General features: G+C 38.0%; 1 protein-coding gene, 1 non-coding gene and 1 pseudogene across 3 annotated transcripts; all 3 read right to left on the bottom strand.

Moving 5' to 3' along the window:
• Nucleotides 1–48872: 48872 nt before the first annotated feature.
• Nucleotides 48873–49268, bottom strand: LOC143533243 (putative mitochondrial protein AtMg00820). The gene has a single exon (XM_077028086.1). The coding sequence runs from the start codon at nt 49266–49268 to the stop codon at nt 48873–48875; it is 396 nt and encodes a 131-aa protein (XP_076884201.1).
• A 9637-nt stretch (nt 49269–58905) lies between these two features.
• Nucleotides 58906–62117, bottom strand: LOC143533242 (F-box/FBD/LRR-repeat protein At1g13570-like; annotated as a pseudogene). The gene is made up of 4 exons (XR_013135322.1): nt 61917–62117; nt 60196–60802; nt 59615–59782; nt 58906–59173 (listed from the first exon to the last, which is right to left on the bottom strand). The product of XR_013135322.1 is annotated as an F-box/FBD/LRR-repeat protein At1g13570-like (transcript).
• A 6779-nt stretch (nt 62118–68896) lies between these two features.
• LOC143533308 (small nucleolar RNA R160) lies at nt 68897–68975 on the bottom strand. The gene has a single exon (XR_013135330.1). It is a non-coding gene; the product is annotated as a small nucleolar RNA R160 (small nucleolar RNA).
• Between the last annotated feature and the right edge of the window lie 3114 nt (nt 68976–72089).

The following is a 72089-nucleotide window of genomic DNA, read 5'->3' as shown; positions in this document are numbered from 1 at the left end:
TGGTGTAATTATTGCTTGTGGGACCAGCTGAATAACCACTTGTAGAGGATTGAGGCTTTGAAGCACTAGATCCTCCAGCAACAAAACATACGTCCCCATTTGAGTTCACAGAAACATTTCCTTCATGTGCAGAGTCAGAACCTGACTCCCCCTTCGAATAAAATGCAGCAGATTCAGGCCTTGAACTTGAGCCTGAGTTAACTTTAGCACCATACATACCAGGGTCTTGTATCTGGTCTGTGGGTGTCTCCTTTCGAACCATATTTAGCTCATACGTTCTGAGCTTGTTCACTGCAGTTTCTAAGTCACAGTTAGGAAAGTCTTTGTCTTCCCTCATTAACACGGTATACATTTCCCACTTCGGTGGGAGAGCATCTAGAAGCTTTTCAACGATCTCCTCCTCTCGATAGGCAATTGAATAGTTGCTAAGCTCTGTCATTAAGTGATAGTATCGGGTGATAATATCATCTAAGGATTCATTCTTCAAATATTTGAAGACGGAGAATTGGGTTTTTAAAAGTTTAATTTTTGAGGCACGTATACCCACGTTCCCCTCGAATCTGTTTTCCAGAGCATCCCAGAGCTCTCTTGCAGAAGTGTACTTTCGGAATGTATGAAGAACTTCTTGAGGTAGTGCCATAGTAATAGCAGCATGGGCCTTACTCTCAGCCTCATACATTTTCTTCTCCTCGTCATCCATCTTACTGTACTTCTTCACCACATCACGTCCTTCGTATTGCATGGTTGGAGGTACATATCCATCCTGCATGCACACCCACATCTTGGCGTCCTGATATTTGATATACTGGATGAACCTGTCCTTCCATGCCACGAAGTCCGTTCCCTTCATCAACCTCGGGGCCTTAGTGGCTGACCCCGCCTCTACCTCCATCTTGACTAAATCTGAGATGTTAATCGCGGACATCCTTGCGAAAACCTGAAAAACCTGAAAAACACACAAAAAAAATATTAAAACAGCTCAGATGGCGAAGTTAAGAATAACTTCGCTGGAAGTTAACTTCGCTGAACAAGAACTTCGCTGGATCTTAAATTCGCTTGACTTGGCGAAGTTAAGAATAACTTCGCTTAGAATGAGCGAACTTAGGATGTAAGCGAAGTTGGGTGGTAAGCGAAGTTACGGATAACTTCGCTTTGGCGAACTTATGAGGTAAGCGAAGTTGTGGTTAACTTCGCTAATCCTTATATCTTCGCCGAAACCCTAATCTCCAGTGACGGCAACTTCGCCTGAATTCAGCAACTTCGCCCGATGAACGCGAAGAACAGTTCAGATCTGAAACTCGGATTTTAACGAGAATTTTGAAGGTTTAAAGGCTTAAACACACTGGTAGGTAGCTAGAATGAATAAACACACCAAAAACTCGTCCCGGTAACACCCGAAATGAAACGAAATCTACACCCGCGTGAAATCCCGAACCTCACAATCGAGCCGATGGCTCTGATACCAATTGTAGGTTCCTGAACGCGGATCGTACACGGGAAATCTCTAACAACGCAGGTGCGGAATCCCTGCGTATATAGGTACGAGTGTAGATATTGTAGAGATTGAATACACGAACAATGAACACGAGCTATAAGGTAAACACGTTATATTGAATAACTAAACACGTGACAGTAAGTCACTGTTACAGAGAACAAAACGAAACAAAGCGTAACCAAAAACCCTAACTCACGTTCTCTTCTGTTTCGGCTGAAACAGTGTATTTAAACACGACAACTTCGCCACTGGCGAAGTTGTCAGTAACCTCGCTAAATCAGCAAGTTCGCCATAGCGAACTTGCTGATAACTTCGCTAGTTTACAAAACAAAACATAAACAAACCATTAACTATATTACAGACTCGATAACAAATACTAGACTATGAACTACTGACAAACATGTACCAACAAAAAGCTTGGTTTCACGGAGTCAGTTACTGTCAAAAGTTAAAGTAAAATAAATGACCCTAAATGCAGACTTAATAAAGGTAACAAATTCGAATCAAGAATCGACAATTCATGTATCACCATGACTTTCCGAATTCCCAATTTAAAATATACGAGCAAACGAGTATTGGAGATTGACGATTCATGTATCACCATGACTTTTCAATCTTCAATATAAAATACACAAGAAAATGAGTATTGGAGGTTGACAATTCATGTATCACCATGACTTTTCAAGTCTCCAACCTCAGAACATAATCGTAAATGGAAATTGAAAATCAACTATTCATGTATCACCATGACTTTTCGGATTTTCAAACCCAACAAACGAATATGTAAAAAAAATCGAAATTTAACAAAAATCGAAATATCGCGAAATAAAACATAAAATCATATACTGCGCAAGCGCGAGCATATTCATAAATAACGAGTAATTAACAATAAGCGCGCAAACATGAGATTTCTCTCATGCGCGAGAAGGGACTCTTAGGTATTCTAGGCCGTTACATCTAACCACCTATCCTAAAGTCAACGAGCTCTGATACCAATCTGGAACACCCCGACCAAAGGCGGATTATACATCGGGGCGCCACATATTGTTTCATTACTCGTGACACTATTGGGTGTCAATATTTAATAAATACATTTATTCGCGCACGCGCAAAGTAAACACAAGATAACATAAATCATCATAAATCAATATATTATAAATCATAATATTCGAACAGTAAAAACTTGTCTTGATACATTTTAATCTAGGTCCAAAAGTAAAAACGTCCTACGTGTCCACAAGCTTCAGAACAGCTACAGCAAACCTGAACATGTGTTAAAATAAACGTCAATCACTTGCGTGATGGTGAGAAATCAAGTTTAATAGTTAATACATAGATAACAATAAATCTGCGCGCAACATGTGTATGTCTGGTTTTCAACAAGGGTGTAATCTGATCGGGACCAACTCTAAGATTCATAAGACTGCCAGTGCTCACAATTGAGCTCACAAACAAGATAAACTGTGCATGTGTAAACAAAAGAGAAAATCATAAACGATAGTTCTCCCGTGTTCATCTAATGGTACCATGAGAACTGCGGAATAGACCGACAAGACGGTTAATGATCCACACATACAAATAAACAGCCAAGTCTACGTCCTCAACACATGAGATACTGCGCGACTAAAGTTCATAAACAAGTTTAAGACTCTAAGTTTGTATGAACACATGAACATCCCAAAACATTAAAAGCAAAAAGGGATTAGGTACGAGATTACTCACTTGATAAACGATGCGGTGTAAGATAAAGCAAGAACCAACTTTAAACAAGCACAAGTTAACCTATAATTAAAGATTATTGTTTTAACGATTGGTTCTAAGTTTTGATTATAAGTTAGCATAATTAATAAGTAAATTATTATATATAATATATATATATTACCGGAAGAGCAGGACAGAACAGGGAGGAAGACGGAGGCAGAGAGGAAGGCGGCAGAGAGAGCAAGGAGAACAGGAGAGATTAAGTGTTTTGTGTGTGTAGTGTTAGGAAAAATAATACTATTATTTATAGGGAAACCCTAGGAGACACAATCCCTAGAAAAGGGGAAAAAGATCTCAAAAAGCAAAAGATTCCAAAAGCAAAAGATATCAAAAGATATGGCAGCTGCAGGGGGCAAGATAAAGCTGACAGGGAACAGTAAAAAGCATGGGCGGATCAGATAAAGGTACTGGTCAAGCATGGCAAAAGCAGATCTCAAAAGATAATGTCAGTCACTTTTTCTGCCAACCAATGGGGTTGGTGCGCATGCTGCGCCGAAAGTAACTTTTCAGACAAAGCAGATTAGGTCAACAGCACCAAAGATAAGACAACACAAAAGCAAACGGCTAGATTAAACAGAAGAAAACTCAAAGGGTTAAACGTGAGAAGGCAGACACAGAAGGCAAAAGTGCGCGAGCGCGAAGGCAGACAGAACCAACCTTAACGCGTCGCGGGAAGAACTACCGTTCTTAGCGCGCTGCGAGAAGAATTACAATTCTTAGCGCGCTGCGAGAAGAGTTCGTCTCGCGTAACGCTGAAACAGGTGGTCTTCACGCAGGATTCCTTGTAAGGGGTCTGGCGCGTGGAGCTGCGCAGACAACCTTAGGCGGGAAGGAACAAAGGACAAGCAAAGAGTTAGAAGAAAAAGAGGGAAACAAGGCGTAAGGGCGGGTCGGCGACAAGAGGGAAAAGAAAGCGGAAAGAGAGAAGGAGAGGGACGGGACGGCGGAAAGAAAGAGAGAGAAAGAGGCGGGAAGGAAAATATATATTATTATTAAAAGTAAAATATAAGTATAAATAAATATTAAATCATAAAAGAAAGAGATCGGGTCAGAGAAACGGGTACCTGGGTCGGGTCGGATCGGGGCAGATGTTACAGTCTCCCCTACTTTAAGAAATTTCGTCCCGAAATTTATCTCGAAGTAGGTTGCGCAGAGAACAGGTGCGGGTACTTGATCTTCATTTGATCTTCCCTTTCCCATGTAAACTCGGCTCCGCGCTTGGACTCCCAGCGAACTTTAACAATAGGGATGCGACTGCGCTTGGTTTGCTTAACCTCGCGATCCATAATCTCAACAGGCTTCTCAACGAAATGCATAGATTCATCAACTTGAACTTCATCAAGTGGAATGTGAAGGTTCTCGTCGGCTAAACACTTCTTGAGATTTGATACATGGAACGTTGGATGCACATTACTGAGCGCGGGCGGCAGGTCAAGTCTGTAGGCAACTTTTCCTACACGCGCGAGAATCTTAAATGGTCCAACATATCGAGGAGCAAGCTTACCTTTCTTCCCAAAGCGGACAACACCCTTCCAGGGCGACACTTTGAGGAGAACAAGATCATCAACTTGAAATTCGAGAGGCTTCCGCCTGCGATCTGCGTAACTCTTCTGTCGGCTTCTGGCAGTCAGCAGATGATCACGGATCTTGGCGATTTTATCGGTTGTCTCTTGAACAAGTTCGGGTCCTGTGATTTGAGTTTCACCCACTTCGCTCCAACAAATCGGGGAGCGGCACTTACGACCGTAAAGTGCTTCAAATGGGGCCATACCAATACTGGAATGATAGCTGTTATTATAAGAGAACTCGATCAAAGGCAGGTGTGAATCCCAATTACCTCCAAAATCAAGAACACAAGATCGGAGCATATCCTCAAGAGTTTGAATAGTTCGCTCAGACTGACCGTCAGTCTGAGGATGATATGCCGTACTCATGTCCAAGCGAGTTCCTAACGCAGATTGGAGAGATTTCCAAAAGCGAGATATAAAACGGCCATCGCGATCGGATATGATGCTCAAAGGAGTACCATGGCGGCAGACAATTTCCTTGACATAAAGCTGCGCGAGTTGCTCAACACGGTAGTTTTCACGAATGGGCAGGAAGTGAGCAGACTTAGTCAAACGATCCACTATTACCCAAATGCTATCATGTTTGCTTGCTGTCAAAGGTAACTTGGTAATAAAGTCCATCGCTACACATTCCCATTTCCACGTAGGAATTTCTGGTTGTTCGAGCAAACCAGATGGGCGTTGGTGTTCAGCTTTCACTTTAGAACAAGTCAGACATTTAGCTACGAACACAGCAATATCCTTTTTCATACCGGGCCACCAATAAGTAATGCGCAAATCCTTGTACATCTTATCAGCGCCAGGATGAATAGAATACCGAGATTTGTGTGCTTCACTCAGGATATCAGCGCGAAGATTCTCATCAAAGGGAATCTAGATGCGATTGAGATAGCAGAGAATTCCACTCAGATTAGGGACAAAATGAGTTTCCGCGCCACACGCTAACTCGGCGCGAAGGTTACCATTACTGACGGATGCGCGCTGCGCGTCACGAATACGCGATTCAAGGTTGCTTTGAATCGGCGCGAAGTGAAGCTGGGTGCGCGGCAAGATACAGTTAAGCTGGCAGGGTTTTCGGCTGAGCGCATCGGCTACCACATTAGCCTTACCAGGATGATACCGGATCTCACAATCGTAATCGCTGATGAGTTCGTTCCATCGGCGTTGCCTCATGTTGAGTTCCTTCTGATCAAAGATATGCTGAAGGCTTTTATGGTCAGTGTAAAGGATACACTTAGTACCATAAAGGTAGTGTCTCCAGATCTTCAAGGCAAAAACAACTGCACCAAGTTCGAGGTCGTGAGTTGTATAATTCTTTTCATGAACCTTGAGTTGCCTTGATGCGTAAGCGATAACCTTGCCTCGTTGCATAAGAACACAACCGAGACCTTGGTTGGAGGCATCGCAGTACACGACAAAATCATCATTACCCTCAGGTAGCGCAAGAACAGGAGCTTCACACAACAAACGCTTGAGCGTTAGAAAGGCTTCTTCTTGCTTCGAGCCCCAAATATACTGTTTACCTTTGTGCGCTAGAGCTGTTAAAGGCAAAGCGATCTTCGAGAAGTTCGAAATGAAGCGCCGGTAATAACCAGCTAAGCCCAGAAAGGAACGGATCTCGGTAGGAGAGGATGGCGTAATCCAGTTCTTGATTGCTTCAATTTTGGATGGGTCGACATGAATACCCATCTTGTTCACAACATGGCCAAGAAACTGTACTTCATCAGACCAGAATTCACACTTGGAAAGCTTAGCATAGAGCTGCTCGGTTCGAAGCTTTTGCAACACCAACCGAAGATGTTGCTCATGCTCGGCCTTGGTCTTAGAATACACCAGAACATCATCGATAAACACGATCACAAAACGGTCCAAGAAAGGTCTACACACCCGATTCATTAGATCCATGAAAATGGCGGGTGCGTTGGTTAAACCGAAGGACATGACCAAGAATTCAAAATGGCCATAACGAGTTCGAAAAGCAGTCTTCGGAACATCTTCATCGCGGATGCGCAACTGGTGATAGCCAGAGCGGAGATCAATCTTGGAAAAACAAGAGGCACCTTGGAGTTGATCAAAGAGGTCGTCAATACGCGGTAAGGGATACCGGTTCTTAATGGTGAGTTTGTTCAACTCGCGGTAATCAATACACATGCGAAACGATCCATCTTTCTTTTTAACGAACAACACCGGAGCACCCCAGGGCGAAGAGCTAGGGCGAATGAATCCTTTAGCTGTCAACTCTTGAAGTTGGCTTGCCAATTCTTGCATCTCAGCGGGCGCAAGACGGTAAGGAGATTTAGCTACGGGGGAAGCACCAGGGACAAGATCAATACGGAACTCAACTTCACGAGCGGGAGGGATACCAGGAAGATCATCAGGAAAAACTTCAGGGAAATCACGCACAACAGGGATATCGCGAAGCTTCTCTTCAGCAGGTTTAACCACATGGGCTAAAAATGCAATACACCTTTTCCGCATAAGCCTTTGGGCTTCGGCGCAAGACATAAGCTTAAGACCACTGGAGGGTTTTTCGCCGTAGATATGAAGATCACCATTTTCTCGAGGTATGCGAATCATCTTCTTGGCGCAAATAACTTCGGCGCGATTATGCGAGAGCCAGTCCATACCAATGATAACATCAAAGCTCCCAAGAGGCATGGGGATGAGGTCGATCAGAAAATCGTTTTCGTTAAGGTTAAGCGTGCAATTTTTAATCACAGAGTTAATTAAAATAGTTTCACCATTAGCCAATTCAACTGAAAAATCTTCTTTTAAGTTATCGCGCGGTCGCGCAAGCTTCTGCTCAAAGGCGCGAGAAATAAAACTTCGATCGGCGCCAGTATCAAAAAGTACAGAAGCATAAAATCCGTTAAGCAAAAATGTACCATTAACTACGTCATTATTCGCTTGCGCTTGGTGCGCGGTTATGTTAAAAGCTCGTCCACGCGTCACTTGGTTCGAAATCTGGTTCACCGGATTCGCTTGTGTGATTTGCACTTGTAGTCTTGGGCACGCGTTCCGGAAATGACTGGGATCACCGCAGTTATAGCACGATCTGGGTCGTGGGTTTTGGTAGCTTGGTTGTGGATTCTGCGGGTAGACTGGTGGTGTTGGCGCAATTGGGTTGGCGAGAGGGACTCTACAGTATTCGGCAGAGTGACCAACGCGGCCACATCGGTTACATTGTCGACACGGGGTTTGGGTTGGGTGGTGAAGTCTACAGGTTGGGCAAAAGGGTTGATTTCCTGTGTAAGGTTTCTTAGTTGGCGGGGCAGGGAGTGCTGGATTGGTTAAGGCATAGTTGTGGGCTACAGGAGGTGTTGGGTAAGCTGACAGTGGGTTAGGCGCGTAAACTGGAGGTTGATAAATGGGTTGCTGGACAATGGGCGGGTTGGTAAGCGCATAGGCTTTGCGCCTGCGCTTGAGGTTGTTACGGTTTGAGGGTTCTGGTTTGGTTTCTGTTGGTTCAGGGGCAGTCTTGGTGGGTTTGGTTTTCTCAGCTCCCCGCAGGAACAGGGTTCCTGCTCTGACATGGTTGTCGCTGAGCACAGCGGCCAACTCAATAGCGTCAGAGAGGGTTACTGGGTTTCTGGCCCATACAGAATCTTGAATTTCCATGGGGAGGCCCCCAAGGAATTTCTCTATGGCTCGGCGGGAAGGGGTAACAAGGTGAGGGACAAGCAGGCTTAGTTCATGGAAGCGCGTCGCGTACTCGCGCGCTTCACCACTGTACTGCTTAAGATTCCAAAATTCCTCCTCCAGGCGCTTAACTTCGTTGGGAGGGCAGAATTCTCGCGTAAGAATTTCCTTGAATTCCTCCCATGTCATGCTAGAAGCAGCCTCTGCGCCACGCGCATGAGCTACTCCATTCCACCATGTAAGCGCTCTGGATTCCAGGACACTGGAAGCATATAGGGTTCGTCTGTCTGAGGGGCATTGGGTGTGGAGGAAAGTGTTTTCTATCTTCTCAAGCCACTGGAGCATCACGGTGGCTCCTTCAAGACCTGTGAACTTTGGAGGGTTACCCGCGTTGAAGGATTTAATGTTATAACTGGAGGTATTATTTTGGCTCAAGGCTTGGGCTATCGCGGCGGCCATTTCCTGGGAACGTTGCTGTCTACGCATGCGCGAGGCTTCTCTCTTCTTGAGATGGCGACGAGATAGCGGAGGCATTCTATAAAAATTTTAATTTTAGTTAATATCTTGGTTTTAGCACAAAGTATAACCTCGAAAAGCTTGGTTTCACGGAGTCAGTTACTGTCAAAAGTTAAAGTAAAATAAATGACCCTAAATGCAGACTTAATAAAGGTAACAAATTCGAATCAAGAATCGACAATTCATGTATCACCATGACTTTCCGAATTCCCAATTTAAAATATACGAGCAAACGAGTATTGGAGATTGACGATTCATGTATCACCATGACTTTTCAATCTTCAATATAAAATACACAAGAAAATGAGTATTGGAGGTTGACAATTCATGTATCACCATGACTTTTCAAGTCTCCAACCTCAGAACATAATCGTAAATGGAAATTGAAAATCAACTATTCATGTATCACCATGACTTTTCGGATTTTCAAACCCAACAAACGAATATGTAAAAAAAATCGAAATTTAACAAAAATCGAAATATCGCGAAATAAAACATAAAATCATATACTGCGCAAGCGCGAGCATATTCATAAATAACGAGTAATTAACAATAAGCGCGCAAACATGAGATTTCTCTCATGCGCGAGAAGGGACTCTTAGGTATTCTAGGCCGTTACATCTAACCACCTATCCTAAAGTCAACGAGCTCTGATACCAATCTGGAACACCCCGACCAAAGGCGGATTATACATCGGGGCGCCACATATTGTTTCATTACTCGTGACACTATTGGGTGTCAATATTTAATAAATACATTTATTCGCGCACGCGCAAAGTAAACACAAGATAACATAAATCATCATAAATCAATATATTATAAATCATAATATTCGAACAGTAAAAACTTGTCTTGATACATTTTAATCTAGGTCCAAAAGTAAAAACGTCCTACGTGTCCACAAGCTTCAGAACAGCTACAGCAAACCTGAACATGTGTTAAAATAAACGTCAATCACTTGCGTGATGGTGAGAAATCAAGTTTAATAGTTAATACATAGATAACAATAAATCTGCGCGCAACATGTGTATGTCTGGTTTTCAACAAGGGTGTAATCTGATCGGGACCAACTCTAAGATTCATAAGACTGCCAGTGCTCACAATTGAGCTCACAAACAAGATAAACTGTGCATGTGTAAACAAAAGAGAAAATCATAAACGATAGTTCTCCCGTGTTCATCTAATGGTACCATGAGAACTGCGGAATAGACCGACAAGACGGTTAATGATCCACACATACAAATAAACAGCCAAGTCTACGTCCTCAACACATGAGATACTGCGCGACTAAAGTTCATAAACAAGTTTAAGACTCTAAGTTTGTATGAACACATGAACATCCCAAAACATTAAAAGCAAAAAGGGATTAGGTACGAGATTACTCACTTGATAAACGATGCGGTGTAAGATAAAGCAAGAACCAACTTTAAACAAGCACAAGTTAACCTATAATTAAAGATTATTGTTTTAACGATTGGTTCTAAGTCTTGATTATAAGTTAGCATAATTAATAAGTAAATTATTATATATAATATATATATATTACCGGAAGAGCAGGACAGAACAGGGAGGAAGACGGAGGCAGAGAGGAAGGCGGCAGAGAGAGCAAGGAGAACAGGAGAGATTAAGTGTTTTGTGTGTGTAGTGTTAGGAAAAATAATACTATTATTTATAGGGAAACCCTAGGAGACACAATCCCTAGAAAAGGGGAAAAAGATCTCAAAAAGCAAAAGATTCCAAAAGCAAAAGATATCAAAAGATATGGCAGCTGCAGGGGGCAAGATAAAGCTGACAGGGAACAGTAAAAAGCATGGGCGGATCAGATAAAGGTACTGGTCAAGCATGGCAAAAGCAGATCTCAAAAGATAATGTCAGTCACTTTTTCTGCCAACCAATGGGGTTGGTGCGCATGCTGCGCCGAAAGTAACTTTTCAGACAAAGCAGATTAGGTCAACAGCACCAAAGATAAGACAACACAAAAGCAAACGGCTAGATTAAACAGAAGAAAACTCAAAGGGTTAAACGTGAGAAGGCAGACACAGAAGGCAAAAGTGCGCGAGCGCGAAGGCAGACAGAACCAACCTTAACGCGTCGCGGGAAGAACTACCGTTCTTAGCGTGCTGCGAGAAGAATTACAATTCTTAGCGCGCTGCGAGAAGAGTTCGTCTCGCGTAACGCTGAAACAGGTGGTCTTCACGCAGGATTCCTTGTAAGGGGTCTGGCGCGTGGAGCTGCGCAGACAACCTTAGGCGGGAAGGAACAAAGGACAAGCAAAGAGTTAGAAGAAAAAGAGGGAAACAAGGCGTAAGGGCGGGTCGGCGACAAGAGGGAAAAGAAAGCGGAAAGAGAGAAGGAGAGGGACGGGACGGCGGAAAGAAAGAGAGAGAAAGAGGCGGGAAGGAAAATATATATTATTATTAAAAGTAAAATATAAGTATAAATAAATATTAAATCATAAAAGAAAGAGATCGGGTCAGAGAAACGGGTACCTGGGTCGGGTCGGATCGGGGCAGATGTTACAAAAGACGTTGAAGCGTAACTAATAATCATATTTATGTTTTTGAAAAAGTTTAATAAATTGTGACTCGTATACATTAATTAATGGAAAATGTGAATTTTTATCTACCTAAACTACCTTTTTTATTTATTTAAATGACTTTCAGAATTACATTAATAACAATAAGTACCACTAATTTTTCAACCATTAATTAATAATCTAGAGTTGGTATCTCTCCTCACATTTCTCGCACTTCTCGTATTAATAAACATTTCTGAAATGAACCTAATTATATATATATATGTATATATATATAGAGAGAGAGAGAGAGAGAGAAAGTGAGAGAGACATCCACCTTTCATATATCTATTTTATTGTCTTATCTTATTAGTTTGTTATTAATTGATCATAATATATATACACACACACACACAGATACACCGCGTTTGGAAGCTAGGTCTTTGTTTAAAAGTGCCCCCCATCTAGCCGTTATCTAACTGATCCATTTCCATAAAAAAAATTAAATAATTTTTTGATTTATTATACAAACCACCATGTTTATAACTCACACCACACCGGAATCTCTTATATTCTTTTAAAACAAATTCGCAATACAACCGAGTCAGCGTCTGGTATTTAACGTGTGGGGCCCGATGAACCCACAACATATAGCCTAAGGGTGATGGTAATTATCAGGGCATTACTAAACGTACATCTTTTCATACTACTTTTTTTACTATTTGTAACTCCTTTTAATAATTTCTATTAAAAAATGTTGTTGATAAAGGTCTTTTTTCTCCTTAAATAATTTACTAGTTTTAACCCCAATTAATAATTTACAATAAAGTTGCACTTTAATGTCACTAATTAATCACAATTTATGACATGTAAATCCAAACTTATTTTCCTTAAATAAGTGTGTTTCATTTCCATCTGCAAATACAGTTAGGTTGTATGTGTCAGTTTACTTACTATATAAAAAGAGGCTAACTCAAACTGCAAGGGAAGAGACTAGTATGCCGACCGCGAGTAGCTACACGCCAAGAGGTAACTTTAAATTCTTTAGTCACTCCTTTGAATTTTCAAGTTCCAGTATGTGATTAATTGTTTAAGTGTTAGATAGAATGCTAATGTGGTTTGGGGCAGGGGGTGCTTAGGACGTGCCAGTGAAGTAAACGACTAATAACACTTGATCAACGTTATTAGCAGTTTACCCTTACCTTCCATGTTCTAAATACTACTTGTTTCTGACTATGTTAGGGTTCCGTCTTTGTAGGGATAGGATATGGCTAACTCTCGAGTCGTTAGCATTAAAGTTCATCTCATTTCTTAAATTCTCCTGTTCATTTCCCATCCTCTCGAACGCTTTGCGCGTAATTGTTTAGCCGAGGCGTAGCATGCTGTCACTCTGGGTTCCTTGGTACTTGACCGCTTAAATTCTTCGCCCCTTCAAGAATGTATGTGCAACTGTTTAGCTAAGTAGGAGCGTAATATTATCCCAGATACCTTTTTACTTGATGAATTACAGGCATCGGTCTTATTTCATTCGGGTGCCAGTAGAAGTTTTGTGTCTGCCGTTTTCTGTTCCTCGTTGAATAAATCACCCGAGCGCGTAGTCGATGTGTTTGAGGTTGAGGTCGCCGTAGGAAAGTCCGTTTCCGTGTCTAGGGCTATCCAGGGTTGTTCCATCGAGTTGTCTGGGTATAGATTTCCGGTACTGTTGTACTTGATGCCGCTTGGCTGTTTTGATGTGGTGCTTGGGATGGATTGGCTTGCAAGTGTTGATGCTCAGATCGTTTGTGGTTAGAAACTTGCACGTTTAAGGGCCCCGGATGGGACCCAAATTACGGTCTTCGGTGATCGGAATGGTGCGACGCCACATATTATATCCATGCTTAAGGCGGGAAAGTTGATGTAGTGGGGGTGCGGGGCGTATCTGGCATATGCTATAAACGTGAATACTGAGGTGGCTACCGTCGGTGATGTTCCTATTGTTCGGGATTCCCCGGATGTATTTCCAAATGATTTGTCAGATGTGCCGCCGGATCGCGAGGTCGAGTTCCAGATAGACCTTGTACCGGGCACCAAACCCGTTGTTCGAGCTCCCTACCGTCTAGCACCGAATGAAATGAAAGAACTGATGGCTTAGTTGGAAGACTTGCTCGACAAGGGCTTCATTCGACCGAGCATCTCACTTTGGGGTGCCCCGGTCTTGTTCGTTAAGAAGAAGGACAGTAGCATGCGGATGTGCATTGAATGCCGTGAATTGAATAAACTTACTATTAAAAAATCGGTACCCTCTCCCAAGGATTGACGACTTATTTGATCAGCTCCAAGGAGCTAGTTGGTTCTCGAAGATCGACCTTAGGTCCTGGTATCATCAGTTAAAAATTTGGGAGGAAGATATCCCTAAGACTGCCTTCCGCACATCGTTATGGGCATTATGAATTCCTTGTGATGTCTTTCGGTTTGACCAACACACCGGCTGCGTTCATGGATCTTATTGATGTGTGAAAAGTGTGTATAATATTTTTAACCAAGTTTTACCGAATTCACCAAAAAAACCACACAATCGGCAAGTGTACCGGTCGTTATGTAGCTAGCAAGTAAGAACGGATATCGAACCTAGGACACTATGGGTAAACTCTAATTATTAAACCTAATTAATTACTTATCTAGACTCTCTTTTGATTTTTTTAGATTTTTTTTAAAATATTAATTAAATTAATATTACTTAACTAATTAAAATTAACTAAAAATAAACTTTATAAAAATTGGGTTTTAACCAAATGCGAGAAACGACTACCTAGGTGATGGAATCCTACTAGTTAAATTAATAGCTAACGAACTTGACTTGGTTGAAAAACAATATCTAAAAAAAAATATGACACTAAAGACCATTAAAGTATGCTAGATCGCCTCCCGGCCTCACCAACGACACTCTAGAACTCTAATGACATGTGAAGCTCAATTGTTAAAGGTTTGGATCACCTCCCGGTCTCACCTTACCTAATAATACTATGGTACCCCAAAATCCAAATCACCTCCCGGTCTCTTCGAATACAATATATTAATATAAAGGGGGTATTTTTAATTAATTTGAACACAACTTGTATCACAATAATCTAAAGGGAGCTAGGCTAACTCACTCCCGTGCAATTAGTACCCAAACCCGCAAAAGACAAAGATGACACAACACTAAATTGCCTCCCGGCCTCTCTAGAGATAGAATAATAAAATCTAATCCGCTCTCTATAATTACTCCTACGATTTTTTCGACCATAAATCGCAAACAAGTTCAAAACACAAAGTAGACAACCAAATCATGCATCTAATAATCACCAATGACTATCAAACACAAGTGGAATAATTATTAAAGAAAAAATCGGATTCAATTACGCATATATATCGTGAACAAACCAATTAAAAACTTTACCATAACACTAAATCAACCAACGTCAAATAAAAATTCGTCAAACCATTAATATAACATAGTGCTCAACCAAAACCTAGGTAGTATAAAGTATTTAGCTACTCATAACAAGATACAAAACAAAAATAAAATATAAGTCACAGTTCATCGTAAAACAAATAATATTAAGTGAGCTACCCGCATGTGAGCTTAAATTAATTCACTTTTTGATATATAACTTTTTGACGTGCTTGCATGCTTCCTTTAATTCGGCCGTGAGATTTATTCAAGCAGCAAGGCTGCTTGATTTTTTTTCTTCTTGGATTGCGGCTTGCCGTTGACTGTCTTGTATTAATTTTTTTTCGACTCCTAGCTGCTACAGTCAATCAATCAGGGAGTGGACCCCCTTGTCGCCTCCACCCAAAACAGCCAAGGCTCTCGTCCCCTACTTCCGTATGATCTCTCTTATTTCTTTTTTTTTTCTTTCTTTTTATAATAATAATATTAATCTTCTAGGATTTTTTTTTCTTTTAGCCCATAATAAAGCCTACGACCCACGAACTAGTTAACAGCCCAAGAGTAATTCATGTCAACTCCATCCGTCTACAAGTTCAACCAAAAAAAAATAAGCAAACCGTATTAATTCAAATAAGTTAAGTTTAGGTTTCTTTCTTTTCTTTCTTTGTTTATACTTTATTTTAATTACTTGAAAGCATGAATTATTATGTAAACTTGGGTTTATTATTATTAAAATTACTATTTAAATACTCGGTTTCAAGTTTAGTAAAATTTGCTCTAATTTGGCTCATTGTCTCTTAGAACCTTAAAAACCCACACATGAACCAATTAGGAGTATATACAATAAAAACCTGGCTCAAAATACTTGAAAGTATAGGAATATTTATAGAATATTATATATTTTTTTAACCCACATCACTTATGAACCGGGTGTGTAGGCCGATGCTCGATCGTTCGGTTATTATGTTCATCGATGACATTCTTGTGTATTCCAAAAGTGAATCCGATCACGCCGGTCATCTCACGGAAGTTTTGGAAGCTCTGCGAAAGAACAAGTTGTACGCGAAATTTTCGAAGTGCTCTTTTTGGTTACGCGAGGTTCAGTTCTTGGGTCATGTTATTAACCCGAGTGGTATTTTGGTTGACCCTGCAAAGGTGGAAGCCTTAAACGAATGGGAATCTCCTAAGTCTCCGTCCGAAATTCGTAGTTTTCTGGGCTTGGCGGGGTATTACCGCTGCTTTATTCCTGACTTTTCGAAAATTGCTTCATCGTTGACCAAAAAGAGTGTTAAGTTTGTTTGGGGTACCGAACAGGAGAAGGCTTTTCTCGAATTAAAGAACAGGTTGACGCACGCTCCGATTATAGCGTTACCCGATGGCACGGACGATCTGGTTGTTTATCTTATGCCTCTTACCAGGGGCTTGGGTGTGTTCTGATGCAGCGAGGCCGAGTCATCGCTTATGCCTCACGGAAGTTAAAGCCTAATGAGGCGAATTACCCTACTCACGATTTGGAGCTAGCGGCGGTTGTGTTTGCGCTTAAGTTGTGGAGGCATTATTTGTATGGTGTTCCTTGCGTTATCTATACCGATCATAAGAGCTTAAAGTATTTCTTCGAACAAAAGGAACTGAATATGCGACAGCGTCGATGGTTGGAGTTGATTAAGGATTATGATCTGGAGATTATGTACCATCCCGGTAAGGCTAACGTGGTAGCCGACGCGTTGAGCCGGAAGGAGAGACCGAAACCTATTCGTGTGAAATTTTATCAGCTTATTCTTAAACCCGATATTTTGGAAACAGATAGCCAACGTTCAGAATGAAGCTTTACAGGTGGAATGGCTTATGTCAGAGCGTATTTGGGGTCAAGAGAAATTTTTGGAAGACGTGGTGATGGGGTGAAGTATAAGGATGGTCGTTTATGGGTATCCAGGTATGGGGGATTCAGGGATAAAATATTGGATGAAGCACATAAGTCGCGCTATTCCATCCATCCGGGCGCGACCAAGATGTACCAAGACCTTAAGAAGAATTATTGGTGGCCTGCGATGAAGATTGAGGTGGCTCAGTACGTGAGTAAGTGTTTGACGTGCCTGCAAGTTAATGCCGAGCACCAAAAGCCGTTCAGGAAACTTCAACCTTTGGAAATACCTGAGTGGAAGTGGGAGCATCTTACGATGGATTTTGTGACTAAATTGCCTCGTACTCCCAGGGGCAGTTATGACACCATTTGGGTAATCGTTGATAGGCTGACCAAGAGCGCTCATTTCTTGCCGATTCGAGAGACTTTTAATTCTGAGCAGCTGGCCGAAGTGTTTATTCGTGAGATCGTTTCTAGGCACGGGGTGCCGGTATCTATAGTCTCGGATAGGGATACGCGTTTTACCTCCATGATTTGGAAGAAGTTTCATGAGGAGATGGGTACCAAACTCCTCATCAGTACTGTTATCACCCGCAAACGGATGGTCAGTCTGAGAGTACCATTCAGACTCTTGAGGATATGTTGCGGGCTTGTTGTTATCGATTTTGGTGGTAGTTGGGATCGTCACTTACCGTTAGTCGAGTTCACTTATAATAACAGTTATCACGCCACGATTGGGATACCACCGTTTGAGATGTTGTATGGTAGGAGGTGTAGGACTCAAGCCTGTTGGGGTTCCATTGGTCAGAAACAGTTGGGTAGTTTGGAGGTGGTTAAGGCTACGACTGAGAAGCTCGATAAGATTAAGGCTTATATGAAAGCCGCTCAGGATCGTCAAAATTCCTACGCGGATAAAAGGCGGAGGCCTATTGTCTTTGAGGCTGGGGATCGAGTTATGTTGAAAGTTTCTCCTTGGAAGGGTATTATTCGTTTTCGTAAGAGGGGGAAGCTTAGTCCGAGGTTCATTGGTCCGTTTCGTATATTGTCCAGTGTTGATGAGGTAGCGTATAGACTGGAATTGCCCGATGAGCTCGCGGGGATTCATCCTACTTTCCACGTGTCCCATTTGAGGAAATGATTAGCTGATGATGAGGCCCATGTGCCTATTGATGCCATTGAACTTGATAGTAAGTTGAACTACGTTGAAGAACCGATTGCTATATTTGATCGTCAGGAAAGGCGTTTGAGGAATAAGGTGGTTAGATAGGTGAAGGTGCGGTGGAGGCACCGTAGGGGTTCCGAGACTACTTGGGAGTCTGAAGATGAGATGATGAAACTCTGTCCATAGTTGTTTCTGTCGCATCGGGATTCGGGACGAATCCCATTGTAAGGGGGGTGGACTTGTAACGCCCGTTAATCTTCGGTTTAAAGATTTAAAGCTAGTAAAGTATGTATATTTCTCGGGATTTAACCGACGTTTCTCAGAAACTTTCTCGTCATCCCGGTACGTTAAATCATCTAAACTTTCCTTTCAGGTTGCCATATCCCTCAAATTAGAAGGGCTAGAGTGTAACATGTTTTATGATATCATAAAAAAAAACATAAACCCTAGCCCCCATTGCAGGCCGATCGGACCAAGGAAGCCACCCCCACCCTTCAATTTTCTTTTGTGCAGCCAAGATTAAGGTCTAAAACTTCAATTGAAGGTTGGTTCTATGTTTCCCCAAGTCTTTTACACCTTAATTGATCATTATATCGCGCGTATTGATCGATAAATGGTTTGTTGTAGGTTAACCGGGTGGCTGTCCAATTGAGCGGTTTCGGGACTGTTTTGGTTAAGGCTTTTGCACCAAAATCCTCCTAGATATGTGTAGTATATCATACTTAAAAATCATGTTCATTGGTGTTCGTTAGATTGGTCAATTAGTTGTAGTTTGAAAGATTGTGTTCGGTTGACTAGAATTGTTGATTTTTGCGTTTAACGCGAGGGTTGAAGTGATTAACGACCAATTCAGCTTAGGTGAACTTGGTTTGATGTACGGGCTGTTGAAAAATCATTTTTATAAGTGATGGGGCTGAATTGGTTGTCGGTTACTCAAACGGGTCGGTACAATGCACAATTGCGTTTATTGAATGGTTGGTGCGTTGTACTTGCGAGTTACCGACCCGTTTGACTCGTGTAGCGTTGTGTGGACTTGTGGGCTGTGAATTTATCATATTAGGCCCACACGGGGCTGAGTTGGATGTTAATGGCCTAAACGACTCTTAAACGCGCGTGTTAGTATAACCTAGTGCTTCCGGTGGTAATTTGGAAATTCTTTGTTCCTGGAAGTATCTATGGGTCGTGTCGGTAAATGTAGGGCCCTGGGGCTGTTAAGAATGAGTTTGATGAGGTCGAGGCTTTAGGTAACTCGAACCGTGTTAGAACGTCTCGTAGGATAAACGAGTCCTTTCGGTGTCATTAGTAATAATTGTTTGTAAACCGACAGGCGTTTGAGTTGTGTAGATACGTAGGAGTTCCCTGGCTCGTGGTGAACTCGTGCCTTGTGTCAGGTGAGTTCATGATGCCCCCTTTTACTCTTTTTAATATTTTAGGCTAGCATGCACACCTAATCAATTTAGCTTGATGAATTGTTTAAATTATTTTGGATGGGCTTACTTGTATAGGGTAGGCCTTGAGATGATATTATCGTATGTATGTATGTATGTATGTATTATTGTATGGCCAATATTTGGCGTTGTTTAGTAGTCGTTATTGACTACGGATGTTTACGTATGCCTACTTCGTGTTTGCATACATTGGATGAGATGTTACGTGTTTGGATTGTACGTGTGCTCGACCCTGATGTTATTACTTGGATGAGATGTTACGTGTTTGGGTTGTACGTGTGCTCGACCCTGATGTTATTACTTGGATGAAATATATGTAGGGATATAATTATAAGGATGTTTATATATGATTATAAGGATGTTTATAGATATATATAAGGATGATTACTTATTGTTGATGATGGCCTAACTGTTATATCCCGTTTATTTTAAAACTCTTGGAATGACTATTATGATTATTATTATTGATGTTATTTATTAAAACTTGAACTCACTCAGCTCAAGCTGACTTTGTGTGCATGTTAGTGTGAGTTTCAGGTTGGGAGGAGGATTCGTTAACGATTGGACATGCACGAAGTTACTTGGACGGTGAAGGGCATACGTATACGGAAGTTTTAAATATTGAACATTTGTTTTTAAAGTTTTATTAAATACATTTAAATTGGTTTTGGACATTCCCGGGTTACGAGAACTTGTTTTATTAACTATGGTTATTCGCTAAATTATACTCTGAATTGGTTATTTTAATGGATTGAACTGTTTTTGAGTTAAGTATTTTTATAAGTATTTTGTATGAATACCAACTGTAGGATTCCCAGGATTCGGGGTCTTACAGGTGCTTGCGTCTGTCATCCGCGTGTGGCCTGAGAAGCTTTTAAACAGATGTTTTTTTGGCGATCAAAGACTTATATAAAAAATCTACCTTTCATATATCTATTTTATTGTCTTATCTTATTAGTTTGTTATATATATATATATATATATATATATATATATATATATATGCAATGGTTAATGCGCGGAGTCAAGTTACAGCGAGAAATCAATCTGGACCATCCATTTAGTTTTAACCTTAAATACTTAAAAAAATATGAAAAGGGTATTAAGGTAACATAAAGTTTATTCTCTCTCTAATTAATACAATTAATCAAACTATAATAACTTTAATATAAAAAAATTCAACAAATTCATTCAAATAAAAAAAAAGAAAGAAACAATAAGTTTATATTTATAATTTATTTATCATCTCTTTGATTTCACCCTACACAACTATAATTTCTTCTTACACGTCTTAAATCTTTCCAAAAATATTCAGTTTCTTCCTACACTTCTTCAAATTTTACATACACATCTTTAATTTTTTTATACACATCTTAATTATTGTCCTACTGATGTGTGTCTAATAACCCTATAATAATGACCCTCACAACTAAGCTTTAATATTAAAACGAAAATCCTAAAACCACACACAACCGGCAAGTGTACCGATCGCTAGTAGTATAGACTTAGGAAGTCCGAGTATCGAACACGTGGACACGTCAGAACGCTAAAGATCACTAACCCTAGACAAGACCTACCTTAAAATAATATTATATTGATTTTTGATTTCTTTTAACTTAACTGAACTAACTTGATTAACTAACAAAACTTACCAAAAATAGAAAACTTAACGGAAAACTAACTGAGTTGACTTCGGGTGGAGAAAAACGTCTACCTAGGTCTGAATCAAATTGTAGGCCTAACAAGCTAATGGATTGAATGATATATAGACACCGGTCCCTAAAGATTACACGACTAAGGATCGCTCGGGCTCACTGGATTACCTCTCGGTCTCACACAACAAACCCTAACTACTCAAAATCGGCTAAACGACCAAACCGGGAAACAATTGCTAACGTGTTCTAATGCTAGATCACCTCTCGGTCTCACCAACACTCGACCCTAATGGTAATGAATACTACACAACCAAGGATAGAGGAACAATTCAACTTAAACCAAAATAGATCAACTAGTCGCTCAAAACACCTAAACCTGACAAGAAACAAACTCGCTCTCGCGCAATCCTTATTCTAGCATGCAAAGGCAATGAGACAACCCTAACTTCTTATCACCTCTCGGTCTCAAAGAATGTGTCTAACCGCTGTACTTAATCCAAATAATCACGCAACAAAACCCTACGGTGGTACCTACCGCAAACAAACCCTAAACACAAAGTCTAGAATCAAACAATGCACCGATCAATCAATACAAAACTAATCAACCGACACACGGGGTTTATGCAATAAATCACCAAAATTTCTAGCCTTTAAACACAACCTATTTCATTTCTAAATCAAAATTTACAATAGCAATTCAAGTCCATTAATCAAACAATCCATTAAACTCATCAAAACTCAACAATTTTCATCTTCCCTAGGTAGAACTAACAAGATTAGCTAAGCATAATTTTTGGACAGCAGCTAATGATCAAATAAAACATCATAAAACTCCTACTAATCATCTCAAATATCATTCAACAATCAAATATACTCATAAACAATTCAATCTATCAATCAATTGCAAAAACTAGTAAACAATTGAACAAGATAATCAAAGTAATGAACAATGTGAAAAAATGAAGGATATATGATGAATTCCCGGCCTTTCCTTGTCGAACCTTCCCGAGGCTAGATTCTTGTGTATTCTTCCTTCCCTAGCCGTCACACGATCAAACCCTAGCCGAACAAAACTTTTTTTCTTTTCTTTTCTTCCTGCTGCTGCTGTTGCTGCTCCTGCTGCTGCTGTTGTTGCTGTTGGCTGCTGTTGTGCTGCTGTTGGCTGCTGTTGTGCTGCTGTTGGCTGCTGTTGTGCTGCTATTGCTTGCTGTTGTTGCTGCTAAATCCGATCAGCAGCCCTCTTTAGGCTCATTAGGGTTTTATTTTTTTATATAATATAATATAATATGGTCTTGGGCCTCCATGATGCATACGGGTCGGGCCTTGAGCTTTGTTTTGAACTTGTATGCGTAAAAGGCTCGTAGAATGCTCGAAAAGTCCCGATTTTCTTCTTTCTTTCACCCAAAACCTACAAGATTAATAAATGTATGTAAAACCTATCTAAAACGAGTAAAAACACATAAAATATAATATATTACGTAGATAAAAGGTGCGGAAAATACGTATGTTTTACAACACATCACCTACACATATTCAATTTATATCTACACTTCTACAAAATTTACGTACACGTATTTAATTTTCTTGTTCACATCTTAATTTCTTTCATACACATATTCAATTTCTTCCTAAACTTCTTTAAAATTTACCCACACATATTTAATTTTCTCATATACATCTTAATTTGTTTCCTACATATATTCAATTTCTTACTACACTTCTTCCAAATTTATCTAAACATCTTTACCTTTTTCATACACATCTTAATCTTTCCCCAACACATATTGAGTTATTCCTACACATCTTCAATTTCGTCCTGCGTACAAACTTTTTTTTTATCTATTTGCAAAAGAGAAATTGATGATTAAGATGTCATATATTAGCCAAAAAATACCTTAATTTAAAAAAATAATTCTTTTTTTTTCAAAATAGCAACTTTAAATGCCATAAATTAGATTAAATGCCACAACTTTAAAAACCTGTTTTCTGGTAAAAATAAAACATAAAAGAAATCACCACTTAAAAAACATTTAAGGTGAAAAGACGTTGACGTGTAACCAATAATCATATTTATGTTTTTGAAAAAGTTTAATAAACTGTGACTCGTATACATTTAATGGAAAATGTGAATTTTTATCTACCTAAATGTTAGTCCCATTTTGTTTTAGTCTTTTGTGTTGTAAATATATGTTTTGGGCTTTAGTTGTTAGATTTAAATGTATAGGCCCAAAGGAAATAATGTTGTAAAGCCCATTGGGCATTGGATGTGTTCTACTTCTCATGCATGCTTCCCTATAAATAGGAAGCATGCCAAGAGAAGCAAATGAGATTATTCATCAATAGAAAATCTTGTGGCAAAAATTCTATCTCTCAAACCTTTTCTTTTCTCTCGACTCTCTCTCTCTCTCACTCACCTTTCTTTAACCGAAATAAACTCAAGATCTGAGACCTCTTGGTTGCTTAGTGTGATTTCCGCTAGCACTAAGTTAGGTTGATCCAAAGACGTTGTTAGATCCACCCGAATTGGGACCTACAATTGGTATCAGAGCTTCGGCTCACTAGTTGAGGGTTTTGGATCACAACCTTGGGTTTTGATCTTGAGAAGAAGAAAATAAGTGTTCAAGTGTTCTTGACAAGAAAATCTTCAAAAACAACAAAAATAAGAAAAATAGAAAAATACAAAAGGAATTGGACAAAATCTTGAGTTACGGGTTCAAAAAGTTGGTCAAAATCGATAAAGAACAATCTTGCTTCTCATGGCATAAAATTTTGTGCAACAACCTTTGACCTATTACGGATAAGGTTAGGTGAAAACAGATCCCAAGGAAGATTTGTTTTCAGAAAGATAAAATTTCTTTCGCTTCGCTTAAGATCCTTTCGCTTCACACAAGACCCTTTCGCTTCGCACAAGACTGTTTCGCTTCGCTTGAAGCTGTTTCACTTTGCTTGAAGCTGTTTCGCTTCGCTTCACTTGAAACTGTTTTGTGCGAAAAAGTTGACTGTTTTGAAGATTAAGCTTTGTTGAAGGCTTGTAACTACTTAGACCATGGCCAGCACTGGTTCAGAACTTTTGAAGGGTTATTTGCCGTTGGAAAACCAAGTAGGAACCCCCACAAAGCCTCCAAAATATATGACCTTAGACGATAACTTTGCAGATTTCAAATGGAGATTTATGAATTATATCTCCTTGACTGAGACTAACTTGTTGAGATGCTTTGAACAAGGTCCTCATGTTCCCGTGACTCGCACTGATGCTGGGGAACAACTTAAGGCTCCAGAAAACTATGATCAAGCAGACAGGGACCTGTTAGCACAAGATATGAAGGCCTATCTCATATTGACTGTTTGTCTTTCAAACGAAATCTCTGAAACTCTTCGTGAACACACAAGTGCCAAGGGTCTGTGGGAAGCACTTGTTGAAAAGGTTGAGGGCAATGCCGAAATCAGGGAAAACAAAAAGGCCCTGTTAAAAGAAGAGTTCAATATGTTTAATCATCGTCAAGGTGAAGCTGTTTTGGAGTTGGTAAAGAGATTTGAGAAGTTGATGGTAAGAATAAGGGCTGCAAATTTCAACATTGCAAATGCTGAAGTCAACCACAAGTTGATGAACTCTTTGCCATACAGCTGGAGTACCAATACTGTCACGATCAAGAGAACTACCAATTTAAACATGATGACAAACACTGACTTGATATCCACTATCAAGTTATTTGAAATGGATGAGCAGATGAGAATGAACAATCATCTCAGTTCAATGAATCAAGCTGGAGTGAGTACTGCCACCTCGATGCCAACTGCCTTTATAAGCAAAGCTCAACCGAATGTGTATCCCGTCACCACTCCCAAGTACTCCTCGTGTGTTCCTTCACAACCAACAGCATTCATCTCAACAACAAATCAATCAGATTCTTTAAATACAAGCTCGTTCCAAAAGGCGGTCGACAGTGCAGTTGCCCAAGCCCTAAAAGCTCAAGGGATTTCATCATCTTCAAAACCTCAACCAAGCAAGCCTTCAAGTTTTTGTGAAGCATTACCTATGCTAAATGACTCTAACATCACAATAGTTCATGCTTTTCTTTCAAGCCATGAAGAGTTGATGAAAGGAAATCTATTGCCACCTCAGTTTGAAGCTGGAGACTTGAGGGATATCAATCAGAAAGATCTTGAGAAGATGGATATCAAATATCAGATGGTAATGGCGGTGCAAAGGGCTACTAACTTCATGAAAACGTATGGGAAGGATAGCTTTAATGATTCAGACAGGAAAAGGATCGGGTTTGATAAGTCAAAGCTGCGTTGCTACAACTGTGGTGAGATGGGTCACTTTTCCCGAGAATGCACGATCCTTAAAAACTTGCCAATGATATTCGTGTGACTGAGGTGATAGAGGAGGAGAATGGCAAGGCTGCGGGAAAAAAGGCATGAGATGCAGAAACCAAGTAGCTCATCACAAAGAATTGGAGGTCATCCACACAAGGGCAACTCAAGCTCAAACTCAAAAGCCCTTGTCTCCCAATCGGAGGTCCAAGTTGGTGTGGATTGGGATGATCAATTCCAAGAGCTACAGAATCCACTTAACATGGCTGGTATGGCTATCACAGACAATGAAGCTTCCTCATCGGCTGCTGCAAGTTCTGATGTGTCACCATCAGACGAGGTAAAAAGAAATCTATGCACTGAAGCTTGCGTAAATAAAGTTACATATTATAGATATCTTCAGGATGAAGTTTTGAAAGAAAACGCAAAAATTCGTCAACTAAATGCTGAATATGTAAATGCTGACAAGATATATGTTGAAAAGATTAAAACACATCACGATGATGTTGTAAATCGTAAACTTAAAATCTTTCAAGGAGAGCACAATGTCATCTATTACAAAGACATGGTAAATAAATTAAAAGATGAAATTGAAAAGTTGGAACTTGATCTTTCTGATAAACGGGAAAAAGAAAAACAAGTTGAAAGATTTGAGGCATCATCTGAACAATTAGATGATCTTATCAAAGCTCAGAGAAGTACTAAAGTTAAAACGGGACTAGGATGTGATTACTCAGCGGTGCCCCCACCATTGAATGATAATTACACTTTCCTACCCCATTTTAGCTATAATACTTCTCCTGATGAAGAGATGTTATATGGTATTGGTAAAATACCAAAACCAGTGAAATTCGTTTCAGCCGCCTCTCCATCAACAGCTCAAATTTCGTCATCTGATAATTCTAACGTCAACATATCTTGTGTAGCAGGTGATGTAAGTGGTGGAATGGTTAACCAGGATTGTAAATCAAAAGGAGAGTTAGAACCACGTTTTGAATCCTGTGTGGGTCTAACAAAAACCATTAACAATCCTGTTTGTAACAAAGTGTGTGAATCATTGATAGGAATTTTAATGTCTAGATCAAATGGTTTATTTTGTGAATCATCAAGTGATGACAGTTGTATAAATGTTTTCAATGAAAGTGAATGTTCCTCTGAATCACTATTTTGTGAATCATCAAGTGATGACAGTTGTATAAATGTTTTCAATGAAAGTGAATGTTCCTCTTCTGATTCAGAATGTGAAACTATATATGATGAAACTATCAAAATCAAGGTTAATGAACAGGCTAGACAAAGCTGCTCATCGACTGATAATAAAATTGAGAACTTAATAAAAGAGAAAGTTAGCTTTGAAAATGAAAAACCGAGCACTTCATGTAAATATGTGCCACCCAAGAAAACTTCATTTTCTCAAAATACAAATTATAACAATAGTTCTCAATTTTATGATCAGTGTGATAGTACCTTTTATTACTCTCGACAGAAACCTAGGCAATCAAATCATTTTGCATCTCATCACTCAGATTCTTTCAATTATAAAGCAGATAAAGGTCACCAACATGTTAACCAAACAACATCACCTCATCCCTCATATCTCAGCGAGCAAGATGTCTATAAGTGGAACCAAAGAAAATGTTGCTTTATTTGTGGAAATCCGTCTCGTCTTGCTAGACATTGCAAAAACTGGCACAAACAACAAAGAGACTTCAACAGTAAGTTTGGTCAGACATTTCCTGGGTATAATGCTCAAACCAAGAAAATGTCTCACCAAACTTACACTTCAGCCAGTGAGACAAATTTAAGATCCAAGAGAACCAAAAAATCTAAGAAACCATTTTGGCTAACCCAAAGAGAAAGAAGGCGGTTAGCTAAGGGTTCTGAAGCTGAAAAGCCCAAGAGCCTTTCAAAGGTTTTCTCAAAGGCTAATCAAGAAGATTTTGTGGTTAAGCCTAAACCAAAACGAAAGCAATCTAGAAAACTTTTCAAAAACTGAGGAAATCATAATTCAAGTTCCTCGAGGGATTGTTCTTTAGATTCTGATTCACCAAAGGATTACATTTTCAGAAATCATAAAATTAAACTTAGTGATTTTGTGTTTAACCTTCCCGAGACAAGAGTGTCTCGGGAAACCCTCCAGTGACTGGTTCTTCGTTTGTAGGGTCAGCCTGGATGGCCTGTCAACAGTATTTGGTACTTGGACAGTGGCTACACCCGACACATGACAGGAGACGAATCGCTGTTATTCGACATCAAACCATTCAACGGTGGTCACGTTTCCTTTGCCGGTGATATTGGAGGAGAGATAACGAAACAAGGGAAGGTCTCGAATGGCACATTGACATTTGATGAAGTCAATCTGGTGGAACAGCTCAACCACAACCTGCTAAGCGTCTCTCAGATCTGTGATAAGAAATATTCAACCCTATTTACTGAAAATGAATGTCTCATTCTGAAACCAGGTTTTAAAGTCCCTGAAGAATGGATTATGATGCGTACTTCGAGGCACAACGATGCCTACATTCTGGACATGAGAAGCAATTATTCCATGTGGTCTGCTTCTTGCTTGATGTCCAAGGCCTTGGAGAATGATTCATCTTTATGGCATCGACGGTTGGGTCACATCAACTTTAAGAACTTGAACAAGTTGGTTAAAGGTGACCATGTGAGGGGTTTGCCAGTAAAATCCTTTCACTGTGCTGAAAAATGTTTATCTTGCTCTAAATGCAAACAACACAAACTCCCTCATAGGCCCAAGCCTGTCAATTCCATCAATTCCACTCTTCAATTGCTACACATGGATCTTTTTGGTCCAATTCAACCAATGGCAATAGGTCGAAAAGGCTATTGTCTCGTTATTACTGATGACTTTTTGCGTTTCAGTTGGACATTTTTGTTAGGGCACAAGGACAAAACGTCACATTTTCTGCTCAGGTTTATTGTGTTGGTTGAGAATCAAACTGATAAGAAGGTGAAATGTATCAGAAGTGACAACGACACAGAATTCTGCAACAATGTGGTGAATGAATTCTGTCAAAACAAGGAAATTGTTCATCAACTGAGCGCACCTTACACTCCCGAACAAAATGGGGTGGCTGAGAGAAGAAACCGTACTTTGGTGGAAGCCGCTAGAATAATGCTCTCATATTCAAAACTACCATTGATTTTCTGGGGAGAAGCCATCAATGCTGCCTGCTTTACCCAAATTCGTGTGCTGCTAAACAAGACTCCATATGAAGTCTTCTATGGATCGAAGCCAAGGGTATATTTCTTCAGAAAGTTTGGATGTCCCTGTACCATTCTCCAAACGAATGTTGAAACGACTTCCAAGTTTGCTGAAAAAGCGGACGAGTGCTACTTTGTTGGTTATTCTGCTGATAAAAGTGCTTATCGTGTGTATAACAAGAAATCAAGAGTAATCTTGGAATCCTTCAACATTGATTGGCAAGAGTTAAACCCTACTGATGCACACAATGGTCCGGAATGGATGTTTGATTATGAAGGTTTGTTCAAGCAGTTTCGTGGAATGTACGTGACACCCGCTGCACAAATTGTTTCACCTGTTGCTTCTCCGCTTGCTCAACCAGATGATGATCAGTCTATCCTGATGCTTGCTGTTTTGAAAGATCTTGGACATGTTGACATAGCTGCTGCTGCACCCATACTGAATGTACAACCAATGGCTAACCACCAAATCCCGATTAGTGATGAGCAGCCCTCTGCCGACACCACTGAAATGCAAGCTGTTGAAGACATGACTGATTCAGATTCTGACTCATACATGTCAGCAGACAACAACCAAAATGTTCAAGTCAATCAAAAAGATCTGCCTCCTACATAACCAAGTGTGGTGGAATCTGTCCCCACACCTCACTCAGAAGAAGACAATCAAGGTCCTGCAATGGAGGCTGATATATCATGTGGGCAGGTGGAACCCAATACGAATGAAACTTCTGATAACACCAACACAACTTCTGTTCCAACTGTTTTTGTTCCATTCTATGACAACCTATGGGAAGGTCCCATTGCTGCAGAACATTTGGTTGAACCACAAGGAGATGGAACTGATCCTCAAACAAGTGTTTCTGTCCCTGCGACCACTGTCATGCATCCCATAGAGAGCCTGTCCATTCAACTTGAGGCCACACCATTCGAGCATGTCAACCAAACTCCACAGCTGCCAATTCATCGTCGACATCCGACTGAGAACATCATCGGAGATCCATCTGCTGGCATCCAAACACGCAACACTTCCGGTAACATTAACATATGTCTTTTTGCTTGTTTTATTTCTCAGGTAGAACCCAAGGACTACAAGGTCGCACTAAAAGACAACTCATGGGTAGAGGCCATGCAAGAAGAGCTGTTACAGTTTTAGAAGCTGAATGTTTAGAGGCTAGTAAAGAAGCCAGAAAATAAAAGGCTGATCGGAACGAAATGGGTGTTCCGAAATAAAAAGGATGACAAGGAGGTGATCATCAGAAACAAAGCCCGGCTTTTTGTACAAGGTTTTTGGCAACGTGAAGGTCTTGATTACGATGAATTCTATGCACCGGTGGCTAGACTAGAAGCAATTCGCATCTTTCTGGCATACGCCTCGTACATGAACTTCAAGGTATATCAAATGGACGTGAAGACTGCTTTCTTATACGGGAAAGTAAAAGAAGAGATCTATGTCAGTCAACCTCCAGGTTTTGAGGATCCATTTCATCCTGATCACGTTTACCGCCTTAACAAAGCACTATATGGTCTTCACCAAGCACCTCGCGCTTGGTACGCCACACTGGCTGATCATTTGGTGAAAAATGGTTACAAGAGAGGAATCATCGATCAAACTCTCTTTGTCAAGAAGGTCAACAGTGATTTGATTATAGTTCAAGTTTATGTCGACGACATCATCTTCGGGTCCACAAATGAGGATCTGTGCAAGGATTCTCTAAGGTTATGCAACAGCGATTTGAGATGAGTTCCTTAGGGGAGATGACCTTCTTCCTGGGCTTACAAGTTGAGCAAAAGAAGGACGGGACTTTGATTCACCAAGAAAAGTACCTTCAAGACATTGTTCAAAAATTTGGTTTCAAGGACTCGTCATCATTCATGACACCAATCGCAACACGACCTGTTCTAGCTCCTGATCCATGGGGAAAACCAGTCGATCAACACCTTTACAGGTCAATGATTGGTTCCCTGATGTATCTCACTGCAAGCGGACCAGACATCATGTTCCCTGTTTGTCAATGTGCCAGATATCAGTCAGACCCGAGAGAATCCCACATGACGGCTGTCAAGCGTATTTTCAGATACTTGAAGGTAGACCGCGTTTGGGTATTTGGTATCCAAACGAATCTCCACTGGAACTTCATGCTTACACTGACGGTGATTATGGGGGATGCAACTCGGACAGAAAGTCTACATCTGGTGGATGTCAATTCCTGGGAGATCGGTTGATCTCATGGCAGTGCAAAAAACAAGTCACTGTGTCCACCTCCATAGCAGAAGCCGAGTACATTGCTGCATCCAGCTGCCGCTCTCAAGTGATATGGATCCAGCATCAGCTGCTGGATTACGGTTTGAATTTCTATGGATCAACGATCAAATGTGATAATGAGGCGGCCGTTGCTATTGTCAAAAACCCGGTCCAGCACTCAAAGACTAAGCACATTGACATTCGGATACATTTTATTCGTGATTGTTATAATCGCAAGCTTGTCGACATAAAACGGGTCCATACTGATTTTAACTTTGCAGATCTCTTTACAAAAGCTTTCAGTCGTGCCCGATTTTTGTTTCTCGTTAAGCTATTGGGCATGATTTCTTTTGAGTAAATCTTATCTTTTAGGTTTTAAAACTGTAAATATTTTTCGAATATGTCACACTTTTAGAGGGAGAAAATAAGTTAACTTCAACTCACCAAAAAGATTTTTAAATTTACTTTTAGTAAAACAAAAATCAAGTCACTTGACTTAACAAAAAGATTTTATTTTAATATATAATATTGATTTCATCTTTACTCTTATTTAAGTAAAATCTAAGAAAATTCAAAAAGAATTATCCCGTTTAGAGGGAGCTCCTGCTTAGAAGGAGTCGGATATTTTTAAATTTTCAATCTAGAATTTGATCCGATTTTTTTTTGGAAAGTGATAGTACATTGGTTTGTAATGATTCTAGCGCGTTAAAAGAATAGAATAAAAGGCTACAAGGTCATTCATTGATGTGTAGGTAGGCTTGACAAACAAGTAAGTATCGAATGATATAAACCAAAATTCCTGCCGATACTAGTGGATATACGATTATGAAGCGGTTGCATGATTCCGTAAAGTCATATTCATGAAGGCAAAAATGTAACTATACATGTCATACCCAAGCCTCTCTTTACCTGATCACAGTCGTCTTATGAAAGTCAGTGTCATTTTTAATTTTTTTTAGTCAAGTAAAAAGTCAAGAAAAGCAAGAAAAAAAAAACAAAAGAGTCAGAAAAGGAGTCAGTCCTAGGAATTGTAACTTCTACTTTATTTCTTCATTTATTTTCAACTCAAGCCTTGGACTTTCTACGTTTGTAGTCATACAAGATCTGATTGCTAAAGCCCTGAGTCTTCTGCTTTGTTTTATTTTCTTTATTTTGTTCAAGCCTTGGACTTTCTCTGTGCGATAATATGGTATTATCCGACCTGATTGTTATGGCTTGAACTTCTGCCTTATTTTAATCTTTCTAGATCGAGTCAAGTGTGCAAAGCACAAAGTGTCATGTGTAAAGTGTACAGTAAGTTAGTCTGTCAATAAGAGTACTGTGATCAACTAAGAAAGGTCTAAGTCAAGTTGAGGTGATATGTTAACACAAAGTAGGCCTGAGATATGAAGGAATCAGTAACATGTCTGATTAAGTTGGGGACCACATAAGCACCGTGCCTAATTGTATTTTAAACATATCATTTCTGGCATCAAAACACTTGTCAAGTTAAAAAGGAGGACAATATCTACAGTCAATGATGAACTTGTGTCACAATAACTTCAAAATGGAAACGCGATCTAGGGCTTTGCAAATCAATATGATTCCATATCGTGATCGTTCTTTGTAAATTAACCAAAGAAAAGAATTATGAAAATTAATTTAATATTATTGTTTTTAACTTTAAAATGTCTTAAATTTTTTATATTCTAAAATATTAAGTATCTGCATAGTTTAATATCTTAAACTTTATTTTTATTTATTTTATTTTCATTTTATCTTTAATCTTAAATTTTAATTTTATTTTTGTTTTTCGTTCGGTGTCTTCTTTTATTACGTTTTGTTTTGACAAAAGAGATCGATCGTGCAAACGTTAACGCTTATGGACCAACAAAAGAAAATATTTTAAACAATCAAGTGCGTGGTTTCGGTGGGTAAATGTTTTTCGGGTTTGAAAATGCTAATTGTTTTAAAGACCGAGGATTGAGAGTGTACTTTCGGTGAATACTCACGATGTTTTGACCTTATCGTGAGATAGGCTGACCCTATATATAAGGGAAACCTAAAATATCTTTCACTATTCACCAAACACTTTTAGCTTTTACTCTCTTCTCTCTCACATCTTCAAACTCTCAAACCCTAATCTTCTTCTACTTTTCAAAGAATCCGGCCCTCATAATCACAAACATGCCATTGAATCCTTCCTCGGTATAACATCAGAACACTATAAATCATTTCATCTTCATGTTTCTGGGTTCTCGTGGATCGAGACGACGATTCATATGAACCGTCGGCTAGATCCATGACTGATCTTCGTAAGAGATTGATTAACATGTTGTGTATAATCTGTTGTTGGACTTATTGATCTTGATTATCATCATTAATTATTAGAATTAGGGTTGTTTGTGTAAAGTTTGTAGTTTAAAATTTCTAAGGACAAATTGACCAAGTAAACAAAGGAGATTCAAGGTCAAACTTTCCAGAAACTTGATTCGCATCTAGGCGACTGATGTGTGTCTAATAACCCTATAAATATGACCCTCACAACTAAGCTTTAAAAACAAAAATCCTAAACCACACAACCAGCAACTGTACCGATCGCAAGTAGTATAGACCTAGGAAGTCCGAGTATCGAACACGTGGACACGCAAGACGCTAACAATTTCTAACCCTAGACAAGACCTACCTTAGAATAATATTTTATTGATTTTTGATTTTTACTTACTTAACTGGACTAACTGGACTAACTAACAAAAGTTACCTAAAATAGAAAACTTAACGGAAAACTAACTGTGTTAACTTAGGATGGAGAAAAACGTCTACCTAGGTCTGAATCAAATTGTAGGCCTAACAAGCTAACGGATTGAATGATATATAGACACCGGTCCCTAAATATGACACGACTAAGGATCGCTCGGGCTCACTGGATTACCTCTCGGTCTCACACAACAAACCCTAACTACTCAAAATCGGCTAAAACGACCAAACCGGGAAACAATTGCTAACGTGTTCTAATGCTAGATCACCTCTCGGTCTCACCAACACTCGACCCTAATGGCGATGAATACTACACAACCAAGGATAGAGGAACAATTCAACTTAAACCAAAATAGATCAACTAGTCGCTCAAACACCTAAACCTGACAAGAAACGAACTCGCTCTCGCGCAATCCTTATTCTAGCATGTAAAGGCAGTGAGACAACCCTAACTTCCCATCACCTCTCGGTCTCAAGGAAGGTGTTTAACCGATGTACTTAATCCAAATAATCACGCAACAAAACCGTACAGGTCTTCGCATGAAAGGGTCTTTCGCTTCGCTTGACCTCATGCGAAGCGAAACATCTTTCTGTTTCGCTTCGCTTAATCTCATGCGAAGCGAAACATCTTTCTGTTTCTCTTCGCTTGACCTCATGCGAAGCGAAACAAGGTCTCATGCCAAAAACCCACAATTAGCAAAATTTTCAGAATCTCAAACCTAATGCTACTGAACTGTTTTTGAACATATGAACTGTTTGGACTATTGGACTGTTTTGGACTTGATCTTTGTACATTATGGACTAATTAACTTATAGATTGACTAAAATTAACTTATTAACTTATTAAATCTAAAATGTACATAATGATAGTATTAAATCTAATTTATCTAATATGTAGATACTTAATGCTTCTGTATATATCTTGTTTGGTTTGTTTATGTCTTGATGACTCTCATGATCTCCTGGTTTTTAACTTCAGGGGCATAACAACTTTTGTGCTCTCGGGTTACCTAAGGCAAAGGAAGATAGGGTGTTCACGTCCATGGTCAAGGGGCTAAAGCAATCACCCCTTTCATATGCTATTACAGCCAATCCAGCCGTGTATTACAAGTGGATTTTGGATTTCTGGGCATTTGCAAAGATAGCTGATGATTCTCTGTCCTTCACAACAACGGTCGCAAGACAGGAATTGACCATCACAGAAGCAGATATCCGAAGAGTGTTAAAGATAAAGGATGAGCCAGAGTACAAGTATGAAAGAGGAAACAAGAAGAAGTTGGCTGACTTTGTCACACAGATGGGATATGACACAGAATGGAAAAGTTTGGAGAAGAGTCATTTGTCACCATACTGGAAATTCCTATTCCACATCATCACTCACTGTTTTTCAGATATTCGTGGAGGGTTTGACAGTATGAGCTCTGACTGGGTGCGTGTTATGTTTGCATTGACTACCAATGAGAAGTTCAACTATTCTCGAAGGAAATATAAAGAGCGGGGCTACATGGCTTATGTACCCTAGATTTGTGCAGCTTCTGTTAGATGATATGTTACCAAATGTTCAAAGGTCGGGGTTCAAGAAAGCAAAATACAAGAAGTCACACCCCAAGCCATATCATGTGAACGAGATTAAGATGTCAGTGTTTGGTGTGTTGTTGAGCACCAAGGGCAGAGGTCATCAGTATATGGGACCACGACCTGGGCCTAAATTTGGTTTATTTGAAGAGACAGAGCCTGCTGGGGAAGAGGCGTCTGGTGAAGGTGAAGGTGATGAAGGACCCGAAGTTGAAGGTGAACAAGATTCATCAGATGAGCCGGCCGAGGATCGAACAAAGGCCAAGCATGACTTGAAGAGGAAAGTGGCTGAAAAGGGTAAAATGATAGAACTTGAGGAAGAGGAAGAAGACCAGCCGCCCCTGAAGCGTTTGAGGAGACTTGGAGACTCCCAGATGTCAACCAAGTCTCAAGTCAACTCTCCCTCACAAGACAAACCGTCCGACCAACCAAAAATCACCAAAGAAGCCCTGGCCCAAGCCCTCAAAACACTAGACGTAACCAAGATACAAATCCCTACCTACAAGCCACCAAAAACCAGAAAGAAAACCAAAGCAAAGAAAACCAAGACCCTACTTCATGACTCACCAGAATCTTCACCTCAACCCTCACCAACAGACCAACCAATTTCAACATTCCTACCTCAAATACCTTCCTTACCACACTCACCACAACAACAACAAATCCAACCCGAGCCTTCTCAAGCCTCAACACCACCTACCCAACCAACCTCATTCATATTCACCTCATCGGTTTTCAGCTCACCAATACAAACAACAAGCCTATGGAGCAAAACCGTTAAAACTTCCCTAACCCAAACCGTCACACCATCTACAACGCAACCAACTCCACCCACCACCATAACTTCACCAATCCTTACCCAAGCCATCACCTTACCTTTGCCTACAACCTCACCACCCATAACGACCACCACCCCACCATCCACCATTATCTCACCCAAACCCATCTCCCGAGGGAAGTCTTCGACACCTCCAGTGTACGCCGATCCTATCTTCGATAAGATCGTCGCACTGGAGGAATCAAACGCTAAAAGGGCGGAAAGAGAAATAGTGCTCCTCAAGTTCATTAAGGAGATGAAGCTGAAAGCGTTGGAGGATGAGGCAGAAAAGGCGGCTCTGAGGGATAGGATAAGGGTGTTGGAAGAGCAGAAGGAGGCAAGTGACGCTCTTGCCGAAAATCAAAGATTGTTGACAAACACCTTCCACACCCGAATCCAGAATCTACAAGCATTGATGAATCATGAGGCCTCTGAGAACGCTAATCTGAGAGCATATCACACTAGCCATGGAGATAGACTGGCTACACTTGAAAGAGACTTACCAAGTGCTAGTGCTCTCAGATCAAGCGTAAACAAGAAGATTGAAGATGCTACGAAAAGGTGGGATATTGAAAAGGAAGCTACGAACTCAAGAGTTGCTAATTTGGAAAATCAACTTGCTTCCTCCACCTCTCTCGATACGCTCAGAGCAGAAATGGAGGCGATAAAGAAAGGATCAAGGAACAAGATCGTCTGAATGAGCTACAGCTCAAGACTAATGAAGATATGGTAAGCAAGTACCAGGCGGCCTCAGACCTCATGGGCATTCAAGAAGACAAATTTCATGGTCTGGAGGATAGGCTTGATGCTGTTTTTGGAACTTGGAGAAGGTCTGGTGAGACTTCTCAAGTCAGTGGTTCACAACCTGCCGCGGGTCCTTCTATGACCGTGCGAGGCGTATAGGCTGTTGTGTCTGAAGGAGAGGCGACTGTTGGTCGGTTAGTACAACAGGGAGGCCAATCTAGCGGTGTTGGTGGTGGTTATGATGGTGATGATGATGGTGATGATGAAGAAGATGATGATGATGATGATGAAGAAGATGACGACGATGATGAATTTCATGACAATTTTGATGATGATGACAATGATGGTGATGAAGGTGGAGCAGGTGGAGACGGAGGGGCCGGGGCAGCAGGAGGTAGAAGTGGAGATAACACTCAAACACCTCCACCAGCTCAACATGATGTTCAAGACCCTACTGCTCGCGACTCTGCTGGCAAAGTCAGGAAACACGACACTCAGATTACTGACATTTATAAAGATTTATTTCCTGATGACTTTGCAGGTGCCATGGATGATTTTATCGAAGCAGGAAAGAACTTGGAGCAACTTATTGATCAAAATAAGGAGGGGAGGGTTGAAGCCGATTACATCAATTACTCACCAAATCCAAATACTCCTCCTGCTCAAGTTCAGACAACAGAGACTCCTGCTGCTAATCCCGTCTCCACTCCAACAGATGACTTGACACAGGAACCACTAAAAGAAAGAGAAAGAATCACATAGTGTCAAGTAGTGCATGCGCCCGCGATCTCATCTATCCTTACCACGATGACTCTCTAATCGTATATGCAAAGTACAACAAGGAGAACGCATGTTGGGCGATTAGGCGATACAGTGGTGATCTGATATATCTCAACCATCATGAGCTGAAGTCACCACCAGAGCTTGACCTCAATTATCTTCGAAAGGCTCTAGGTCATGGTGCGGTTGGGAGCACTCTGGACAGTTGGATTCCAGATTATCTTCATCGACAGTCGAAGGTCGATTACAAGGAGTTTGAGCCAAATAAGGGTCGAAAGTATATGAACCCAAGAGAAATTGACCCAGCCACCGGAGAGCCACGAACCATGTGGAGATACAGGGCACCTAAGAATTGTCATATCATTTACCATGGAGAGCCCTTTATTCCCAACATCCTCCGAAACTTTACAGGTTGGGAATTTGACAACACAACAAGGGAGGCCGTCATACGTTGCAAAGATCTGCCAGAGATTCGCGTATTTAACGAGCATGAGCTGATGGGATTGCATATAGAAGATATCAAGAAGCTACAATTCACCCTTGGGAACCGTCGAGGACATCGGTCGTCAGAACACAGACCGGATAGTGGAAGCCTTCAACAAATTTGTTAAAAGAGTTGTTGAACTTCCACTACCCGAGGACGGCTGGCTGGATTACGACACCGACGGGTTCCAATACTAAAGACTAGAGGGAAATTGTTAGTCCCATTTTGTTTTAGTCTTTTGTATTATAAATATATGTTTTGGGCTTTAGTTGTTAGTGTTAAATGTATAGGCCCAAGGGAAATAATGTTGTAAAGCCCATTGGGCATTGGATGTGTTCTACTTCTCATGCATGCTTCCCTATAAATAGGAAGCATGCCATGAGAAGCAAATGAGATTATTCATCAATAGAAAACCTTTTGGCAAAAATTCTATCTCTCAAACCTTCTCTCTTCTCTCGACTCTCTCTCTCTCACTCACCTTTCTTTAACCGAAAATAAACTCAAGATCCGAGACCTCTTGGTTGCTTAGTGTGATTTCCGCTAGCACTAAGTTAGGTTGATCCAAAGACGTTGTTAGATCCACCCGAATTGGGACCTACACTAAACTACCCTTTTTATTTATTTAAATGACTTTCAGAATTACATTAATAACAATAAGTACCACTAATTTTTCAACCATTAATTAATAACCTAGCAGTTGAGATCTTTCCTCACATTTATCGCACTTCTCGTATTAATAAACATTTCTGAAATTAACCTAATCATATATATATATATATAGAGAGAGAGAGAGATAAAGTGAGAGAGACATCCACCTTTCATATATCTATTTTATTGTCTTATCTTATTAGTTTGTTATTAATTGATCATAATTTATATATATATATAAACATGTACATCACGTTTGGAAGCTTGGTCTTTGTTTAAAAGTGCCCCCTCCCCCATCTAGCCGTTATCCAACTGATCCATTCTCATAAAAAAAATTAAATAATTTTTTTATTTATTATATAAACCACCATGTTTATACCTTACACCACACCGGAATCTCTTATATTCTTTTAAAACAAATTCTCAATACAACTGAGCCAGCGTCTGGTGTTTAACGTGTGGGGCCCGATGAACCCACAACACATAGCCTAAGGGTAATTGTAATTATCAGTGCATTACTAAACGTACATCTCTTCATACTACCTTTTTTACTATTTGTAACTCCCTTTAATAATTTCTATTAAAAAAAGTTGTTGATAAAGGTCTTTTTTCTCCTTAAATAATTTACTCGTTTTAACCCCAATTAATAATTTACAATAAAGTTGCACTTTAATGTCACTAATTAATCACAATTTATGACATGTAAATCCAAACTTATTTTCCTTAAATAAGTGTGCTTCATTTCCATCAGCAAATACAGTTAGGTTGTATGTGTCAGTTTACTTACTATATAAAAAGAGGCTAACTCTTCATTCCCTCACAGGTCACACAACATACAAAACTAGTTAAACATCCTTATTATGGACTACATTCCCTTCAGGATTGGACTCTTGGCTATCCTCTTATCCTGCCATGGCAAGCAACTCTAGCTTTCTCTAACATTTACTTTTAGTGTTCAACAATCGTCGTAAGGGCTGAAAAAAATAAGTTAATATTTGGTTACTCTTACCAACTAATATTGTATGTTTGCTCATGAGAAGATTACATTTTTTTTGGCTTGTACGGAAACTTTCTAAGATAACACTCATGATCATGGATTACTTTCATTCAAAACATTTATAGGTTTTCTGAAATACGCAACTGATACGCTCAAAACATGATGGTAATCTTTTGTTCATGAGACGACAAAGGATTCATCACGGAAGTTACATTATAACTCAAAGCATATATACAACAATCTAAATGCATGTTTAGAACTTTTTTTTCTATTAATCGCACGTATATTACATATGGTGTTTATAACCTTTCTTTTTGCAGTGTGGTCGATGCAATCGCTAGAATGCTCGGCAGATCCTGATTATTGCAAGAAATTTTGTGGAACTGAAGGCGCTCTTGGTGATCATTATAATGGAAAGTGTATTTGTAATACAGGAATTACTGATGCACCACTACCGGGTACCATTTAGCATGAATCGAAGATTCTTGTCTCAATACCAGGCTGATGATAATACATGCAAAATGATATGTGGTCGTCCTGATGCTTATTGCGATGATGGTGCTTGCGTCTGTCATCCGCGTGTGGCCTGAGAAGCGTTTAAACAGATTTTTTTTGGCGATCAAAGACTTGTATAAAAAATCTACCTTTCATATATCTATTTTATTGTCTTATCTTATTAGTTTGTTATTGATTGATTATAATTTATATATATATACACACACACACACACATATAAGCGATGGTTCATGCGCGAAGTTAAGTTACAGCGAGAAATCAATCTGGACCATCCATTTAGTTTTAACCTTAAATACTTAAAAATATATGAAAAGGGTATTAAAGTAACATAAAGTTTATTCTCTCTCTAATTAATACAATTAATCAAACCATAATAACTTTAAGATATAAAAAAATTCTATAATTCATTCAAAAAAAAAAAAAGAAAGAAACAATAAACTTATATTTATAATTTATTTATCATCTCTCTTGATTTCACCCTACACAACTATAATTTCTTCTTACCCGTCTTAAATCTTTCCACAAATATTCAGTTTCTTCCTATACTTTTTCAAATTTTACATACACATCGTTAATATTCTTATAAACATCTTAATTATTGTCCTACACATATTTAATTTATATCTACACTTCTACAAAATTTACGTACACGTATTGAATTTTCTTGTTCACATCTTAATTTCTTTTATACACATATTCAATTTCTTCCTAAACTTCTTCAAAATTTACCCACGCATATTTAATTTTCTCAAATACATCTTAATTTGTTTCCTACATATATTCAATTTCTTACTACACTTCTTCCAAATTTACCTACACGTCTTTACCTTTCTCAGACACATCTTAATCTTTCAAGGGACACATATTGAGTTATTCCTACACATCTTCAATTTCATCCTACGTACAAACTTTTTTTTATCTATTTGCAAAAGAGCAATTGATGATGAAGATGTCATATATTAGCCAAAAAATACCTTAATTTAAAAAAGTAATTCTATTTTTTTTTCAAAATAGCAACTTTAAATGCCATAAATTAGATTAAATGCCACAACTTCAAAAACCTGTTTTCTGGTAAAAATAAAACATAAAAGAAATCTCCACTTAAAAAACATTTAACGTGAAAAGACGTTGAAGTGTAACTAATAATCATATTTATATTTTTGAAAAAGTTTAATAAATTGTGACTCGTATACATTTAATGGAAAATGTGAAGTTTTATCTACCTAAACTACCCTTTTTATTTATTTAAATGACTTTCAGAATAACATTAATAACAATAAGTACCACTAATTTTGAACCATTGATTAATAACCTAGCAGTTGAAATCTCTCCTCACATTTCTCGCACTTCTCGTATTAATAAACATTTCTGAAATGAACCTAATCATATATATATATATATAGAGAGAGAGAGAGAGAGTGTGTGTGTGTGAGAGAGAGAGAGAAAGTGAGATAGACATCCACCTTTCATATATCTATTTTATTGTCTTATCTTATTAGTTTGTTATTAATTGATCATAATTTATATATATATACATATATACACAGATACACCGCGTTTGGAAGCTTGGTCTTTGTTTAAAAGTGCCCCCCCCCCCCCATCTAGCCGTTATCCAACTAATCCATCCACATAAAAAAATTAAATAATTTTTTGATTTATTATATAAACCACCATGTTTATACCTCACACCACACCGGAATCTCTTATATTCTTTTAAAACAAATTCTCAATACAACTGAGCCAGCGTCTGGTGTTTAACGTGTGGGGCCCGATGAACCCAAAACACATAGCCTAAGGGTAATGGTAATTATCAGGGCATTACTAAACGTACATCTCTTCATACTACTTTTTTTACTATTTGTAACTCCCTTTAATAATTTCTTTTAAAAAAAGTTGTTGATAAAGGTCTTTTTTTCTCCTAAAATAATTTACTAGTTTTAACCCCAATTAATAATTTACAATAAAGTTGCACTTTAATGTCACTAATTAATCACAATTTATGACATGTAAATCCAAACTTATTTTCCTTAAATAAGTGTGCTTCATTTCCATCAGCAAATGCAGTTAGGTTGTATGTGTCGGTTTGCTAACTATATAAAAAGAGGCTAACTCTTCATTCCCTCACAGGTCACACAACATACAAAACTAGTCAAACATCCTTATTATGGACTACATTCCCTTCAGGATTGGACTCTTAGCTATCCTCTTATCCTGCCATGGCAAGCAACTCTAGCTTTCTCTAACATTTACTTTTAGTGTTCCACAATCGTCGTAAGGGCTGAAAAAAATAAGTTAATATTTGGTTACTCTTACCGACTAATATTGTATGTTTGCTCATGAGAAGATTACAATTATTTTTTGGCTTGTGTGGAAACTTTCTACGATAACACTCATGATCATGGATTACTTTCATTCAAAATATTTATAGGTTTTTTGAAATACGCAACTGATACGCTCAAAACATGATGGTATTCTTTTGTTCATGAGACAACAAAGGATTCATCACGGAAGTTACATTATAACTCAAAGCATATATACAACAATCTAAATGCATGTTTTGAACTTTTTTTTCTATTAATCGCAGGTATATACATATGGTGTTTATAACCTTTCTTTTTGCAGTGTGGTCGATGCAACCGCTAAAAAGCCCGGCAGATCCTGATTATTGCAAAAAATTTTGTGGAACTAAAGGCTCTCTTGGTGATCATCATAATGGAAAGTGTATTTGTAATACAGGAATTACTGATGCACCACTACCAGGTGTACCATTAAACATGAATCGAAGACTCTTGTCTCAATGCTAGGCTAATGATAATATATGCAAAATGATATGTGGTCGTCCTGATGCTTATTACGATGATGGTGCTTGCGTCTGTCATCCGCGTGTGGCCTGGGAAGCGTTTAAACAGATGTTTTTTTGACGATCAAAGACTTATATAAAAAATTCTACCTTTCATATATCCATTTTATTGTTTTATCTTATTAGTTTGTTATTGATCGATTATAATTTATTGTAAGTCTCGAGAAAGGATCTTTCAATGTGATATCAAGTAACTTAATGATTAGGCGGAAACTAATCACCAAGCCGATTCTATCAAGTCAACACAAACACAAACAAACACAAGAATAAGCTTCAAAACACATGTATATTGATACGTCGGGTGCTTAAGCCCTTTACAAACTTACACGGGTGAAACTAATCTTGAACGAACAACCCTAAACTTGTAAACACATATCCTATATATAGACTACCAACTAGACCCAAAACAAACTAAAGCCCACCGAGTTCAAATGAACTCGGTTTACATACAAAAGCCCAACTGAGCCCAAATACAAGCATAAACCACAAAATACGACCCAACATTCTCCCCCTTGGTTTATTGCTTGATTCCAGCCACCCTAAAAATATCAACCATAGACTTTTAACATGCATCTATTTCTTCATTCCTTCCTTCCGGTGTATTTACTATGGCTTCAAAATAGACACTTGGAAGTTGAGTGTCTTATTTAGTGCCTTTATTCTAATAATATTGACGCCGGCTTACAATCCAGAACAGGTCATGCTACTTCCCAATAGAAGTAGATATTCATGACATTGGTTAATATAAACAATAGAAAATCTTAGGTTCGATTGATTCAGAAACGTCGGATATGATGTACTTTCGGTTAAGCAGATGAATTCCCGGTCAAAGTTTGATAGTAAGTTCCTTGAGAAGTCAGTTGACCAAGGAATTCTCTAGTTGACCAAGAGATTTCGGTCAATCTCCATTGAAAATGCTTGGACATGACCTATCATCTTCTCCATTTTGCCAATCACCATTGATGACCAAACCTGCATCTTCAATCAAAAACTCAGAAACAATCAGTAACTTCAAAAAGAAACCGAAAAGACAGACCACAATCGTAAACCTATTGAGCCATTGTTACTTCAAAACCGTCATACCCAAGAATCAAAGATAGATATCGGTTAAATTCACTTACCTTTATCAATGATTTCTTCATAAGAACTTAGATGAAGACATGAAAAGATGGATAATGGATGATTAGATAGTTATGATTTCGGAAGATTTTGGAAGACTTTGGAAGATGCAAATTTCAAGAATGATTAATAAAGGGTAATGAGTGGCTTTTAAACTTCCGAGACACATCCATCATGTAACATCACGAAAATTTTGGTCCAAATTTGACAAATCAATAAAACTTAAGGACTAAAAATATTCATGGCAAAAGTAAAGAGAAAAATAAGACCAGAAAAAAATGGAAGTAGCTTATGTTAAGGAATGGAGTAAGGAGACTCCAACCCACATCGGAGAAAGAAAGAAATATAAAGGACTTTATAATGAGGGCATTTTCCATGATAATGTTCTTAAGTGGCTAACCACTCTTCCTAGTCCTAGCGGAGGGTGCGAAGCACCCGACGCGCACGTGCACGCGCACGGGTGAAGGGCGATGGGCGCAATGTGGCGCTTTGATGGTTCACTTCGCACGCTCGCATCGTCGTGAGCCGCTTAAGAGCCGCCTTTGTTTTTTTGGATGATGAGACGAAATCTAGATATGACAAGTTACCAAAAGATCAGGGACTAAAAATGAACAAATTTGAAATTTTGCATCTTCGCGATACGCGAAGAATCTCTGAGTTGCATCTTCACGATACGCGAAGATGCAAGACACGTGGCGAGACAGTAGCGACACGTGGCAAGCCTACGCGGCGACTCAGCGAAGCTAGTGCAGCTTCACGATACGCGAAGTTGCAGGAAAATTTCTATAAATAGGTCGGCCATGGGCTGTTTCCTCATTCCAACACACTCCGAAATACATACTTAACCTCGATAAGCGTGCCATGACACAGATATGGCGATATCCCGACACGTTTTACCTCGAAATGCGTGTCATAACTCTACCTGATTACTCTTTCGACCTCCCTCCAAGTAGAAGTGCGGTCCAAGTAGAGCATAGGCATTTCAAGTAATAAGCCATTCAAGGTAAGGGTTCTGCCCGATTATTATATTATAAATGGCTTAGACCCAAGTCAGGGATATAGCCCATACCTTGATCTTATAATAAAGTGAAAAATAGATTTTTATAAGTCAAGATTATAAATGAAATATTATGTCTTTATTTTAAAAGATTCTATAAATATTTCTTATGATAAAAGAAATATGAAATGTACGTTTCTTCTTGAAGAAGAAACGTAGTTTATAAATGATTAACAAAAGTAAGGACTAGAGGTCCTTATATTTATAAAGAGACAAAAATGTCAAGGTAAAGGTTATGCAATCGGACTAAAGGTCTGAAGCTAGATCATTGGTCTAGTACTTATAAAACATTATTCTCGTACCATAGGTCCGAGGTAACAAGACAAATTGGTGAGAAACACCAACCAAGAAGAAAAGTGAATACGTCCAACTTTTTATAAAACAAGTCTGTGAATGTTTGCATGGGATTATATTCCTAAAACTTTATAAACAAAAGTAATGCTGGCCCTCAGGCTATTGTATATGTTTGTCTGGATCCTTACATATATGGGTAGACGGTGGGCACACCGCACCACACTTGCTAATGCCTCCGCCACGTTGGGCCGGACCTAAGTAATGTCCGAGAGGGATTATCTCGTGTATATTGATAGTTGCTAAGACCTCGATGCTGCGGTATCGCATAGAGGTTTCAAGTATAACTGGAGGTTTATAATAGTAAATTTAACTTGGATATTTCCTAAGCCACGATGGGCCGGGTCATAAGATACCCGAGGGGATAACTAAGTAACTTAAATGTTTTGTGTCAGCGTATTCACCAGCATGTGTTGCTAACGTATTTTATAACTGTTTTACAGGTAATGGAGAATAGGTGTTTAGAGAATATGGATAGCCGTTAGACGATCTGATGGCTCAATGGATGTTTTATTATTAAAATAATGTGAAACATGATTTTGTAATCCAAACACTTATGTACAAATTAACGGGTGTATTAAAGTCCCGTCTTTTAAATATAATAATATTTTATTAAAGTCTTCCGCTTACAACCTTAAACTTTGATATATTTACAAAACAGGTACCAACGTTGGGTGTCACGCCCAGGCCCTGAACCAGGAGTGACACATCAGGGCCGAGAACTTATACGGACCGAGAGCATATATGGACCGAGAACAGCTACGGTCTACGGACCGAGATCTTACATTAGTGGAGTCCGTTGGGCCAAGAAGAAACACCTTGGGCCAAATTAACCAGGCAGAGAACAACAAAACAAAAAAAAACACACCCGTTGGGCCAAACAGACTGGCCACAAATCAAGATCAGCAGTTGTCAAGTTTTTATGAGCAACAATAATCCCGAGTCATGAAAAAATTGATTTCTTAAAGACAACTGTTTCGACACGAGTACACATGAGGTAAAAAAATTAAAAATAAAATAAAATTAGAATAAAACTAAATTAAAACAAAATTAATTTACCTATCTAGCCTTCAGCAGATTTATCAATATATTGGGATCAAATTTCAGCTTTTTAAAAACAACCAACCCTTTTCAAGAAAAGATCCGAACATGAAATCATATTGATTAAGATACTTTCACAATGATTCATTTTCAGCATTATTGTGACATAATGAAAAGGTTGATGGCAAGTAATTATCATGATTTTCATTGCGCCAGTGATACGATTAGATTCAGTTAGGCATAAATCTTATATGGACATCACTTATGGACTTATGATACCCCTTATCTCTTCTCAAAACTTATTTGGCTTTTCCCCAGATCACCCCAACTTGACTCCAACCCCCTAGTGCTTGATCAAAGAATTTTCTTTATACAAAATAAATTTTAAGCTTTAAGGTTGAAAGTTCATGTCGTCCGGACTTACAAGCCTTACATTCAGGGTGTTTAGGACTTACTTGTATGCCCCACTCCTGTAGTTTCCTGGGGCCCCTTTAAGCTCATAGAAAAATATTTGAACATTCATAATTTACAAAAAAACTTTTTTTATATACTTTTGGCGATCAAGACACTAACGGGCTCGTGTATGCATGACTGGGTAGTTGCTTTTCTGCCTATCATTCGGAGAGATGTATCTAGGGATATGCAAACATCTTCAAAATGACTCTCCACAATAAGTTTAGCAAATTTAGTTTTGATCACTTCAAGCTTTTACTTATCATGGGAAGCTGCCATACACACCAATGACTAATCAAGAGCCTTTTTAGCCTAATCACTTCGCACGTTATGCACACATAATCAATTTATCTATCATTTCTCAAATGTTGGATCAATTTTCATTTGAAAATATTTTAAGCTTCTAGTAAGCTTTAGCTGAATAATAATATCACTTCCATATGACAACTTCGAAGACAATTTTAAATTCAATCGACCCAGTCACTTTCAGTTTTCAGGTGAATGACTATCCCATGTGTCTACAGGTAGAAGATAGAACCAAACATATAATGATATATGTCCCTCAAACTTAGGTAGCCGACATAATTTTCAGTGAAAGAACAAAAAAAAACAGATAGTTAAACCAAAAACAATTTATAATTTTTTTTTCTTTTTTTTAATTAATTAGAACACACACACACACTCTTTTTGTATTTTTTTCTTTTTCTCCCCTAAATTTGTACAGAAATTATGACAAGAAAAATAATTTATGTACAAAATTTAAACCTAAAAAAAATACTCAGCCTTCAAAACGTAACATCTTAAGAAACCCTATAAGCACATTGAATCTGGCTGTTCCGACCGGTTTCGAAAATAGGTCCGCCACGTTATTATCGGTGTGGACCTGTTCGAGATGAATTAACTCCGGTCGTAACAGTCAGGAATAAAATGAATTTTGATATTGATGTGCTTGGTTTTAGAATGCTGAACCGGGTTTTTAACAATGGAAATTGCATCATCATTATCACAAAAAATAGGAGTATCAAGAAATTCCAAACTGTAATCCAGCAGTTGATGTTGCATCCATATGACCTTAGAACAACAGGCAGAAGCAGCAACATATTCAGCCTCAGCAGTGCTTGTGGACACCGTTTGTTGTTTCTTGCATTGCCACGAGATGGGCCGATCCCCAAAAAATTGACATCCAGCAGACGTCAATTTCCTGTCAATATCATCACCTCCATAATTTCTGTCAGCAAAAGCATACAGATCAAATTCTGAATTCTTGGGATACCAAAGACCGAGCTTTTGTTGCCCTTTCAGATATCTAAAAATACGTTTAACAGCAATTAAATGAGAGAGTTTAGGATTAGCCTGGAAACGGACACACTGACAGACTGTGAACATGATGTCAGGGCGACTGGCGGTAAGATACATTAGGGACCCGATCATCAACCGATAGTACGTTTGATCTACAGGTTTCCCGTCAGGATCTGAAGAAAAAGGAGGTTTTTCAGCCATAGGAGTCACTGTACTTTTGGAATCTTGAAACTCAAATTTTGCCAACATATCCTCGACGTATTTTCCCTGATGTAGTAGAATGCCTTTCAAGCTTTGACGAACTTGCAGACCCAGAAACGTTGTCATCTCCCCCAACGAGCGCATCTCAAACATTTTCTTCATCACTTCCTCAAATTCAGAACAAAAAGCAGTGCTGGTAGACCCGAAGATGATATCATCCACATAAATCTGAACCAAAATCAGATCCTTTCCAACAGTCTTTATGAACAGTGTCTGATCAATGGTTCCACGCTTATCCCATGCTCCAAAAGATGAGTTGTCAACGTCGTATACCATGCTCGAGGAGCCTGATGAAGGCCGTAGAGAGCCTTGTCCAACTTATAGACATGCGAAGGATGCTTGGAATCCACAAAGCCCTTCCTTCATTTCACCATATAGGAATGCTATTTTGACATCCATCTGATAGACTGTAAAACCCATATACGATGCATATGCCAAGAAGAATTGAATGGCCTCAAGACGATCCACTAAAGCGTACACTTCAGTATAGTCCAAACCCTCAACCTGATGAAAACCACGAACCACAAGCCTTGCCTTGTTTCTAACAATAACCCCAGTATCATCCTGCTTGTTGCGAAAAACCCATCTTGTATCCAACGACTTCTTCCCAGCGGGTAGCTCAACCAACCTCCAAACCTTGAGTTTTTCAAACTGATTGAGTTCCTCATGCATGGTGTCAACCCAGCTTAGTTCTTGCAGAGCCATGTCAACCATCTTGGGCTCAATTTATGAAATGAAGCAAGAATACAAGCAGTTGTTGATCGTTCCAGTCTGACTTCTGGTTGAGACGCCAGCTTCAAGGGGACCAATAATATTGTCAATGGGGTGATCCCGTTGAATTCTTGATGGAATAGAGTGATCAGGAACAGAACAGCTTGTTGGTAAATTGGTTGGATCTTCAAGGGCTTCAGTGAGAGGGTTTCTCCATCCCGATGTTGCGGTGCTGTGCGAGTACGAGGTACTGGCAACATACTCGTTTGGAATGGCATCAGGGAAAAGAGTGCTACCAAAAATCTGATGAATGACACTCTCCCCCTCAACTGGTAAAGTCTCTGTTGTAGAGGGCTCTTGTAGGGATACAATCTCGGTGACAGTCTCTTCCAGATTCCCTGATAACGGCTGAGTAGTGTCTAAGGATTCAGACGGGTCCACACTCAGCACAGGAGATTCTTGAATGTCAACAGAAACATCTTCTTCATCATCAACAACAGTAGAAATTTCTCCCCCTGAGTTATCGAGTTATCTGAATCAACCACAGGAAACAAATTGAATGGCTTGAATAGTTTGTCATAGTGAAACAATCAGTCAGGCCCCATACGAGCGTCTGTCTCATTTTCTTCCAACCAATCCACATCATATGATTCGACGATCTGTTTCGATGCCTTGTTGTAGACTCTGTAGGCAGTTCGACCAATATAACCACAAAATAGCAATCATCTGCCTTGGCTTCAAACTTCGGAGTCTGCTCAAGATTTAAAAAAGTGCATGGACACCGAAAGCTCGAAAATGTGGGACTGTGGGCTTGTGACCATAAACAATTTCATAGGGAGTTTTCATATGAGATTTGTTGATCAACACCCAATTTTGAATGTGACAGGCGGTGTTGACTGCTTCAGCCCTAAAAAATAAAGGTAACTTTGAGTCACATAACATCGTTCTTGCAGCTTCGATCAAAGTACGGTTTCGTCTTTCAGCAACACCATTTTCCGCACAAAATATGATTCAGTGTAGAGTTCCCTTTTCCGCACAAAAATGATTCAGTGTAGAGTTCTTGAACTCCGTTCCATTGTCATAAGTATGGGAAGCCTCATGGAGGGGAATGCATGCTTGGGTCAAATGCCTGCTATAAGTGTGGAAAAGTGGGGCAATACGCCAATGAATGCAACGCAAAACCCACCTGTTACAAGTGTGGAAATACGGGTCATATGGCGCGAGAATGCACTGATGGTGAGACTGGGGGTAAAGAGAGATGCTGAAAAGACAAGGCAGAAGACCAAAGCTTACATGCTGACTCAAGAGCAGGCCAAGTAGATCCTCGATTTTGTGATAGGTACATTTCTAGTAAACGGTATTTCTGCTTATGTTTTATTCGATTCAGGTGCTAATAGAAGTTTCGTAGATGTAGTATTTTGTAAGATAGCTAAAATGAAATGTTGTCGTGTGCCTGAAACTTTTATGGTAAAAACAGTTGGTGAAACTTCTGTGAGGATAATGAAAATGGTTAAGGATGGTAAGATAGAGTTAGAGGGACGTGAATTCCCTGTTACTCTTTTTGTAATGACCTTAGGAGGATTCGATGTGGTTTTGGGAATGGATTGGCTGTCTGAGTTTGAGGCTTAGATAGTGTGTAAGAGTAGGGTGATAAGGTTAAAGTCCTTGGATGGTGGTACAGTGACGGTTTAGGGTGATAAGGAAAGTCTTAGCGTCATTTTGATGATAAAAGCCGAGAAAATGTTAAAGTGAGGGTGCGGTGCCTACTTGGCGTATGTTGTCGACGCTTCAGCAGAGGCAAGGGAAGTGAAAGATGTTCCCGTAGTGTGCGACTATCCAGAAGTGTTCCCTGAGGACCTTCTGGGGTTGCCACCGGAACGAGAGGTAGAATTTCAGATTGAGTTAGCACTAGGAGCACAACCGTCGTGAAAACACCTTACCGCATGGCATTGTCCGAGATGAAGGAATTGATGTCCCAACTGCAAGAACTCCTCGACAAAAGTTTCATACGACGAGTGTTTCCCCGTGGGGCGTGCCGGTGTTGTTCGATAAGAAGAAAGATGGAAGTATGAGAATGTGCATTGACTATCGCGAGCTGAATAAGCTTACGGTGAAGAATAGATATTCGTTGCCACAAATTAACGACTTGTTCGATCAGTTTCAAGGTGCTAGTTGGTTCTCGCGGATAAACCTTAAATCGGGCTATCACCAGTTGAAAGTGAAGGTGACAGACATCCCTAAGACAGCGTTTCGGACGCGGTATGGACGCTACGAATTCCTAGTGATGTCGTTCGGTCTAACGAATGATCCCGCAGCATTTATGGACATGATGAAAAGGGTATGTCGGCAGATGTTAGACAATTCGGCTATCAGTTTTATTAACGGTATACTGGTTTACTCAAAGAGCGAGTCTGACCATGCTAAACATCTAAGAGACGTGTTAGAAGTTTTGAAGGACGAGAAACTATATGCCAAGTTCTCTAAGTGCACGTTTTGGCTACGAGATGTGCAGGTCTTAGATCACATAATCAATCCCGAGGGGATTACTGTGGACCAAGCAAAGATTGAGGCGATAAAGAATTGGAAGACGCCACAAAACCCGACTAAGATATGCAGTTTCTTAGGGTTGGCTGGCTATTCTAGGAGGTTCATTCAAGGTTTCTCCAAGATAGCCGCACCGTTGACCGGTATGACCCGAAAGACTGTGGTGTTCAATTGGGGCAAGTATCAGGAAGAGGCGTTTGAAGAATTGAAGAAGAGGCTCGCACAGGCTCCAATTCTTGTTTTACCCGATGGTAACAAGGATTTAGTGGTTTGTGCTTATTATTCGCATCAAGGTTTAGATTGCGTGTGAATGCAACGAGGAAAGGTCATAGCTTATGCGTCCAGACAGTTGAAGACTCACAAAAGTACGTACCCGAGGCATCCGAGCATCCAAACACCGTTCGAGCACCGACAATAGCTTCGATTGCACCGACACGACACGAGGTATGTCTCGAGATGTTTTTTTTCTTGATTGAATATTGATGATGATGATGATGATGATGATGATGTGATACACGACGTCCGGAATCCGGCCGTATTGAGGCCGGATTCCGGTCGTTTGTTTGGCAGGGAAGACCAATGGCGGCATATTATTGTTATTGTTGTTGTTGTTATTATTAATTTATTATTATTGTTATTATTATTATTATTCTTCTTGTTGTTGTTGTTGTTATTATTATTATTGAATTATTATTATTATAGATGGAGGACGACGAGGTTGAGATGGAGCTGGACTTTGAGCAGGGGCGGGGGTCGGTGCTCCCGGACCCGATAGAGGGTGACGACGTATTGGTCGGTTACCCACATTTACAGTTTCAGGAGGGTACCGACCCTACTGTCTGGTATCGGCACCTCCGACACAACTGTGACGCACGGGAGCGAGCGGCCGACTACGTCGGACAGGATACGCCTTAGAGCCGATGATTCAGTATGGCTCAATCAGCGCACCGGGAGTTGACACTGGAGTTTTACTCTACGATACGCGTTAGGTATTTTTATTTTTTTATTATATTATTATTATATAATATTATATTATATTATAATTATATTATAAGATTATGTTATAATAGGAAATGTAGTTTTTTGTAGGAACTAATCTTGTCTATTAATTTTGAACATGGAGTGTTGAGATTAATTTAGGGGGGAAATCAAGTGCGAAAATAAGGGAAAGGACATAAAAGAAATAACACATTTATTGACTTTCTCTCTCCATATGCAAGGCACATGCCAACTTCTCCCATCATTTTAAAGCGTCCATAACTTTTTTTACGACGTTTTTATTGAAAAACAAATTCACCATAATAACGAGTGTCTTTTTATCTTTTATATGAGTACCATATTGTTATATAAAAATTTAAAAAAATAGTGGGTTTTTTACGTATTGTGTTTCACCAAAATTGTGTTTTACAAAATTGTGTTATACAATAGTATTTTTCATTATGTTTTTTTTTTCATTGTGTTTTTTTCATTGTGTTTTTACATTGTGTCATACAATTGTGTTTTTATCATTGTGTTTTTTTTAATAGGGTTTTTTTCCATTGTGTTTTTTACATTGTGTTTATCATAGTGTTTTCCATTGTGTTTTTCGACGGCCGTTTTCCGGTGACTTTTTTCCTGCGACTTTTCGGTGAATTTTCCAGCGATTTTTCCGGCGAATTTCTTGAGGATTGTTTTCCGGTGACTTTCCAACGACTTTTGTGGTGAAATTTTCAGGCTAAATTTCCATAGACTTTTCCGGCAAGGTGGTGGCAGTGGGTGACGGTTGTGGTGGCGATTGCCGGTTGAGTGGTGATGGTTGTAGGAGGTGAGTGAAGATGTAAGTGGGTTTTTGAAATTAATGTAAGTGGATTTTGAGATTAAAGTAAATGGGTTTTGATATAAAAGTGTCAAACAAAAATACCCTCCTTCCTAGCCTTCTTAGGAAAATTAAACTTCTTATTTGAACCTAACCCTTATATTATATTATATTATATTATATTATATTATATTATATTATATTATATTATTTCAGGCTGCGCGTGTCGGGTACGGCGGAGATCGGATGAGGGTGGCAGGTGCCAATACGACACGTTCGGAGATTTATTTTCGCATGTTTGGGCATGATATCCACCTCTCCATGGAGGAGTTCATCGTGGCTCTCGGCCTGTAAATGGAGACGGATGTACGCCTTCCGATCTACACAGAGAGCATCCACTATATGCCAGACGACGACCTGCAGGGTTGGTGGAGCGCTATCAGCGATGAGCCATTCGGGGATAGGGCCACGAAGGCCAAGGTCTCCGCCATTAGGGATCCGCTGCACAGGTACGTTCCTAATGCGTATTGTATTGTATTGTATTGTATTTTATTGTATTAAGTTATATCCTTATTATATTATACAGGTATCTGTATAGACTGATTGCGACGTCTGTTCCAGGTCGTAGTCAGGGCGCGGAGCACTGCAGCCTCCATGACCTTCTTTTTTTAGGTATCTACTGACCAGCACTGCCTGCAACCTCGCTAGGGGGTTTGCAGACTATTTTGCCGGGAATTACCACAGGCAAGCACGAGGGTCCTTGATGGGTGGCACATATGTCACCCAGCTTGCGATCTCGTTAGGCCATGGAGACCTGGTGGACGGCTTGCCTATCGCATCGACCCCTCCGCGCCCGCTAGACCGCAGTCGTTGCACCAGCATGCACAATGTGCATTCGTTCGACAGGCCCAACGGCTCGTACAACCGACTAATGACCGGGGTTGGGGCACGTGCCCCTTACGTCCTAGTGCCTGTAGTCCAGCCTCCCCCGATCGCGACAGCGGAGGTGTATATTGTTGATCAACCTGTCGGCGAGGGGACGGGGGAGGGGGGCGGCGGGGATGCGGATGCTGGTGGGGACACACCTCCGGGTCCGGACACACCTAAGGTACGTTTTATTATATTATTGTTTTATGGTTGCTTTTAATTCATTTATTTATTAAACGTTTTTTATTGTTTTGTTATTAGCCGCCACCGCAGCACGTTCCACGTACATATCACGCAATGCGTTTGGATCCCGCCACTAACGCCAATTTGCGGGCCGTTAAGCGTCGCTCGCTACGCACGAAGCAGGGGATGCTACAGATGTCGCGCCAGATTAGTTGGATTGTTAGCTATCTAGCAGCGCAGCAGGCTGGACATATATACACCCCCCCCCCCCTGCGGCCTAGTTTTGACCACGAGGCGAGCACGTCGGGCGTTAGACGCGGACGGAGCGACGACGTGGACGCCGTCGGTGAGGGATCGGGGGCCAGGCGCAGGGCAGAGGACGACGACGACGTCAGTGACGCGGCGTTTAGATCCCTCGGCGACATAGACTTCAGGGGGGTTTGTAGATGTTTTGTATTGTTGTATTTAGTTTTGTTTATACATGTTTTGTACATAATACTTGTTTTGGTGTATATATGTGTTATTTGTTTTGATCGAACTCTTACAAAACCAGCTGACTGTTAGTTGCAATTATTTATTAATATTAAATAAAAAACAATTTATTTATTTTGTAAATTTATTATAAAAAACAATAAAAACAAAACAAAACAAAACAAAACAAAGGAAAAAAACATAATAAGACAAAAGTTTGGCGGATTTTTCTATAAAAACCACCAATATGGGTTTTCTAAAAAAACCCCGTGGTGTCTCAAGAATTTTCGTAATTAAAAGAGGGACTAGCAAGTGTCTAGATACAAAACAACTTACAAATTTAACACATCAAATTTACACCTGTGAACCCAAATGTCACCAAATTTCTTCATTCTTGAGATTACCCCAAGAGAACCAAGTGTTTTGATTCCTTCTACTGTTATGTTCGATCCATAATCGTGTTATCGAGATTTTAAAAGTTTTAGAAACTAAATACAATTGCGGCGAGTAAGCCCATGGTTTAACTTGTTTGCACGTTTTTTTAGAGTGTTATGAGATGAATGACATATGTTCACACTTTTAGGGTGGTATCAATAAGAATATTGCGTTTGTCTTGTGCTCTTGTGTATATAATTTGTTCAAGGCTTGACATAGTATAATAATTTTATTCATAGCATATTATTAACAAGTTGAAGCCTAAATTGCATTCATACACACATAAAATGCAACTCATAACATTTACAAAATGTTTTTACTAAAAGCAACTCATAACATTAATCTCAATTAATAATAATAATAATAATAATAATAATAATAATAATAAATAAAGCCAAACTTAATATTGTTAAATATATGCGTTTCATTTCCATTAGCAATTGCATTTAGGTTGCATGTTTTAAGTTTGCTTATATAATAATAAAAGAAGCAACTCTTCATTGCCTCACATTTCACATTACAAAACTAGCTAGGTAAAGATCCTTATGGACTACATTGCCTTCAAGATTGCTCTCTTAGCTATCTTCTTAACATGCAAAGGCACACAATTCTAGCTTTCTCTGCCATTTACTTTCAATGTTATTATACAATTGTCGTAAGCGAGAAAAACTTAACATCTGGCTACTCATACCAATTAATATTGTCAGTTTGTCTCATAAAGATGTTACACAGTTTTTTTGCCTGGGTATTATGGATTACTTTCATTCAAAAACGCTTATATGTTTTGTGTCGTCCACAAGTGCGTTCAAAACGTGATAATATTCTTTAGCGCACAACCCATTAAGAGGTTCGTCAAGGAAGTTGCATTATAACTAAAAACACATAAATTTAATAAATTTAAATGCTTGTTTACAGACTATTTTTTTTCTAATGATAATACGTATATTATTTATGAATTATGATACTAATAACCTTTCTGCTTGCAGTGTGGTCATCTCCGATACAATCATCGATAGAAAGCCCACCAGAACTTGATTATTGCAAGATGTTTTGTGGAACGGAAGGCGCTTTTTGTGATAGTCAAAATGGTAATTGCATATGTGATCCAAGAATCACAGATGCACCACCACCAGGTACATCTTTTGGCATCAACCGAAGATCCTTGTTGTCACAATGCCAGGATGATGATACTTGTAAAAAGTATTGGTGTCGTCGTGTTGATTCTTATTGTGATGATGGTGCTTGCATATGCCATCCATGTGGCCCAAGAGAGTTATAAATAGATGTTTCATGTTTCAAACGGACAAGACTTGTGTTTTGAAGCATTTGCCTTTCATATATCTATGTTATTGTCTAACCTTGTTAGTTTATCATAGGTTAAATATCATATCGTGTTATCATTATAAAAATTTGTATTTATAAGTTATGAAACATAGAAAAAAAATAGCATTGATATTTTATAATCTAAGATCGTCTTTAGTTCTTTCGTCATATCATGTACCGACCCTAAATTTTAAAAGTGATAACAAATTATGTACTTTTTCTTAAGTGTTTTTTTTTTATTAAAATGCTTTCCACATGTTTTTATATGCGAAAACTCAAAAAAATAATTTAAAAAAAAACTTATTTAGTGCAGAAGGATAACACCAAGGTAAAAGGATAAAAAAATGCTTGACTAATGATTGACTTGACGTTGAATGTGAAATTAAGTGGTCTATTTAGGCCGGTCGTTGTGGACAGATGTTAAGCCTAGGTGGCCGCCCCTCAACGCCGGCTACATCGCGCAGGTGTGTTGGGGCTCGGCATTATGTAGGTCATGCTAATGTGTTAACTAGTGTTAAGCATAAAAAAAGGGAGCCACCCAATTTCAGTCAATAACATTTTGTTAAATCACTTGTTAAAGAGTGAGTTAGTTAAAACTTACCGTCTATGTAATAGTGATGTGATATTCTAACTAACCAATCACAACACATAGCTTAGGCCCAGGGGTATACCTTAACGCCCAGAGCATTAAAACTGAGTTGGCAAGGGTTACCCTTCATGGGTTGTTAAATACAATGTGAGTTAAAATGTTAACGGACTGACACAATGATTTAAGAACCAATTTTACATTAAATAAAGAGATGTCAAGGGGGGTTAAACAATTTCCTTAAGTAAGGTAGAGTGAAATGGGGTAAGGCATGTGATGTGATACCTACGTGAAGTTAAGAAGCGTGAATGTATACCATGACCTTTTCTAAAGCCATAATTAACGATTTTTTATTTATTTATTTTTTTCCAATCAAGCACTACACTTGAAGATCCATTTACACCAAACATTTTCAAGTGAAATGAATTATATAATAAAACAATGCCAAATTGAGGAGTGGTGATGTGGGTGATTGTCTAAGGGTTAAGGCCCACTCACCCCATAGGCTATATATATATATATATATATATATATATATATATATATATATATATATATATATATTATATATATATATATATATAATTTATATATAAACTTATTTTAAAAGAAAAACACTTATAAAATGTCTCTTTGGTGCAATCGAAAAGTAATTGGTAGATAAGAATAAGGAGGTGTTTGAGATTTCTTATTTTACATCCTTTTGACTTATATAAGTTATAAAGTTGTAACTTATAACTTATATACTCACAAGATCTAATTTTTCCAAACACCTTATAAGTTATAACTATAAGTTATAAGGAGGAAAAATAAGGATTTATGTTTTTTTTTTAATTCAGGGACCCATTTATTTTTACCCCAGCCCCAGAACTTTTAGAGGTTCTTGAGAACGGTCCATAATATAAGTGAAAACCAAACCAAAAAATAAAAATAAAATCAGAACAAACGAAACCAAACCATAGTAACCGCACCAAGCTCGAGCTTTAGAAAAAGAGCTTGAAACAAGTCGAGTTCGGGTCGGCTCGTTTACACCCCCTGCTACTAGAAATTTTGAATTGGGAAGGGGCTATCCATCAAACATAATCATTCAAAGTGTGTTTCACCTTTGGGTGGATTGTTTTGGCTTTCTGTTGCACTACATATCTGTATCCATGCACAAAGAAACTGCAACTAATCTGCCTTTCGTTATGGTGCATCGGCATTTTGTGACCTTAACATTACCCGAGCCCAATCTACCCATACAGATCGGTAATTGATAAAACTATGAAAACCCGTAAAACCCAAAATCCGAGTAATAATAAACCTAAAGTAGAAATATTCATTACACAACGGGGCTATAAATTCACACAAATATGCGTCAAATATAAGAGAAGTTGAAACCAACTAAAACTAGAAGAGTTCGATTGCAGCAAAAGGGGAGACTCGTTGAAACTTCAATTACTCCAAAGTAAACTTCAACTTCTCATCAGAAGTTAAATCCGAGCGGAAACAAATTTCAACCGTGTCTAGGAAAGGGGAACTTGCAAGTAAATACTCTATCAACCGTAATTCATTCTCTGAACCTTTCGAACATTGAAACAACACCCTACGAATCCGCAACGGCCAGATTATATCGTCATCTATCTGTGGAGGCGACTCAGCATTCTGTGGAGGCGAATCAGCATTCTGTAAGAATAACCAACTAGTCAATTGTGGTAACAATAAAGCAAAAAAAAGTATTTTAGCACAATGATTTATTAAAGTACTTAAACGAAACGTGAAGCTCTTCTAATATTTTTCTTAAGTTCTGCAAGCGTCTCTTATCTGTTGGTTCCGCGAACGTACAACGTACATAAGTAGTGAAAGGCCGGCTTCTTTTTTTTTTTTTTTTGTTAAATGCTAATAGCTATTGGGCCTAAATCATTCAGTTCTTGAAAGGTATGTATAAAAAAATAAAAATTAATATTACATATATATATATATATTAAACTCGGGCCCCATGGGAGACCGGGCCTTCAACATTCGCCCTCCTCACCCTCCCATGGGCCTGTTGATTCAAATACAAAAATATACACGTGATTCTAAGACAAGCAGCATGATACATACCCAGTTATATGTTGAGATTTGAAGAAATAGCAGATTCGGGCAGCTCTTAATCAATTCAAAAGTGAATGAAAACACCACGCCATCGTCTAAACTTATTCTTGTTAATTTAAGAATCTTGAGTCTGGGAAAGACGGTCGAGAAACTCTTGTTAGCACCGCCTTTTGTCAGCTACAAAATAAGCACGTACTACGGTCAAGTTAGATTATAAATTTATAACTAAATATTATTACTTCATTATTTTATATACATATATATATACAAAATAAGCACGTACTACGGTCAAGTTAGATTATAAATTTATAACTAAATATTATTACTTCATTATTTTATATACATATATATATATATAGGGGTTTGATCAAATACAAATGAAATTAACATGCTAAACGTGAGAATCAAGTAGAGTAATTATGTAATTACATCATAGAGTAATTACGTAATTACTCTATGATGTAATTACATAATTACTCTACTTGTATATATAATTACTCTACTTGATTCTCACGTTTAGCACGTTAATTTCATTTGTACGTTAACTTTCCCCTATATATATATATACACACACACACATATTTTATTACCCGACACTCCTCAAAATCCAACTTAAGCTCTTCAAGTTTTGGAAGAGAACCGAGAAGCTCAAAGATAGAAGTGGAACTTGTGGTCTCGTCATCGTCAAGCTCATTAAATCGCAAAGATAATATTTTGAGATTTTCAAGTTTTGCAATCCCGTCTAGTTTTACTTTGTCCATTTCAAACAGATCATCCATGGCCAAATTCTTGACTAAGGGACACCGAGTGAAAAAATCCCCGAGTTCAAACTTCCTTTTAAACTCCACACACAAGTCTAAGCTCAACAAGTTTGGAAAACCATGAAAAGTAGGCGGCGGACTGAAATAAAAATTACGAAGTTTCAAATGCTTCAACTCTAAACAAGAGAAAAGATGGGTAGGCAACTCGACTTGTACATCATGCGCATTCTCAATAGTAAGATCCTTAACTCCTTTTCCCGACAATAGCAAAATCAAATTATTAAAATCTTCGTTATTAATATCTTCAACATCCAATAAGTCGTCTATGGTGAGATCAAACTTGGTAATGGCACCTTTAAGTTTAAGAAGAATCCTATTTATCACCCTAAAGTGATTATCTTCGCCGTGTGTTTTTACTAAACTATAGAAATTATGCCTATCAAATACGATAGTGGCGGACTTAGCATGTAACTAGGGGTAGCCTCCGCTACCCCTCAACTTTTCGTAAGTAGCACAAGTTTTTCTTTTTTTAGTTAGTTTCGTATTTCGCTACCCCTGAAAAAATATATCGTTACCCCTTGTTTAAAGCCCAACCAAATTAAAAGGTAAAACTAATTAAAGCCCAACCAAATTTTAAAGATCAACCAAATTAAAGTCCAAACCAACTAAAACCATCATTCGTTGTTCCCCTTGGATTAGGGATGAGACCGGTACCAACCGGTCCCGGTCCCAAGGTCGCAAATACTTGGTACCGGTACCGAAATCTTCGGTTCGGTACTGTCAAAGGCAAAAAATTCGGAAATACCGGTGCCGGTACCGATACCAAAACTCAAAACTTTGGCACCGATTTGGTACCGACGGTACCAAATCGATAACGATTTCGGTACCGGTACCGGTCAGTACCAAATTTGCTCATCCCTACCTTGGATACTTTGTTTAGGCTGGACATCAACATTTAACAAAACAAAGTTTCATTCAGCCATTGTCCACCCCACGCTGCTTGCACCTCACACTGTTCTGACTCCCTGCTACCCTCCTCCGATCACCGCACCTCCACGTCGCAGCCGAGTAAGCGACGGTCAGGGTTTTCTCAGTCCCTCTTCCATGGTTCGACTTCTATTGTTTAGTTTAAGCATTCTTCTACTTTTATCTAAATTTGTAATTGTTAGTGTTATATAAATTGTTAATTTGGATGTGTTTATGGGCAATTGAATCTTTGAATGATTGCTTATGGTTTATTGAATATTTAGATAATGTAAATTGTAATTGGTTAGAGATTTAGGATTTATATTTTGTTTCTTCTAAAATTCAGGAACTTGGAAGATGAACCGACAAAACCTTACTAGCAATATTTTTAAACGAAAATTCCAAGAAAATGATAATATTGGTCTAACACCAAGTTAAAAATATATATATATTATATGAAATAAGGTAACAAAAATCGGTTATTGTATGAAATACGGTAAAAAAAATTCGTTTACATTGTATGAAATACGGTAAAAAAATATTTTTTTAACGTTACCCTTGAGGTTTCCGTCTAGATCCGCCACTGAAATACGAGTTGGCTAAGCAAAGTCCACTTAAGCCTCCAGTTTCTAGCCTAGATGCTGGTCCTCACTGCATCTTGTATTGGCAACCGATCAAGAATATTAGTTGTTATAATGTCTGGCATGTTGCTAATAAAATCTTCAGGTGCAAACTTGGATGCTTTGCGCGTCATCCCGTGAATGAGATCCATTATTCTAACAAGAAGACAAGTATCAATCATATATTGCCATGGCATTCATAAACAAATGTCACACAGGATTTACAAATCCAAATTTACAATAGAAATGGTACGTTTCAGTTCGGTTTGATTTGATTTTTTTTTTGTCTCGGTTTTAGGTTTCAGTTTGGTTTCAGTTTTTTCAGTTTCCTTTTGATATCAGTTTATTTGATTTTTGGTTCAGTTTCATTTTTGTTCAGTTTAATTAGGGTTCGGTTTCAGACTTTCAATTGGAATCAATGGCGTGTTTATTTCAGACGGTTCAGTAACAAACAACATCATTCACCCTACTTTCAGAACTAACAGTGTGTTTGTTTTAGTTGTTCGTTTGATTTACTCGGAGGAACCTATTCTGACCCGTTACACAACATGCCTCAGTCCATTCTGACTAGGGATGAGCTCGGTACCAAACCATACCGATACCAAAAATACCCGACCCCAAATAAGCTAATTAGGGTCGGGCTAAATAGGGTAAAAAAAGTAGGGTTTCGGGTTCATTTTTGAAGAAAAAAGTCGGGTTTCGGGTTAACCCGATTAGTGGTGATACTTAACTTCAAACCCACAATAATGAAAAGGTGAAATAAGCACTAAAAAGTCAATACTGTAAGTTATATAGAGGAGTTATTTATGATGTGTTCATTTAATTAAGCGAACAAACATGAACACATGTTTCACTCGTTCATCTATGATCGTGAACGTTTGTTTACGATCATTCATTTAAGTTTGTTTACATTCGTTCACGTTCGTTTACATATTAATAGAAAATTATTAAATATTGCAAAGAAATTATATCACCCTAATATGTTTTATACTTGTTTATTTGTGTTTATTTAAAATGCGTTCATTTATGTCCGTTTATGTATGTTTGTGTTCGTTAATATATGTACATATATGTTCCTTCATGTTCGTTTTATATTTGTTTAATTATGTTAATTTATTTTCGTGAATTGTTCGTTTAGACTTTAGATTGCTAAGAAACGAACATAAATGAGCGCGAACATGCTCATGTTTTAACTAACGAACATGAACACAAATATTTGTTCGATGAAGTGTTCGTGCTCGTTTAAAGTTAAATGAACGAACACAGGCATGCCTTTGCTCATGTCTGTTCGGTTCGTTTGCATGCCTATATGTAATTATAAGATAATTACTTGTAAAAAAAATGATAATTGTGTGGAATGAGAAATTTTGCAGCCTACAAGAAAATGATAATTGTGTTACATAGGATTAGAATTTAAAACCCAAATATACAAAGAAATTATTTGAATTATGAAGACAGGTTATAAAACTAGACAACATTTAAAAAGTGTGAAAAAACCCTAGATTAGATTAATTATTCACAAACCTAACAACAACCGAGTAAAGATACAAATTTATTTCTCTTTTTAAAGTTATTTTGTTATGTTGGTTAGGGATGATTAATTTCAACTCCCTGCCCCCTGTTTATTTTTCCTTTTCATATATTTATATCTCTATTTTCTTATTTACTTTTTTTAATATTTTTCTTAAATTAAACTTTCTCGAGGGAAACCGGAACCTGACCCGCCCCGATTCTAAATCGATTTGACACCCGTAAAACACTTTTCGGTTTGTAACTTCAAAAAAACTGACTATTACAAAATGGCTAGGAAAATTGGTTTTTATTGGTCCCAACTTTTTCATTTTTACCGGCGGTGGTCCCAACTTTCATTTTGGCTGGCAACGGTCCCAACTTTAACATTCGTTTCTTCCACCAGTCCGCGACTGACGGAGCACTAACTCCGTTATGTTTTTGGTTTATACTTAATATAACCTCAAACTTTAGGGTCTAAACTGAAATTATAAATTTGAAATATATTAAATTAATAGAAAATAACCCAACCCCCCCCCCCTGTAGCCCGTATTCCCGGCGAGGCGCCGCCGGCAACGGCGTGAGGCTCCGACCACCGAAAAACACCCCCATTTCAGCCATTCTTGACCTGTTAATTTAGAATAACGTAGTTAGACGGCAATAAACTACAATAATTAACATTCTAATTATATTTTAACGCCTTAACCGTCGAACTAATTCCCGTAACCTTCACCGGAAAATCGGCCATAAGCAATTAACACTGATTAATGAATTTCATCGCAATTACTAGTATAAATAGGACCCACACACCAAGCTAAACTTGCTCATCCTCTCAAATCTCATTGATATATCCTCTTTAACCCCGTAATCCTTCCTCCAAGCTCGGAGCTTCGGCCAACTTCGTTCACCCCTTTCCCGGCATCATTCAAGGTAATTAAAACATGGTTTTGAATCATTTTAATCCACTAATCAAAAACCCTAATTTAATTTTAACAAACATGGATTGGATTAATCAATTGGATTTCTAGGGTTTGCAGAATTATGGATGAACCTGTATTATTATATACAATAATCCACGGCGGCTGTCACGTAAGATGTTTTTGACAACTCAGATTGACACGTAAGCAAAAACATAACGGAGTTAGTGCTCCGTCAGTCGCGGACTGGTGGAAGAAACGAATATTAAAGTTGGGACCGTTGCCAGCCAAAATGAAAGTTGGGACCAGCGCCGGCAAAAATAAAAAAGTTGGGACCAATAAAAACCAATTTTCCAAATGGCTATGTAGTAATTGGAAGTCAGGTTATTGGCTTGTTTTGTGACTGCTTTACCCCCATAGAAGTAGGCTTTTTTTTTTAAACCATAGTTTGCGATTTCTCTTCTTTTTTTTTTTTCTATCAAATACTACACGGAAAGACCCATGTATAAGCTGTAACCTGATCTGAGACATCCTAAAGCACTTAAAACATTTTTAAATGAAGTCGAGTATATATACGGTAAAACAAGCCCGAATCGGAGGAGGGTGAGGTAGGCGACCGCCCAAGATCCGCTCACCCACTAAGGCCAATAACTGTTTAAACAAAAAAGTATATATAAAGTATAAACTTATTTAAAACAAAAAAGTACAAAATGATTCTTTGGTGCAATGGAAAGAGTGTTGGTATATAAGAACAAATGTTTTGGCCTTTTGGGTTCAAATTATAGGAGTTACGTGTTTTTTATTATTTAGGGGTCCGTTTCTTTTTACTCGCCCCAGTCCTAGAACGGCTCATAATGAAAATGAAAACCGTAATGAAAAATAAAGATAAAACCATAACAAAAACCGAACCACAGTAACCGAACGGTGTTTTTTTTTTTTTTTAAATCATAGTTCACGATTTCTCTCTTGTTTCCTGTCATTCAGAAAGAACTTGAATGAAAGAATATTAGTAAGTCTATTGATTGTGGGTGAGCAGTGGAAAGTTACAAAACAAACAACATACAAAAGTTCACCACTCGCCTAAACTACGAATTCATTAGTCATCTCTCAACTTGCCAAATTAAAATAGTGGAAAGTTCTCTCTCTCTCTCAAAGTAACCAAAACTTAGGGAGAACATGAACAACTTCAATTGCTTAAAAGTTTAAAATAAAATAGACTTAAAAAAACATAGTTATTTTCGGGAGCTGGTGGAGTGGAGTGATGGTTAATGGTTGAGATCTTATGGTCACATATTCAAAACTTGACGATCAGGAGGGTTGCCCACAATGATGTGTTTTCTCCTTAATGGTGTTTTTAGATGAGGCATGCATTGTATGGTCAAAATCAGTATGAACGATTAACAGCTCGTTTCATAAAGTCTCACTTGGTTTCAAATGCCATTCAAAAAGAATTAATAAATTATATATAGTAAATATCTTGCTCACTGGTATATTTAAGGATGTTACCTCTTATCGATTTTCACCATTCTGTTTGATAGATGTCTAAAAGTCTCTATCTTCTGACCCTTAAATATTTACACACACACAGATAACAACTCAAGCATATTCTTTAAATAAAATTGAATAATTCTAGACACGTGTCACTTTAAGATTAAACCTCACAGCTGTATTCACTACTAAACTAATTAACCTGTTTTTCACCCATGTTGATCTTAATTGACCCTAATCGGTGTCATAAATCAATAATTATTTACTATCATTTTACACATTATTTATATCATATCTATACATTTTTGTAAAATTAAATATTTACATATTGTACTACTTTGTCACACTCCAACATACTTGATGAAATCTAAAAATCAACAACAAATCGTATTTGTTAAAGATTAAAAAAGATAATTTCAATATTATCACTAACATGTTATACTACATTGTTGAAGATAGGAATAAAAAAGAAAAAAGCTCAAATATGATTTCAAATATGTCTAAAAATCGATCTATTTATCTATTATTATTATTAATATTATTTGTAACTTGTCATATAAATCTATATACTATAAATATATGCTTTAAAGGAAATCTATCGATTGATTTTTTCATTTAATCTATATGTATAATAATGCATAAGGATGTATATACCAATCTCGTTCATATATTTCAAAGTTTAACATATTTATTTTCTTGGTTTATTAAGGATTTTTTTCAGTTTTTTTTTTTGAACCTAACTTTTGTTGGTAAATAAATTATTAGGTACGAGTTGACTACATCTTGATTAAAATTTGTTATGAGTCTAAAAAATGTATCTTGTTATTTTCAAAATTTGGAGAATATAATAGATTCAAAGTCAAATTTGTTATGAATCCAAAGTGCTTACTTAAAAATTTCAAATGTATGAAAAAATTTTAAACATCATTTGGGTTTGAATTTATTTTAAAGGGATTTTTTGGATATAATCAAATGGTTTGGAATTTGTCAAATTGACGACTTTTTCTCTCAGCTATTAAAGTTCAAGGAAAAAATACTAAACATTTTTGGCATGCCACCTCCAAACCTGTAACAAACTTTTAAAAATCTAAAACCTTTGTGTCAACATGGACATTTCCTTCCATGGTGATAAGAGTGAAACATGTCATGCATCACTCTAGCAAATTGAAACAAAACATTCACAAAATTTGAAAAGCTTAGGCTTAACGTGCTATTTAAATGTTATCATTATAACAAAGTCAAAAAGCCCAAACTTATTAGACAGAGTTAGAAAGATTCTTCTTTATATTTGTACCATTCGTTGTCCTTTATCTTTCAAATTGACTCGTTTTATACTTTTCATTTTCAAACGCTACACTGTTTGTCCTTCAGCCCTAACCTAGTTAATTATTTTCACTAAACTTTGTTCATTTAGCTTACACAAGGGTTAATTGTTAGTGGCGGTAGTGGTTGAGAAGCAGAGGCAATGAGGATACAACCCTTTGTCCATCTTTAATTTGTTTTTATAAAATTACTAATTTGTTCCATGTGCAAGATACATAGCCATATTTAACAAGACAAACTAACTAAGTTATGACTAAAGGACAAGGACAAGATACATAGCCATATTTAACAAGACAAACTAACTAAGTTATGACTAAAGGACAAGCAGTATTGCATTCAAAAACATAAAGTACAAAAGTAGTTAATTTGGAAAATAAATGACCGACTAAAATCAGGTACAAACATAAAAATAAAGACAGCGTTCCATCTATTGACCAAGTGGTCATAAATATCAATGCATGAGAAGTCATCTACCCAAAATTGGTTTATAACAAAATTTTTTAAACTATATGATACTGTAAATAAATTTTCAAAAGAAATAGCATACTAAGGTATATTTTTACATGTGTATTTTTTCCAATTTCCAATAAGTTGATTGATTTTAAAAAAAATATATTTTATCTTATTTGCTTACAATTCTTATTTCCTTCTATATGAGTGGTGAATTCAAAAATCAATAATAGCATTCCTATGCCATTCTTAATTTTCATCTCTATAGTTACACAAAAAACTTTATATCTCGAACTCAATTAAATATTATTTTTTATAAGCGTCTCCCTACTCAACTCACAATCAATCTAAAAAATAAATAAAAGAAAACAAATATTTATATGATACTAAGAATGATATTCAAAAAAGAAAAAAAAAGAGTATTTTTAGGTATGCTTTTACATGTATATTTTTTTATTTCTATTAAGTTCATTTTGAAATTACATGTAAATAAAATCAAAAATTGCACGACGATTCAACAACCATGTCAACACGATCATAACTTTTTTCATTTAAAACTAACAAAACTTAATAATTGACCCAAAAGCACAACCAGGAACATTTTCAGTTACAAAAATGTTATTAGTCACATAAAAAAAGAAAACAAGATTAAAAACATTCAAATTCAAAATACCAACTAATAAACGTATATTTTGACAAGCTGCAACTAATTTAAGTTCTACTTGAGACTAATAACATTCACAAAACTATTCATTAAGAATTATAAACATTTTATAAATCAATTTTTCGTATAAAGAGCTTTTCAACTTTTTCCGTTTTTTCAAAAAACAAATACGGAAATGTTTTCATTTAAGTGTTTGGAAAACACAAATTCTAAATTTTTTATTCAAGATTTGACTTTCAAAATATCAAAATTACAAGTATACCCACAAAATATCAATTTTTTTGTTAATGTTACATAAAATAATGAAAATGTAAAAACCAAGAACTAAAAATCATCAAAACAGAGCTACGGGAATCCACTCGTTTTATTAAAAAAATTATATATTGTCTTTCTCTCAAGAATTATTAATTTGACATATATGTCAAACAACAAACAACATGAAAAAAATATTAATTTTGCACCATGCTCGTATAATCTGATCAGTAATAATAAAACCAGATTATGAAAATAGGTGCCTCATAACTTAAAACAAATAAGGATTAATAATAAATTAATCACAATAATTATTATTATTATTATAATAAAAAACAAATAGCAATCAGAGAACTTTGAAGGTACTAAAAAAGAATTCAACAAACATAAATTCAGATCAAAGTTCTTCATCATTTTGCAAGTACTAAGGTTTTAATACAAGTAACAAAAACAAAGGTATAACAACATGTGGTTTTGGCAAAACGGTACCGTTTAGTAACTCACTTATTACACTAGATAAATAATAATATGTTTTGCCAAAACTATATTTGATTTAGCACAAATAATAATACCCTTTATCTCGTTTTGTTCCTCGAAACTATGAGCTTCAAGTTGCAAGGGGCTATTGTGTGCAAACATCTTTGAGTTTGTGTCTGTATTGTGTCTGTGATTGAAAAATGATGCGGCTGTGAATATAATGAAGTTAAGTGTTTGACTATTTATGTACGAACTGGTTCTAGGGTTTGAATGGGCCGATAATCAAGTTATTATTTTATGGGCTTCTAACTCATGACCCATAACGACCCAAAGAGTATCAAAATGGTGTTGGTAATGGTATTGGATATATTCCAAATTGTTGGATGCTTGATAAAAAATGTTTGAAAAATGCTCGTTTGATTTCAGATCAGTTAGTAAACGAGCAGAATGGCTCGGTTGGTTTGTATACAAGTTGAGCGTGAGCATAAGTACGCTTGCTCGTTTAGCTTGAATTATGTGTTTAATTACTAGTATTATTATATTATTATAATTATAATAATAATTATTATTATTATTACAGTATAGTAATATACACATATATACAATTACACTAACTAACTGTCTATTTTATCAAATCAGCCAAATACTATAAAATTACTAGCCGGTCTCAATACCAAGTTGTCAAAGTTCTAAAATTCAACACTCTAGTTCCACAAACATATTAAATAACTCGAGCACCTACCCACTTGGGTCTGCTTCAAACTTGCTTGATGGTTGATCAAATAATGCTCATTCGATTGGCTCAGGTTGTAAACGAGCCAAACAATGCTAGTTTAATTTGCTCGATGGGCAAGACTTTACTCCGCTCAGTTAATGATTAGCCCTAGATATCCAAGATTGGAGGCATGAGTGTATGACACTAATGAAGCAAAGAGAAAAAATTACATATAGAAATCCCATCAATAAACTCTAATAGAGATATTAATAATTCAACTTTAGCTCTTGTCTTAACTCTAAATCAATTTATTAAAATAACCCAATTTCATCACCTCGTTTGTAACTTTCTATATCAAACATCAAAAAACACTAATCATCAAATTTAGTTATACTTAACAAATCTAACACCAATAAAACATTCAAACAAACCAAACATAAACATAAGCCATCCTCAACTAAGCCACACCATCCTCTTCATCTTCACCCTTCACTTCCACAACACCTTGATCAGTATCACCACCCGGTTTCTCGACACACACAACCGCAAAACACAGCTGTCAACCTCTACGAAAAGACCACACTTGAATCTTCAAATCCTCCCTCAAACACGCCTTATTCTCCAACCAAAACTCAAACCAATGACTCTTCAAAACATAGTTCACACTACTTTGCATGTTCCACATAGTCAACTCCATAGGCTTGTTATACACTTCCAATGTGGGCCCCACCCACAAAACCTCAATCTTGTTTTTCTTAGGGTATGTTTGGTTGGAGGTAATGGAATGAAGGAGGAATGGAATAGGAGAAGGAATGGAATAGACAAAGGAATGAAATGGATCATTACCATTCATTTTTCTTGTTTGGTTAACCTGTAGGAATGAAATCAATTATTAATTTTCATTGTTTGGTATCCAAAAAAATTATAGAAATGAAATAGAAATAATAAAACACTCCTATCTGAAAATGCTTTTTAACAAAAAATAAAAAAAAATAAAATAAAAACCTACAATGGCGGTGGTGGTAGCTCCAACGACGAAAATGGTGGTGGCGACGGCGGTGGTGGTGTCGGCGGAGTTGGTGGTGGTGCCAATGGTAGTGGTGGTGGTGGTTGTTAGGTGGTAGTGTTGTTGAGAAAGTAGGGTGAAGAAGGAATGGACTGAAAAAAAAGAACGGGGGTGGGAAGGAATGGTTTTGATAGAATGGGATTCCATGTGTAATGGATGATTCCATTCCATTGAGCAACCAAACATCACTGTTTTCATTCCCACGTAATGAATCATTCCATTCCCACTGTCATTTCTGCATACCAAACGCTACCTTAGTGTTTAATATCCGTGTCTCGTCCGTAGTCAAGAACTCAACATTCTCCATTTGTTTAACCGGTACACTCAACCGGTTTTGACTTTGTAACGTGTCCGAATAATATAACGTTTTTTTGTATCACGAGTTGCAACTCAGTACCCATCAACTCGTTCGTTACAAACTCGTTTAACCTGTCGGTTACTTCATTAATCACCACGGGCGTACGAATGTGTTTTCTCGGCACCTTTCTTCTCTTCTTAGCTGGTGTTGTCGACTTTGGCAACGTCCGCACGCTCCTCTTCTTCACGTTCTCCTTCGACCTGTTTGTTTCCAGGCCCAACTCCTTGTCACGTATGGATTTAAGCATTGCATTCGCGAGTTTTTCGATTTTCCGAAGGTAAGAATCGTCTTCTTCGATCGTGGATCTTCGTTTGCGTGTTCTTGCTGCAGGCGCATCTTCGATCATCAACATATTATCAGCCATGAAAGTTATCGATAGAGGAAGAATAAAGAGTTAGGGTATAGTTATATTATTTGGGTTTGTGTTATGTTATAATAGTTATTATGATCATTGATGGTGTACTTATAGGATTTGGATACGTGAATAGATTTGTGATTAAGGAGAATAATCATAATCTCCAACTTTGAGATTGTTTCCATATATAAGATCATATATAAAACAATATTTTATGCATAATGTACATCTTTTTATTAATTTGTATGATTTTCTAGAATATATTGGTGTACAACTGTTTATAACATATGGACTTAACTAACGATGATTAAAAAGTAATAAAAACTGAAATGATAATTTAAAATATATTAACATCTATTATTTTTTTAGAATTTGGATGTGTTTAGAAAATATATATTTAAGAAATCAGGGTTAGTGTATTTATATGTAATATAGTTTAAAAAAAAAACTATAACGTTTAAAACCCAATAACACAATGACATTTTAAATTAAAATATGTTAACATTTTTAAAAGAAACCCAAATACCCAAATTTTTTTTGTTACTATTTATAAGATAACCCAT

The sequence above is a fragment of the Bidens hawaiensis genome, unplaced genomic scaffold (assembly GCF_021521415.1).
Source record: "Bidens hawaiensis isolate Kalapana, Puna unplaced genomic scaffold, B.hawaiensis_p1.1 tig00009659_1, whole genome shotgun sequence".
Classification (NCBI taxonomy): Eukaryota; Viridiplantae; Streptophyta; class Magnoliopsida; order Asterales; family Asteraceae; genus Bidens; species Bidens hawaiensis.
The sequence above is the reverse complement of the archived record's forward strand: the minus strand, read 5'-3'. Positions and strand labels throughout refer to the sequence as shown.

Bases quoted from the DNA above. Each gene is read 5' to 3' on its own strand.
- LOC143533243 (XM_077028086.1), bottom strand. From the start codon at position 49,268: ATGGTTGACATGGCTCTGCAAGAACTAAGCTGGGTTGACACCATGCAT.